At 39.4% G+C, this 72,089-nt stretch overlaps 4 protein-coding genes across 9 annotated transcripts; 3 read left to right on the forward strand and 1 right to left on the reverse strand.

Moving 5' to 3' along the window:
• The first annotated feature begins 13,390 nt into the window (after positions 1-13,390).
• Positions 13,391-15,904, forward strand: LOC122021509 (protein NRT1/ PTR FAMILY 7.3-like). Of its 2 annotated transcripts, XM_042579633.1 has the most exons (5): positions 13,392-13,728; positions 13,861-13,987; positions 14,076-14,293; positions 14,376-15,395; positions 15,483-15,903. In XM_042579633.1, exons 1-5 carry the CDS (start codon positions 13,690-13,692, stop codon positions 15,849-15,851), a joined length of 1,773 nt encoding a protein of 590 aa, XP_042435567.1. In that variant the 5' UTR covers positions 13,392-13,689; the 3' UTR covers positions 15,852-15,903. The 2 variants fall into 2 exon arrangements, with proteins under 2 accessions (XP_042435566.1, XP_042435567.1); XM_042579632.1 differs by having other exon boundaries at positions 13,391-13,987; positions 15,483-15,904.
• LOC122021511 (two-component response regulator-like APRR2) lies at positions 15,712-19,295 on the reverse strand. Of its 5 annotated transcripts, none has more exons than XR_006122559.1 (11): positions 18,911-19,283; positions 18,726-18,805; positions 18,582-18,648; positions 18,381-18,427; positions 18,234-18,311; positions 17,598-18,140; positions 17,144-17,533; positions 17,002-17,070; positions 16,843-16,920; positions 16,527-16,771; positions 15,712-15,847 (listed from the first exon to the last, which is right to left on the reverse strand). XR_006122559.1 is itself a non-coding variant. In XM_042579635.1 (11 exons), exons 2-11 carry the CDS (start codon positions 19,038-19,040, stop codon positions 16,613-16,615), a joined length of 1,641 nt encoding a protein of 546 aa, XP_042435569.1. In that variant the 5' UTR covers positions 19,041-19,131; positions 19,213-19,295; the 3' UTR covers positions 16,430-16,612. The 5 variants fall into 5 exon arrangements, 4 of the variants coding, with proteins under 4 accessions (XP_042435569.1, XP_042435568.1, XP_042435570.1 ...); XM_042579635.1 differs by lacking the exon at positions 15,712-15,847 and having other exon boundaries at positions 16,430-16,771; positions 18,911-19,131; positions 19,213-19,295; XM_042579634.1 differs by lacking the exon at positions 15,712-15,847 and having other exon boundaries at positions 16,430-16,771; positions 18,911-19,282.
• A 715-nt stretch (positions 19,296-20,010) lies between these two features.
• LOC122021512 (serine/threonine-protein kinase SAPK10-like) lies at positions 20,011-24,678 on the forward strand. The gene is made up of 9 exons (XM_042579639.1): positions 20,011-20,834; positions 22,810-22,884; positions 22,971-23,072; positions 23,157-23,210; positions 23,286-23,378; positions 23,447-23,539; positions 23,684-23,788; positions 23,855-23,953; positions 24,131-24,678. Exons 1-9 carry the CDS (start codon positions 20,658-20,660, stop codon positions 24,422-24,424), a joined length of 1,092 nt encoding a protein of 363 aa, XP_042435573.1. The 5' UTR covers positions 20,011-20,657; the 3' UTR covers positions 24,425-24,678.
• Positions 24,679-70,021: 45,343 nt separating this feature from the next.
• Positions 70,022-71,715, forward strand: LOC122021862 (allene oxide synthase 1, chloroplastic-like). The gene has a single exon (XM_042580036.1). The coding sequence runs from the start codon at positions 70,041-70,043 to the stop codon at positions 71,586-71,588; it is 1,548 nt and encodes a 515-aa protein (XP_042435970.1). The 5' UTR covers positions 70,022-70,040; the 3' UTR covers positions 71,589-71,715.
• Positions 71,716-72,089: the final 374 nt, after the last annotated feature.

Genomic DNA, 72,089 nt, shown 5'->3' on the forward strand with positions numbered 1-72,089 from the left:
ATAGTGATCCATTTCGTGAGCCTCTGTGCTCACAGAATTGCACTATAATCGATTGCCATAATCGATTAAGATGGGTAATCGACTAACCTAGTCAATTACTATTTCTAATTTCTAAAATCAATTTCAGCCGAATCTCAAAAATTCTTTAAAATTTCAAAATTCATGAAAATTATTGTGGATATTATTTAAGGAATATACTATCATGAAAAAAATAGTTTTTAAGAAAATACATCTTATTTTCAAAGTCTGACACAAAATTGGAAACTCTTAAAAACTTCAATGTTTCTTCCAAGTTTATGTTTAACTTTCCAATAGTGATTACTATCAACAAATAGTCTTTACCAAGGTTTTCCAAAAGCATTTTGAAATTATTTTTAAAATTAATTTCCAACCGTGTTCCTTGGGATAAGTGTACATGACTTGTATATTAACTTTTCCAATGATTGAATAACACATAACTATGTGTTTTGATGAAGCTAAAACTCAAATAGATAAACTAAATCAACATCTTGAGTCTTGTTCATCATCCTAACATCTCACTTGTATCTAATATGTACTAAAATATATACAAGTCACCTTATGTATATTTTATTTTTGTCCTAATATAAAGGATCATGTATATCTATCTAGTCATTGTTAAATTGATCATCCAACTAGGATGTCACTTATTGATAAATGTCATTATCCTTAATTATAAAGAATTTAAAATAATGCATAATGATTTATGGCATACATCAAAATAGATATTTTTCAAAAGAAAAATTCTTTTAGCTACATGATGTATGTACGACATGACATAATATTTTTATATTTTATATTTTATTTTTTATAATAAATATGTATGCAAAATATGACGTTATGACATGTGATTGGCAAGTAATTATGACAATTTAGCATAAATAAATATACCTACATTATCTATCTAAGTATCTCTAAAAATTTGCTGACTTAAGATTAATCCTAGATTACCACCTTTTCTTTCTAAGAAAATACCAAAACCCAACTCATCATTTCTTTTACCTTTTTCTTATTTGTGGCAATTTAAATTAAGTCCAATTTTTCTTTTTTTTTTTTTTTTTTACATTTTACTCTTCCAAAGAGTAAACACTTAAACTTTCTCATTTTCAAGGAATACAACTACCTTGAAAATGTTTTCCAAGTGTTAACTTCATCAATGTTGGATTAACTACCCTTTTAACTAGAGTTGACACTTTCTAAACTCATATAGGGTGTAGAGAATATACTCCTAGCAAACCAAAATCGATTGGTGCTCCTTGGATGTTCTAGGTATTTGCTAGGGATAACTTCCCTCGTTACCTTTCTAATGACCTTCCTAGGCTTCCTAGAAGCCTTGGTCATGCTCGACTCCTCTAGGTCAATTCTAAGGATAACCTCCCTTGTGACATTCTTAGTGACTTTCTTAGGCTTCTTTGAAGCGTCAGTCACATTAGTCTTTTCAAAGATATACTTCTAGGGATAACTCCCTTGTATGTTTGGCTTAAACGAATCAGTAATACTGTGTAGAACATAATTAAGTAGTTCAATAAAAGGACAAATATAAAGGTGATCGGCCTTATAGGCCAGTCGAGATACACACAACATAATACATAACCGAGCAGACTATACAGAACATAACCGAGCACAGCTTAATAGAAACGGTTGGCCTTATGAGTCAACCGAGATATGCTCGGCTGACAACATGAGCATAAAATTCTAACAACTTGTTAGAATAACAGCCACATGTTCGAGAATATTCTTCTGGAACTTTTTTCAATGATTATTATGTTTCTTATCAGCAGACCATTTGTAATCGCGTATTCCTTCAACAACCTCGATAATGATATAAATTATAAATAACAAAAGAGGTATACATATAGTAAATGAAAGATTCTTTAGATAATTATTGCACATTGCTTATCTCTCCATCACCCCAACAAACTTTGATATCATTAGTCATCTCATGATTATGAAAATTATGAAAAATAATATATAAAGAGATCCTCTCTGTTGGAAAATATACATTCTCTAAATATCTATACTTATTCTCATGCGTATTGCTCTTTATTCATCCATTCAAGAGATACTGATTTAGTATCAGAGAATTTTTATTGACTCATCTTCATATGAGCAGGATCGAAAAAAAATTTCTCTGAGGAATAAAATTTTTTTTCTCAGTCAACCATTAATCCACCACTCAGCGCGTCATCTCTATGAAATCACTAATGATGGCGTATTAGCTCGGCGTCTAAAGAATAGGGAGCGATAATGCCAATATTGAGCAAGCTTCTTGATCTGTTTTTCCATGAACATGTCCAACTTTGCAAAATGACGTATCTTTAATGCATCCAATTTTTTTCCCATTTGTATTTTGGCAACTTGCATGATTTTTTTAATTATTTATATTACAAGAGAGTATAAAATATTAAAAGCTCAAATAACATATGATATTAATTTAAAGTAAAATATGTGTAGCTAAAAAAGTAAAATTTATTTTTTATGCATAAAACTTTTGATAAAGATGAATTATTTTTTACCCCAAACAAATTTACAAAATCTCTCATTAGTTACTTGTAATTTTGTATCCTTTTGAATCTAGTAGAAAATATGTAACTAAGGGGCGGTGTTACCGACGTGCTCCCTCTGACAATTGGATCAATTACGAGTTGAGATAGAGGAAATTCATGTGTACGGAAGAGAGTGCTCTGAGAGAGAAGCAATGACGGAGCCATATTCAAGTCTACCGAAGGGTAGCTCGGGAGCTCAAGGGAGTTTAGAAAAGGATAAGATCAAATTTACCATGTAAAAAGAGAGAAAACAAATGGGAGTGCGACCCGAGGGTGACAGCATCGACGTCGATGCTGATAGTCCACAGCGAGGGATTAGTCTGGATAGATCATCCAAACTACCTCCGTCATGTTGGAAAAAAAAAATTATTGAAAAAGAAATAAAAGATTATAGAAGAAAAAAATATGAAAAAGATGAAGAATCTCTAAATGGAGAGGAGGAGAATAAAATAAAATACACAACTTACTTCATTCATTGAAAAGATGTACATATTTATAGGCTTATTGGATAAGCACTAATAATCAAGATTTTTTTTTTTAAATTCTATCTCTACGAAACTCTTATCCTATCTTGACAATTCAATAATCCTATCACAAAGTTTGGTCAAACTTGCCACCTCATCCTTCTATCTTCACAAATTTTATCAACATTAAAATAAAATTTAATTAATCTCCAACACCCCCTCTTAAACTTTATTTTGTGACTCCAAGTAGATTCCGCATCTTGATGAAATCTTCAAATTTGAGTGACTTTGTAAAGATGTCAGCAACTTGATCTTTGGTCTTCACATAGACTAGCTCAACATCTTTGTTTTTCACATGTTCCCGAATAGAATGAAAGCGTATATTAATATGTTTACTTCTTTGATGATATACTGGATTCTTCCCCAATGCAATTGTCGATTTGTTGTCAATGCAAATTTGAGTTGCTTCACTTTGTTCAAATTTTATCTCCTTTAGCAAGCTTCTTAGCCATATAGCATGACTAACACATGAGGATGCAGCAATGTACTCTGCTTCACAAGTGGAAAGAGTAACAATAGGTTGTTTCTTTGACATCCAAGAAAATGTCGTATCTCCAACGAAAAATGTAAAGCCGGAAGTGCTTCAATTCTCTGGTCATCACAGTCTCCACCCCAATCAATATCTGAATATCCAACAAGCTGAGAATTATTAGAGTGAGAATAAAATAGTCCATGATTCATAGTACCTCGGACATAACGAAGGATTCGCTTGGCTGCCTTCCAATGAGTCTCTTTAGGCTCTTCCATGAACCTACTCACAAGACCGACTTCATATAATATATCCGGTCGAGTGCAAGTTAGGTACCGTAAGCTTCCCACTAAACTTTTGAAACGTATGGGATCAATCGTCTTTCCTTCGTCATTCTTGGATAGCTTTGTTCCGCAATCCACCGGTGTGTTAACTGGATTGCAATCATCCATTCTAAATCTCTTGAGGACCTCATTTGCATATTGTTCTTGAGACATAAATATGCCATCAACTCCTTGTTTCACCTCCAAGCCGAGAAAGTAGGACATAAGCCTCATATCGATCATATCGAATGCTTTTGCCATAGCTTCCTTAAAAGATTTTATCATTTGAGGCAAACTTCCTATCACGATTAGATCATCTACATATAATGATACCAATAAGATGTTATCATTGTCTGCTCTTACATAAAGAGCATGCTCATATGGGCATTGCATAAAGCCATTTTCTTTGAAGTATGCATCAATTCTTGAATTTCATGCTCTCGGTGCTTGCTTCAAGCCATAGAGAGCTTTCTTCAATTTCAACACCTTTCTTTCTTGCCCCCTCTTGATGTAGCCAGCTGGTTGTTCAATATAGACTTCTTCTTCTAAGTAGCCATTAAGAAATACCGATTTAACATCAAGCTGAAATATTTGCCATTTTAGTTGAGCGACTAAAGAGATTATCAACCTTATAGTCTCAATTCGGGCAACGAGAGCAAACACTTCTTCGTAGTCAATGTCGGCCTTTTGTTTGTAACCTTTTGCCACAAGTCGCGCTTTGTACTTTTCTATTTCTTCTTGAGCATTTTTCTTCACTTTATAAACCCACTTCACACCAATGGGTTTATGGCCATCGGGCAAAGTAGTAAGATGTCAAGTTTCATTCTTCTCAATTGCTTTCATCTCTTCATCCATGGCTTTCTTCCATTTACTATCTTTAATAGCTTCTTCAAAAGATACAATTTCTTCATTAGCATAAAGACAAATGAGTTTAAGTGGAATTGTCACCTCATATATTTCTTGAAGACTTCTTGTCTTTTGTGGTGGAGGATCTTCTTCATCCAAGGGTGATGAAGAAGTAGGCGATAGTGGTGGAGTTGGTTCTTTCTCCTTCACTTGTTCTTCTTTTTGAATCATCACCATATTAGTGTTCCAATTCCAAGCACCATCTTCTTGAAATTCAACATCTGTACTTATGATAATCATTTTGTTCACTGGATTATAGAGTCTGTAAGCCTTCGATCTTGCATCGTAGCCAATGAAAATGCAAGGTAAGCTTTTGTCATCAAGCTTCGTTCTTCTTTGATCTGGAATGTGTGCATAGGCAATACACCCGAAAATCTTCAAATGAGATACAGATGGCTTGTATCCGGTCCATGCTTCTTGAGGTGTAATTCCTTCTAAATTTCTTGTAGGAGATCTATTTAGCAAATACACCGCACAGTTTACAGCTTCAGCCCAAAATTCTTTGGGTACTTCTTTCGTTTTGAGCATACTTCGAACCATGTCGAGAATAGTTCGGCTCTTCCTTTCAGCAACTCCATTTTGTTGAGGGGAGTAAGGTGCTGTCAAAGGTCTCCAGATGCCATGATTTTTGTAGAATTTTTCAAATTCTTTTGAAGTGAATTCACCACCACGATCTGACCGCATTGCCTTGATAGTATAGCCAGATTGATTTTCTACCAATCCTTTGAATTCCCTGAACTTTTCAAAAGCATCGTCTTTATTCATCAAAAGATAGACCCAAGTTTTCCTGCTAAAATCATCAATAAAGGTTAGAAAATATCGACGACCTCCAAAGGAGGTTGGAGTGATTGGCCCACATATATCCGTATGAATGAGTTCAAGAGGATTCTTAGCTCGATTGTGTGATTCATTCGGAAAACTTGCTCTAGGATGTTTGCCAAGAATACACCCTTCACAGATATCATCTTGAGCATTAATATGAGGAAGACCATTCACCATTCCTTTGCTTGAGAGAAGCTTTAGAGCTCTGAAGTTTACATGCCCGTACCTCATATGCATAGCCATGTAATATCCTTTATGCATGCACTTAAGCATTTTGCAGTAACATGCTTAATATCAAGAGAAAACATCCTATTTTTAGACATAGGAATATGAGCAATAAGTTTGCTTTGCTTTCTCAGACAAAGACTACCATCTTTTAGTTGCATATTAAAACCTTTCTCAAGCAATTGTCCAAGACTAATAATATTTGTTTTCATGTCGGGCACATAATAAACATCAGTGATGTATGTGTGAGATCCATCTTTAAGTTTGATAAGAATCTTACCAACGCCTCTTACTTGGATTTTGGACGCGTCTCCAAATGAAACTTGTCCATTCACTATTTCATCCAACTCGACAAACATATCTTTACGCCCGCACATATGATTGCTTGCCCCGGAGTCTAAATACCACAAATTCATGTTTGTGGAATCTCCATCCTTTCTCGCTAGCAAAACTACATCATTACCATTGTCTTCTTTTGACGCGTAATTAGCATTCCCTTGCACATTGTTAGAGCGGCATTCCGTTGCATAATGACCAAATTTGTTGCAAGTATAACATCCTACGTTTCTTTTGTCATACCTTTGGTCTTTACCTTGATTGTTGTCCTTACTTCTTCCTCGGCCTCGAGCAAAGCCCCTGCCACGGCCTCTACCTCGGCTACGTCCACGGAAGTTACCACGACCACCGCCATTTTCTTGCGAACCTTCGGTATTTGACTCTTCTTTCTGGTCAATAATGGTGAGCTTGGTTTGTAGAGCCTGCTCCATAGGCTCTCTCCTTCTTCTTTGCATTCTTGCTTCATGAGCTTGTAGAGAGCTTAATAATTCTTGCACCTTCATTTTTTTCACATCTTTTGATTCTTCTATAGCCGCAACTACATAGTCGTACCTTGGTTCCAACAAGCGTAGAATTTTTTCTACGACGCGACTATCTTCAATGTTATCGTCATTTCTTCTCAATTGGTTGACAATAACCAATACCCTTGTAAAATAGTCTGATACATTTTCGGACTCTTTCATCTCCAACGATTCAAATTCCCTTCTCAGGATTTGAAGACGAATACTTTTTGCTCTTTCATCACCTTTGTATGCTACTTGTAGGATCTCCCATGCCTTTTTGGAAGTTGTAGCTTCGGCTACTTTCTCAAAAGTAGCTTCATCAAGAGCTTTATAAATAAAGAAAAGAGCTTTTTTATCTTTTTTCTTTTGTTCCGCCATTGCCGTCTTTTCTGTCTCCGTTTGGTCGACTCCTTCTTGAGGCGCTTTATAGCCTCTTTCAACAATATCCCACAAGTCTTCGCTCTCCAGTAAGGCACTCATTTGGATACTCCAATTGCCATACTTCAAATCAACAAGACGAGGGATAGGAAGCATCGACATGACTCTGATACCACTTTGTTGGAAAAAAGGAATTATTGGAGAAGAAATAAAAGATTATAGAAGGAAAAAATGTGGAAGAGGTGAAGAATCTCTACGTGGAGAGGAGGAGAATAAAACAAAACACACAACTTACTTCATTCATTGAAAATAGGTACATATTTATAGGCTTATTGGATAAGCACTAATAATCAAGATTTTTTTTTTTTAAATTCTATCTTTACGAAACTCTTATCCTATCTTGACAACTCAACAATCCTATCATAAAGTTTGGTCAAACTTGCCACCTCATTTTTCTATCTTCATAAATTTTATTAACATTAAAATAAAATTTAATTAATCTCCAACATTGGAGAGAAAAATATATCTGTTTAAAAGAAATCTTATCTTAACCAATGAGAGGGATAAGCAACCGCATGAGTGAAACACCACTCATAGACCGGCCGCATGTAGGAAGATCACAGTTGTTGGGCCGTACCTCTGACCCTATCACGCCGTTAATCGGGTGTCATCATTAGCTTAGGCTCTCGCTAGGATCGGTACCACGTCAAAGAATGTCGGAGGTTGAGCCAAAGAGAGTCTGCTTGGGAGTGTATCATTATCGTTCAGTGATCATTGTAGCCAAGCAGGTGGCAAATTAAGGACCAGGACCATTTGAGACCCTTATAGATTGCTTGGGGAGGGAAAAGAGGGCAACGGCCCAAACAGTTTACTTGGGCTCGGCCTACATCACATTTAATGAATACAAGTATATATACAGAATTATACCCAAAAAAAAGAGTATCGAATATAAATATAACCTATATTAATTTCATATGTATACCCTTCGATTAAACATTTAAATAGATTGAAACTTGGAATAAATAAATAAAAAAAGTAGCCTTTGACCTACAAAGACAAGGCATCTGGTAGCAACACTAGGCAATGGAATTGGATCCAAGTCACAGTTGCATGGCCACAATAAGGTCGCCCTCCTATGATAACAACGCCGTTCCCTTCATGTCACTTAACTGGACATCAATTCATATTCGCCTCAAGTTTATGGCAGTGTCAGTGTCGGAGAGTCACTATGCAGGCTTCAACGCAGCAGGAAAGGCAACAAAGGACGACGAAGAGAAGAGGGAGCAGATCGGCTGGATCATGTTTTTTTTTTACAGTTCATAAGATTCTTTTTACATGTATTGGTATTGGTATTGATATTGGTAGTATGAATGATCCCTATTTATAAAATAGATAGGAATTATTTATCTCTATCAATAGATGTAAAGGGATAAAAAATAGTCCAGAGGATCCGACCCTGATGAGAGAGAAAAGATCCTCTAAATTATTTTTTATGGTCTAGAGGATAGTCTCTTTATATACATTGGTAGGATGGATGACCTCCACTTATAAAATAGGTGGGGGTCATTCATCCCCACCAATATATGTAAAGGGATCATCCCTTGTACCATAAAACACAGTCCAGAAGATCCGGTCCCGAAGATAGAGCAAATCCTCTGGACCGCTTTTTGCGGTCCAGGGGATAGTCTCTTTACATGCATTGGCAGGATGGATAACCCTCACTTATAAAATAGGTGGGGATCATTTATCCTCATCAATGCATGTAAAGGGATCATCCCCTGTATCGTAAAAAACGATCCAGAGGATCCGGCCTCGAAGAGAGAGCAGATCCTCTTGATCGTTTGTTACGGTTAAGAGGATGATCCTTTTATATGCATTGGTGGGATGGATGACACCCACTTATAAAATAGGTGGGGGTCATTCATCCCCATCAATGCATGCAAAGGGATCATCCCCTTGGATCGTAAAAAATGGTTCAGAGGATTCGGCTCCGAAGAGAGAGCAGATCCTCTGGATCGCTTTTTGCAGTCCAGAGGATGGTCCCTTTGCATGCATTAGTGGGATGAATGACCCTCACTTATAAAATAGGTGGGGATCATTCATCCCCACCAATGCATGCAAAGAGACAATCCCCTAGATCGCAAAAAACGATCTAGAGGATCCGGCCCCGAAGACAGAGCAAATCCTCTGGACCGCTTTTTGCGGTCCAAAGGATGATCCCTTTACATGCATTGGTGGGATGGATGCCCCCCACTTATAAAATAGGCGGGGACCATTTCATCCCTACCAATGCATACAAAGGAACCATCCCCTAGATCGCAAAAAATGATCCAAAGGATCTGGCCCCGAAGAGAGAGCAGATCTTCTGGATCGCTTTTTGTAGTCCAAAAGATGATCCCTTTACATACATTGGTGGGACGGATCCGACCCCGAAGAGAAGACACGATTAAGCGTTTCCATAATGCTATAATCTATTATCATATTCATCAACTTAGACAAAAATTAAATTATATGATCCATCATATATTTATTAAAATAACATATCCTTTTTATATATATTCCTTTTAATATTAATGAATGAATTTCACGATTGACTCAATTATTTTAAAATTAATACATATTAAATAAATATAATTTAAATATATTTTTAAATATTTAAATTATTATTATTACTTTTAATAATAATCTTATTTTTTTAAAAAAATAATCTTGCTGTTTTAAAAAAATAATATTAAAAATTTTAATATATTTTTTATCATTTAAAAAAGGGAAAAATAAGGGAGAGTGCATTCATGATCCGTTTTAACACTCCTCTTTCTTTTTTTTTAAATAAATATTATAATATTCACTCATGATAAAAAAAGAGGTATTAAATATGTATTATAATATTCATTTAACACTCCATTAGAATATCCTAAGTAATGTGTGAATGATGCATATCCCCTTCTATCTCTAGCCTTCATTCGTTGTGTAAAGGTCTAAAGGATATATATAAACATGCGATATAAGTACCATTAATATGTTAATTAATTAATTAATCCTAAGAAAACCCGAGGTTGGTGGATAGATCACTAGCTACCGTAGAAAGTGGACCACAGACCATGTGATATTGTAAATGAGTGGTGCATGCAACTGGGAAGGATGAAGAAGAAGGGGATTGATAAGCTGCATGCTTCAGTGAAGAAAATGGGTGATATTGTCCTCCACTCACAGTTCATCAACATTTCTTCCTTTTTTTTCTCAGATATATATATATATATTAGAATTACCTAGCTCTATCATGTTTCACTACTTAATTACATATGCATGTGTCATGCAAAAGACTCAAATGCTGCTTGCGTTGGCAGCAGGTGTTGGGATCTTATATATGCAGATTCTCTTATGATTTCAAGAAAATTTGTGGATCATTTTAACGTGCTGCGTGCTTGGTAAAACAGAAAAGTTTAAAGTTAATGAAGTGAAATGTTGTTAATTGTCGCAGCTAATGAAGAAACATCGTGTTCCAAAGATATATAGCTAGGATTTTCTGAATATGTTCTTCACTTTTTATGGATGTTTACCTGTCAGCCTGGACCGCACTTGTGTCGATCGGTTAGTGCAAAATTCTCAAAGAAAACTTTACAGGAAAAATAAAATAAAAAATGATTGTTTTCTCTTGTTCTTGCCCGGCCGTTTGTGGAGGAAAATGTTCAATATCTCTTGTTCTTTTCTTTTTCAATAAAATATCCTTTAATTAATTGGATTAATTAGTAACATTTTTCACATCTGCTAATTAACACTTTTTCCCCCAAAGCTCTCCGATGCAAAAAAAAATGTTTCCCAACTATATATAATTAGAAAATAAAATTATATATATACATATATATATATATATATATAGCTCCTATCCAAAAATAGAGAAGATGACGAGCTAGGGATGTGACCGTTAGGTTGACGAAGAGAAGACTCCACGTAGTCTTGTAATACAAATGCGTCAGTGTCAGGCCGAGAAGGGACTCTTGGTGTTGGTCCTCCGACGCTCAAATTATTTTCCAACGATATATAAAATAACATAAAACTGTAGCAAAAGTGTGTAGAATAATAAAGTTGCACATATTTTCGTTGGTAGATGGGAACTCCTTTTATAATATCATTGTAGTGTTTGTGCACGCATCTCAAATTGTATACACTTTTTTCCAAGCGTTCTATAAAAAGACAAGTTAGAAAGTGTCCCTAACACATTTTTTTTTAAAGTGAGCACGCATATCTCTAATGCGACAGACTTAAAGCTTCTAAAATACGATTTGCCAACGGAACATGCCTTGTTATCAATGGCACAAACCTTCAAAAGAGTACGAGGAGATATGCGGGTGGATTCCGTTATAAGTCGACCAGTGTATGCTCGACTAGGACGCTTCCGCTTGGTCGTGCTGAACGGTACCATCGTCCTTCACTAAACTTTTCAATAGTTGGAAGGCTGCCTCTCTCCCGAATAGACAAGCCGGCCGCTCAGACGATATAGTGGTCGGGATCTCAACTTTCCATTTGTCTCTCTTAGATCTATGTTGTTCGCTCGGCCTCGCTTTGTCGATCGGACATGAGGTGTCCGCTTTGCCATAATCAACCCATTCGACCATAAGTGGCCCATTCGACCTCGCTGTTAGCCGATCTTCCTTACTTTAACTCATCTTTAGTGGGCCCCTTCTTCATTACCATATCATATACACACACACTTAGATGCCTTTTGATACGACGATAAAGGTGGACCTCAAGAACGGGTCAAAATAGAGAAGATCGGCTGAGGTGACAGTCAAAGTCAAGAAGAAGCCAAAGATATTAACAATATTAGGGGTGAGTCCAAGCTTACCATATGGCCAGTCTGACGTGAGTGCCTGCCCAGGCCTATTGCTCGGACAAACCTCCTATCTTGACTCAAGTATCAAGTAACACGATCGACTATCTCAGTCGAGCAAGGAGGATGGTCGATCATTCGTTCTTGGCAACTTGCACACAAGATCTGAAGCTAAGTATTATCCGGCTCGCCACCCTATCTGATCGGACATAAGTGCCGATCCGACCTATTATTTCTGCTCAATAAAATATAGGGCCGAGTGAATGCCGAGTCATTAAAGGTGGGCTTGAGGCCAAATGGGCGGTCATCCCCCAAGCAACGCCCAACCGACCTAACATAAGCCCCACATGCTTATCATGTTGTACTCTTTTGAAAATTTATGTTACAAATGACAGAGAATATACCACAGGTAAATTACAATTTAAAAGTTTCTAACCTATCACATCACATAGATTTATGCACTCATTTAAAGAAATGTGTTAGAGAGCCTGTCCTTTCTTAGGAATACTTTAGAATGCGTGCATATGCTTAAGAAAGCGTGTATATGCCTTAAGATGTGTGCATAAGTACAACAGTGATATTATTAATGAGAATCTTCATCTACAGATGGAGGTATGCGATGTTCCATATTTCGATACGCTCATTGCTGCATTGTTCTACTACTCTTTTCTCCTCCAAACTCGTGTACTAACTTGAGCGTTGGAGGATTAACGTCAAAAACCTTTTCCCTAATCCGGCACTAATGCTCCTTGTATTACAAGACCACTAGAAGTCTTCCTCTCGTTAACAACAAACCTTGATTTCCAGCTCACCGTGTTGATCGCTTTCATGGATGATCACCTTTTTTGTTTAACATGCAAAAAAGAAAAAAAAAAATTCCAAACACCTAACATGAAACAAAGTTGCAAATCTTTCTCCAATGTAAACATTATTCCTGTCTGATTTCTTTCAGACTTGTGATACATCGAGATCATTCTACGTTCCTGGAAACGACCAAAATGATTCTTCGGATTGTTCTCAAATCCACAGATAAAAAAATAAGGTTCCTCCATTAATGACAACAAGAGCAAGTTAGCATCAGGTTCCTGATTAATTCATCTACTCCAAAGGATATATACAATGGACTCAAAAATTATTGCCGCAGGGATAAGAAAAGTGTTTGTATTATAGAGTCAGGAATTTCGAATTGGCTTCTCTTAAATCCACTGGACTCCGTCTCGTACCTCGAATTAACTCGCTGATGAATAAACAATAAAACGTGCAAAGTGTGGCTCAAAGGGATACGAATCAAATATTGTTTTCAGACTTTCAGCAATTTAATTTCAAGCTCTTGAACAATTAATGAACCAGTTTAATTAATTGCATCGTTAGTGCAACTTTTGACATCAGCTTCATTCATGGAATGGAAAACAACTAGCTAGCTGAGGCGATAAGAATTAATTCTAGCTATGAAAATAATGCTTTGGGTATAAAGGATCATAATCTGCATCCGATGCTAAGTACTCTAGGAATATATAATTAATACAATGCACTGTTTCCTGAAGAATATCTCTAGCTCACTGCTCATGTACTCATTACAAAAAACCATCTCCAGCCAACTAGTTCTCAATTACCTATTTCTTCTCCCACATATCTGTCCTTTTGATCATCCATTTGGCATATCAGATGGCATCTTATCTGCGATTCTTGTCTCTGGTATCATGACCATCCATTGACCTCTCCTCGCTTGTATAAATTCGCAAGCATTTGCCTCCTACATACACACCCACCATCACCTCCTGCCTCCCATATTTCCAAGATCAGTACAGATGGTGCATGTCAAGTCCAATTCAAGAGTAGCTGAAATGGTCAGTATCATATACATATCTTCACCTTCACCTTCACCTTCACCTTCACCTTCTTAATTAATTATAATGAAGGCCTATGGTCATATCAAGAAATTAAAAGAAAGAAATACTTTGGAATTTGTGCAACTACAGAGCAAGGCAGAGCAACACTCCAAAGAAGTGGGAGTTGATATGAAATTAGGAGTCGTTGCGAGTGACAAACCACCAGCAGCAGCAGGAAGAAGGGCAGGTGGCTGGCTGGCTGGCAATCTTCTGCTTGGTAATTAATTCTTTTGATATCTGTACGTATTTGTACATAACTAATGCGCCTGTATATATATACGTATCCTGATGGGAATTGCGTGCAGTGAATCAAGGGCTGGCCACATTAGCATTCTTTGGGGTGAACGTCAACCTGGTGCTGTTTCTGACGCGAGTGCTGCAACAGAGCAATGCGGATGCCGCCAACAACGTCAGCAAATGGACGGGATCTGTCTACATCTTCTCCCTCATCGGTGCATTCCTCAGTGATTCCTACTGGGGCAGATACAAGACCTGTGTCGTCTTCCAACTAGTCTTCCTATTGGTCAGCGCACCGATCGAAACTTAATCACACAGCAATTTATTCAAAAGCTAGCACACTGAAACTTGATCGTGGTAATTGTCAGGGGCTGGCTTTGCTATCCTTGTTCTCCAATCTGTTCCTGATCAGACCCACAGGCTGTGGCGATCAGCAGACCCCCTGTGGAGCACACACCGGCTTTGAGGTGAAGCTGTTCTACTTGGCCATCTACATGGTGGCCTTGGGCAATGGCGGCTACCAGCCAAATATTGCTTCCTTTGGGGCGGACCAGTTCGACGAGGAAGACCCTGTGGAAGCCCACTCCAAGATCTCCTTCTTCGGATACTTCTACCTCGCACTCAACTTGGGATCTCTCTTTTCCAACACCTGCTTGAGCTACGTGGAGGACCATGGCATGTGGGCCCTCGGGTTTTGGGCCTCCAGCGTGTCGGCCTTCGTCGCGTTGGCCGTCTTCGTCTCCGGGACGCGTAACTACCGGCACCGGCCTCCGGTTGGGAATCCGATCTCTAGATTCTGCCAGGTGGTGGTGGCGGCGGCGAGGAAATGGAGGGTTAGGATGCTGCCTCGTGGAGAGAATCTGTACGAGGGGAAGGAGCTTGTGGAAGTGGAAGTCAAAGGGTGGAGAAGAAGGATCCTCCACACCGAGGGATTCAGGTTTTTGGACCGAGCCGCGTTCATCGACGAATATTCGGGCGAGTTATCCTCCGGCAATCCGTGGCGGCTGTGCACCGTGACGCAAGTGGAGGAGGTCAAGTGCATCCTCCGCCTCCTCCCCATCTGGCTCTGCACCATCCCCTACTCCGTCGTGTTCACCCAGATGGCGTCGCTGTTCGTCGTCCAGGGCGCGGCAATGCGCCGCACCGTCGGCGGATTCGCCATCCCGCCCTCCACCATGTCCGCCGTGGACATCCTCAGCGTCGTCGCCTTCATCTTCCTCTACAAGCGCGTCCTTCGCCGCTTCGCCGCCCTCACGGAGCTCCGGCGGATGGGCATCGGCCTTGTCGTCGGGGCGGCCGCCATGATCGCCGCCGGCCTAGTCGAGCGCTTCCGCTTGAGGAACGCCTCCGACAACGGGAACGCCAGTTCTCTGCACATCGCGTGGCAGGTACAGAGTCGATCAATCAATGAATTCGACGTCTGAAAATTTGTAAAAAAAAAAAATCAATCTTTTCTGGTTTTGGCATCCACGCAGATGCCGCAGTATGCGTTGATCGGTGCGTCGGAGGTGTTCATGTACGTCGGCCAACTCGAGTTCTTCAATGGGCAGGCGCCCGACGGGCTGAAGAGCTTCGGAAGCGCCCTCTGCATGACCTCCATGGCCTTCGGTAACTTCGTCAGCGACCTGATCGTGACCGCGGTCGTAGGAGTAACGTCGAGTGGCGGCCGCCGGTCTGGGTGGATTCCGGCGAACCTGAACGAGGGGCACTTGGACCGCTTCTTCTTCTTGTTGGCGGTTCTGAGCGGCATCGATCTGGTGATCTACGTGGCTTGCGCAAATTGGTACAAGGGAATCGAGGTGGAAGGGAAGTGTGGCAAAGGCAGTGGAAATCTCCATGTCTGAGTTGTATTATTATATAAAGCGTTAGCATATTACAGAGTAGACGATGACGAAAGAAGAAAACGCGCAGATGATCAAATTTATGCAGTATCCAATAAAAAGTAGGATTTCTGGAACAATTTCATCTCGATTTTACTTCAGTTAAATAGTCGACTTGATAAGCATCAGGAGACAAATAAGTACTCGTAATTACCGTTTAAAATTGTTTTCTGGAAAATTTCAAATCACAACTATTGAGAAGGTATTTTAACCATTTTAAAACTCTTAAAGATATTTTTACAAGGTAAATACATTTCGAGAACAGTTAAATAATATTCCACACTGTTTAACAATATGCGACGGGCTTTGCCATGGTATCTAAAGACGGGAAAGCTAGATACTTGGCAATCTGATTCCAAATCTTGTTAGGATTCAGCTATCTGTCTGTCATATTTGGCAATCCCATTACTAATCGGTTTAGGAATCATATATACATACTAAAGATAGAATCTAATGAAAAGATATATATATATATATATATATATATATATATATATATATATATATATATATATAATTTCCACCCAAGGAGGACAAAAAAGTAAACAAAAAGACAGCTCCACCACTAATCTCATCAAAATCAAACGTAACGATGGCCCAGCAACCACTGCAGCCTTTCATTTACAACCACAACCGCACCTGCTCATGTGAGACGTTAAATCCGGCCACGTAGATTGTGCCACAGCCACAGCCACTCTCCCACTCTGTTCGTCCCTGAGGTACCCTCACCGTCGGCAGTCAGCCGACGGCGTTCCGGTGATCTCCTTAGAGTGGAGCTCCGCCAGCACGGCTTCTGTGGATGGCGGCTTGAGACCCAGAGGGAGGGGCAGCCACGGCTTGCAGATTGCCTCTTTCACGGCACGGTCGATCACCTCCTCCATCTGCTATATGATATACCGTTCATAACCTTTGATGCATGATCGAACTGAGGAATCATTCAGTGTCATTGTTATACCTGATCGAGGTCACAAGCATCTCCAAGCATCTCGTTCCTCCCTCCGCCCACTTGGAAATCACTACCCATCACGGACCTCTGCAGTTCAGTTTCAGTACTACTTGAGAATAATCCGAGGATTGTTCTTGTTAGATTAAAGAGAGGTCGATGGGAGCTCACTGGTGAAGCAACGGGATACTGCTCGTACTGTGTTACATTAACAGGACAACCCCATGCGTCAGCGTGAACCTAAAACACATTTGATTATAAAGATTGTACCATTTCTGTAGTTTTAGTTATGAGATGATGGTATATACAATACCAGAGGATATGATTTCCAGGGCCAAGTTTGAGTAGGTGGCTGCCACGTTGTGTAGCCTCTTGGATGAGTGCCCCAAACTTGATATCCATGGTAGCTTGGATGACCCCAAACGGCCGGATACATCTGAGTTGAGTGTGGATGCAATGTAGGGTAGGCCATGATCGGCCTCGGCACGGAACCCTTTTGATCGTGATTATGATTCCGGTCTTCATCTTTCGGCAATATGTGTCTTTTTTGCATTCGATACTTCTGCAAGTGACTTGCTACATTGTGCCTCGTTAAGCCGTCCACCTTCATTAGCTGTAAAATCTTTGAAGGAATAGCCTGCTCTACTCCCAGCTGTTCTACTGCCTTCACAAATCTTCTGTGTAGTTCTGGAGTCCAATCGACCTGCAAAACGGGGAAATTTAACATTACCAGTTCTATTCTAGTCACTCTATGAATCGGTCAGTACCTTTGTTTTCTTTCTGTTATTTCTGCCACCATTTAAGGATGAAGAATTAAGAAGCAATTGTTTCTTCACTTGCCCATCCGCATTTGACTCCCCCTTATCTAAGCAATGTAAACGGGAAGAATTACAAGGTACAGAGCCTTCTTTGACGCCGCTCCACTCGTCCGTTTTCGATCCATCCGCAGAGTTGACATCTTCTTCAGCAGCAACGTCAATGTCTTCAGCTTTAGAAGGCAAGGCAGCAGCGACACAAATGGAATTATCGCATGTATTGTCGACGGACTTTGAGACTGAATTACTGCACTTCCTACGGCTTAGCAATTCATTAGCACTCGAGCAGTTTGTTGTTTCCTGTAATTCTGCGTAAGGCTGAAACCTTCCTGCTTGTTCCAGCTGGGGAGTTGTAGGTCCTGATAACCTGCCGCTTGTACTTGCCCCTTCCTGCTCATCTTTTTCTTCAGATTTCTCTGTTTGAAGCATCAAAGCCACGGTATCTTTGATGGGCTTCAAGGATTTGGAAAGCATGCTGCTCCCTGCATTGAAGGCCTGTTGTTCAAGACTAATCAACTTAGAAACTATTGTTCTTCTCCAACAGTCGAATTAATGCTGTGCTAATAGAAAGTTCAACACGAAATGCACCTTGTGTACTACGTGTTGCCATATGTTCCTGAGCTTCTCTTCAGAGATTGGTTTCTGAAGAAACTCTGTCGCACCAAGCTGCAGAATTGAAGAAGATGAAATCACATCAAATTTTCACATGCCAAGAATTTTGATGGACTCACTCACCGCTATGCATTTCATCATGGTGCTGAGGCAGTGAACATTAGAAATAACTGCAATACAAAAAAGGTCTTTTAAAAATTAAATGCTCTGTAGACCCTCAACTTAAGAAATAATGGAAAGAAAATAATGAAATAATTTCATGCCTGAGAAATTATCAAATGGAATCTTAGGCAAAGAAATTAAAATTATTGTAACTGTACTAACCAATGATGGGAAGGTCTTTAACCATCTCAAGGAACTTAAAATTCCTACAATGATCACCATCTGTCACCTGCAAAAGTTCGATTTCATGAACACAAATTAGCTTCGCCTGAAAAATTATGTAGAAAGATGGGCCCTCATCCCTACTTCCACAATGGCAACGTGGAAACTCTCGACTCGCTTTGAAGCTGCTTCCGTCGCATCCTCCTCGTTATGAAACAGTGAAACTAATTCACACAAATAAAATTTCTTCAGAGTAATTCACCAATCCAACTAGCAGACACTTTAAAATCACACCTGAATAGCTAGATTATAGAACAAGAAGATAGTACCTTCGTAATCCATCGCCTCGAGCTTGGATTTGGTTTCTAAAGCAGAGGATTCATCTTTCTCCAAGAGCATGACCTTGAGTCCCTTGGGAAAATCCTTCCAGGCCAAAAAATCTTCAGCCGAGCGAACCATTTCTAATCACTCAACATTCCTCAACCCTCTCTCGAGTTTCTCCAGGATACTGCTACTTCCATCGAAGCACCAGCAAAAGCAGTGTCCGCATCTGCCAAATGAACAAACAATACCAAGGATTGACTTTCCTTCTCTCTCACTTCAGACAGAGGGAGAGAGAGAGAGTGTTTACGTGGACGAACAGTGGTTTACGACCGGACCAGCTGCTGTCTGATGTTTTGAGCCACATCTTTTCTTCCTCTGCATTATAAAGGCTGGACTAGCATTATTTATCCAAATTTTCAAGAAATAAACTTGTTCACATGGATGGATTGTTGTTAGAAGAATCGATCATAGGTTCAACCGTCGGTATACATCGGCGACATAAAGCTAGACATTATTGAGCACTTGTAAACTGATAATGCACAGGACCACTATTCCTCTCTGCCGTCAAATACTCCAAATTTCCTCCGAAACCGAGGGCTAAATTTTGCTGTATTAATAAATTTTTTGATGGCTTTTAAATGGTACGAGACTTTTGATGAAGAGAAGTATTCGCTCGATCTGTCAGCAGACGGAGATAATGCGGGGCGTAGAGTGTGCCACGTAGCGAAGAGAAGTTGGTGGGTCCCGGTCCGACGTGTTCAATTGTGACCTCTTATTATTGACTTATCCCATTTGTATACCATTTACTTTATTTTTTTACATTAAAAAAATACAAAGTAAGTTGATCTATAAGGAAAATAGGAATCGGATGAGGCACACCACCAACATTTTGAGGTGGTGACGATGACCCACAGCTATTACGCATCCTGCCTGCCCTCCAAGTCATTCTGCGTGCTTTAATTAATTAAGTCTATCTACACCCACCCTCATCAGTAATTATGATAAACACATGAAGCTGCAACGCATGCCTCCCTTTTGTCCAGAGCCACGAGATGTTTGCTGCTCATCCTTTTCAATTCGGTGGCCCATCCACCAATACTGTGTTTTCAGTCTAGAGATCGAGGGACAGACTCTCCTCTGTTTTGAAAGTGAAGTAGTCTTGGTTGCTATGCTTTCTTTCGGAGAGAAGAGGACGACTAGTGGCAGCAGCAGAGAACGGGCGTGAAGGATTGATTTCACTAGATATTCATATTTGTGGCCATTCATCTTTACGTCAAACTGAAGAAGACAGAGCATCTCCCGTTCTCGTCGACTGTAACCGCTCACTTTATCAGAATTAATGTAACATGCAATTAGTACGGCCCATTAGTTGCCTATAATGACGGCCCATTAAATGCCAGTACCAGTTTTACCAGCGATCGCATGCAGTTGCAGTGGACAAGGGAAGAAAAAAAAACAGAAGAAGAAGAGGGCACGAGGCAGCTATCGCCGCCGCTCGAACCGTCCCCCTCGATCCCGAGATCCTCGCGATAGTAGAGAGAGTGATCCGAAAGGCGATCGGTTGCTGACTCCACGGACTTTCCCGGTCACGGGGGAGACCGCGCTCTTCTGTCTCGTTAGCTGTCCTTTTCCGGCCACTCGAAAGGTCCTCGTCTCGCCACGATCGGAGGGGGTATCTGTCCCTGGAAGCGTTGGAGGAGGAGTATTTGATCGGTCGAACGGGGGAGAAGGTGGATGTGAGCGCACTGCGCCATGGATCGGGTGGCGATGACGGTCGGTCCGGCCATGGATCTTCCGATAGTGCACGATAGCGACAGGTACGAGCTGGTGAAGGACATCGGATCGGGAAACTTTGGGATTGCCAAACTGATGAGGGATAAGCAGACCAAAGAGCTCGTCGCCGTCAAGTACATCGAGAGGGGAGAGAAAGTACGTTGCTCGCCTGATTTCTAGGGTCCGTTTATCTTGTCGTGACTCATCGTATCTATTTTTATTCGATTCGTTGACTGCAGCGAATTGGGTCTCCATGTGCGTAAAGAGTCATCCCTTTTGTTCAAAAGTCTAATTTTAGCCATGAATGTTGTTGGTTTCTCGTCTTCGGTGTTCAATGAACCTAGTGATTTTTTGGATTCCACTTCAATGGTCATTCAGATGTCCTCAATGTTTGCCTCCTTTTGCATCAATAAATGGCGGTTGCTTAATTTTAACGCTAAGGTTGTATTTGGTAGAATATAGCTAGTAAGTTTTCCTTGTGTCTAAAAGAGCGCATCCCTTTTGGTTAAAATTATGCTTTTGGCCATTAAATGTTGCTGATTTCTGGTCTTTGGTGTTCAATGAAGCTACTGAGTGTTTAGATTCTGCTTATATATTTGTTCTGTTCTTATCAATGCTTACCTCCTTCAACTCCAAAAAATTGAGGTTTATTAAGTTTAATGCAAAGGTTGTCTTTGGTAGAATCTAACTAGTACTGATGCTACTTGTTTTATCCATGAATCTTTCTGATTCTTGACAAAGTGTATAAATGGTGTCTTTATTTAGAAAGAATTATGCAGTAGTATACTCAAGGTGACTGTTCTCTTTTGTCATGTGATCAGGTTACTTCTTTGTTTCTGTTTTTTGAGTATAGTTTGGTTCCTAAACAAAGCTTAAATGGGGATTCTTCTATAACTTTGGAATACCCAGGTTCTGCTTTGAGTTTCTTCTAATCTCTTATATTTTGAATCATGCATGTTGGTGTTAGCACCCCCCTTCATCTGTTTTTCTGAAATCATATTAGGTTGCTTCACTCAGATCATCATGGTCAGTTTTACCTCAAAACGTGTCATGGTTCCATTTTTTTAACCACTTTTCATGTGTTATAATTTGTATTTCAGCCATGGTCTTTGATGAGCATTTCATCTTCCAGGTGTTTTTAAGTTGGAAAATACATATATCCTTGGAGATAGTCATTTTTAAAACTTATCGGTTCCTACTTAGTATTCCTTTTTTCAAAGAACCAAATGATACTTTGTTCTTAATGCTTTATGACGTTTGCTTGCAGTAAGAGTGTTTATTGCGCTTTAATATGTATCTCTCTGTCAATGGAGGTATAAGATCCATGTGTCTGTAAATTTGATGACGACGAACTACAGCATGAATAATAATTTCAATGGTTAAATTTTTCATTTTTTTTGCCCCTACGGATGTAGTGCAGTTGGTACTCGTGGCAAACTTATTGGATTAGGCATGGGTCAATTCCTGGGGATTTCATCACCCTGGAGTGTGCCCTCCCACCTAGGATTTACCATCTTGCCGTGGGGCCGGCAATACTGGGCGCATGGGGTAAGCGAAATCACATTTTTATGGATTCAATGATTAGATTAATTGAGACTTGTTGTACTTGTGTTGCCATGCATCTGTATTTTTTGAAATGACCAAGATCTGACAATGGAGGTATAAGATCCATGTATCTCTAGATTTGATGATGATGAACGACAGTGATGATGAATGCTAACCTCTATGGTTAGAATAATTGAGGCTTGATGGCATGGGTCTGCATTTTTTTAAATGGCTAAGCAATCATTGTTGTACCAAACAAGTGTTGTTCCCAAACACCTGGACTAGTTATGAAAATCCATTAAGCTGTAAAATATATTATATACTAAAAAATTATGTTGTTTTACTTGGTGCATTGTATTTAGATATTAAATATAGAATTACTGATTGTGTCACCTCGTTGAATATGTGAGCAAATAAATAATTTGAGTATGATTATTTGTCAAATAACAAAGGATTTGCTTCTTTTTCATATCTTTTTGCTCTCCATCTCATTGGAAAAATATTATGGTATTATTACTCTTATAGTTATCAGGCATATTTATCATGCATATGTAGTATATCTAAATCACCTTCTTGGTTTATGCAGATAGATGAAAATGTAAAAAGAGAGATAATAAACCATAGATCACTAAGGCATCCAAATATTATAAGGTTCAAGGAGGTAAGATTTTAGCCAAATTAATCTTTTACTTGTCAGGAAAGATATGGTTTTACCTTCATCTAATCATGTAGTTGCAAGTCTATTAGGTTATTTTAACTCCAACCCATCTCGCCATTGTGATGGAGTATGCCTCTGGTGGAGAACTTTTTGAACGTATTTGCAATGCTGGACGTTTTAGCGAGGATGAGGTTCTAGTTCACCTCAAATTTGCTTCAAAATCATGACTTATTTAGTTACTAACTGGTCCCAATCTTATGTTATTTTTCCTGAAGGCAAGGTTCTTCTTCCAGCAACTTATATCAGGAGTTAGCTACTGCCACTCGATGGTGTGTTTATATGCTCTATTAGTTTATTTTTCTTTTCTTTAGGCCTATCTTAAGGTGGTTTTCTTTCTTCTCAAGCAAGTATGTCACCGAGATTTGAAGCTGGAGAATACCTTATTAGATGGAAGTACTGCACCTCGTTTGAAGATATGTGATTTTGGGTATTCCAAGGTGGGGCATGGATACCAATTTCAGTTCTCATAAATTTGTAGTACTCGATCGAACTAACATATTTTCAGTCGTCGGTCCTGCATTCACAACCAAAATCAACTGTTGGAACTCCCGCATACATTGCTCCTGAAGTGTTACTCAAGAAGGAATATGATGGCAAGGTGACATTTTTTCTTCAATAGCGGTCCTTTACTGAATTCAAACTTCATATGATATATTTGTATATATCTCATTTTACCATGTTTTGTTCATATATATATACACTTTGATGATTAATATTCTTAATATTTGAATGGCTTGTGTAGATTGCAGATGTGTGGTCTTGTGGTGTTACTTTATATGTGATGTTAGTAGGCGCGTATCCTTTTGAAGATCCTGAAGAGCCTAAGAATTTCCGAAAGACAATACAAGTAAACTTCATTGATATATTATCATTTTCCTTTTACCTCATCTAACCTTTCTAATTTACGTTGCAGCGTATATTGAGCGTGCAATATTCAATTCCAGACTACATTCACATTTCTCCAGACTGTCATCACCTAATCTCAAGGATTTTTGTTGCTAACCCTGCTGCTGTAAGTACCTTGCTAATTACATCTTTTGCACAAAGACAAATTTTTTTTATAGATTGATGGATTAGATCATACACTTCATCTGTCATTTTCAAACAACAGAACACAAAATATTACAAATGGATGAATTTTCCCAATATCAGTTGATCTTTGCTATTTCCTAATTGTTTGATTTCATAGAGGATAACAATTCCTGAAATACGCAACCACAAGTGGTTCCTGAAGAACCTCCCTGCTGATCTGGTGGATGATAACATGACGAGCAACCAATACGAGGAGCCTGACCAACCCATGCAAAGCATTGATGAGATAATGCAAATCTTAGCTGAGGCGACCATCCCTGCGGCCGGCACTCGCAGGCTCAATCAGTACTTGACAGATAGTCTCGATATTGATGATGATGACATGGAAGATTTGGACTCTGATCTCGATCTAGACATTGAAAGTAGCGGGGAGATGGTGTATGCCATATGAGAGCATTTGAATCAACATACTGTGATGAAGCCCATCTTTTGCTCCTTTCGTTTATATTGGTGTCGAATGCTTGTTATGTTGCTCTAATCGTAGGGGTGTGTATTAAAGTATGTCTACTTTATTCGATACAATGTGTGCTTAATGCTTTGCACCTCGTCATGAGCAGTAAAACAAGGTCACACTTTGTATGTGGATACTATATGCTGTTGAATTATTTTCTACACTAATATTATTATGCTTTATGCTGTTGTGAATTGTTTTCTACACTAATATTTAAGAAAAATCAGCTAAAGTTATTCTTCTATCCGCATTTCTGCAACCTCTCAACTTTCAATAATTCTTTCCTTTCTAATTTTTTACTCTCTTCATTAAACTTTCATCGTGCTGATCGTGTACAGGTTCTCAATGCATTGGAGAAGAACATGGATGGTGAAAGAACTCCAGTCGGAGCGGCGATGGGGGACGAGAATGGATCGCCATCAAACTTTTACAAACTCCGGTTGCACCGCTGATTGGCGATCGTAAAGGGAGTCGCCATCATTCTGTTCCAGCCAATGTTATCATTCTCTACACCAGCCAATATAGTGACCAATGGTATTGTTGATGTTTAAAGTAATTAGATAGTTTATGATATAATGTAGTCAATGAACAAGTTTTATTTGTCCTACATATCAACTTTATGTTTTTTTTTGGTGGTCAACATCCATTATATATCATGAATAAATGGTACAAGTCGTTTGTTTCAGAATGATGCCGTCGGGATAAACCTGTCCCGGATAAAGGTCCAATCCAATAAAGTCCCGGTTGTTCTGGGCTAAACGGCCACGTCATAGTTGAGCAAGCTATTATGAGAGTCCAAATCTCACCCTCTCTACGCAGAGTCAATATCAGTCAGTGATCTTCTAAGAAAATGACACGAGACTGATAACCAGGCAAGACCGCCAGTACAGAGCAACGACTGTCACCACATATGAGAAGATTCGCTCTTGTGATCGAATCAATGGGCAGCGCCTCAAGCGTGTGGTCGTCCCTGCAGCCCCGCCCAAATTGGTATGGCAGCCTACATAACTCTTCTTTAGCTAAGGCTAGTATGCCTTAGATAAGTAAAGATACGATTTTCTTCAGGCTCTCCTTTTGTCCCTTTACTTAGTTGATCAAGGGTAACATTGATCCTCGACTGGCGTTCTTTGATCTCTAGATCTCATCTCTTGGAGGATACTTTGCGGCCACTAGCTAAAGAAGAGGAAAGAAAGAAAATACCCAAGCGGATATATATACTTGTTTCCCTGTGGAACAGGTGGTGTGGTCCGCCCTCGTGGCAGGGTTCGTATCATATATATATATTTTTTTTTTTTTTTTTTTTTTGTTTTTGCTAAACTCAAAATCTTTCGTCACGTTAAACGCCCGAGTCCTTGCTAGCCCTAAGCCCTAACTCTTGATTGTCTCTCGCCAAGGCTAGTGATTCTCCTTGCCAAAGCTGCCCTCGCTCGCGATTCTCCTCGCTCTGCCCTCCATCGCTACGACAAGCTCTCACAGGTTGTGTCCCTCAACGAGGCATAGCTAGGGTTCCACCCTCTCGCAAAATCTTCATCCCTCTCTTGTCGCTAGGGCTGTAAATGAACCAAGCGTTCGTGAACAAGTTTAGTATTCGGCTTGGTAAGAGTTTGTTTATGTTCATTCAATAAATATAAGATTAATTAAACAAACAAACTTGAACAACTTATTAAGCTAAACAAATAAGTTTGAACACATATGTGTTCAGCTCGTTAACGTTTGTGAATAATATTCGTGAACAACGTTCATGAACAATGTTCACGAACCATATTCATTAATAAAACTCTTTTCAATATGCTAAATAAACAATAAAATAAAATAAATAAATTTAAATTATCAAGCTCAATAACCAATCAAACAATTAAAAGTTTCAAATAATCAAACAAGCTTGAATTGAAAGTTTGATAATATCTAAATGAACCAAGCTCAAGCCAAGCTTGAACCAAGCTCAAGCCAAGCTTGAACCAAGCTCAAGCCAAGCTTGAACCAAACTCAAGCCAAACTTCAACTAAGCTCAAGCCAAGCTTGAATTGAGAGCTTGATAGCATCTAAATGAACTAAGCTCAAGCCAAGCTTGAATTGAGAGCTTGATAGCATCTAAATGAACTAAGCTCAAGCCAAGCTTCAAACAAGCTCAAGCTCATAAAAAAAATAAATCAAGCCAAGCTTGAACACTCATTTCAAAAGTTTGGTTCATTTTAAGCTCGGCTCGGCTCAACTTGGTTACCTTATCAAACAAGCTTGAACACCCCAAAGCTTGGCTCGGCTCGGCTCAGCTTGTTTACAGATTTACTTGCCGTAGAATCTTGCAGCCATCCTCGTGGCAAGCCCTCCCTTGTCATGCTTCTCTCGTCGCACCTGAAGCTACCTTCAACGAAGCTCCCCGCGTATCATAGGTCCTCCCCGCAACCTCCTTTCAGCCTGTAACGACCCGCCTTCTAACTACTAGGCTGTAAGGCGAATCGCTAAAGTTGTACTGTACTGACTGTGCGGAAAACTGATCTAATTTAAACTTTTCTACTAATTGATAACTGTTCTTGGTTCTACATGTGCTAAAGGATGTAATCTGAGGAACACAAGCGTATCCTACATCCCCCATGGACTAGAAGTTGATCTACTGAGTTTCTTGGTCGAAACTGAGCTTCCCAATCGATCCAAACTGAACTGGATCGATTGCTCTCCGTTGGATCGATCCACGGATCGATCCAGGCTGCTAGTGGCACGGATGAACACCCTGGATCGGTCTCCCGACCGATCCAGGAGTACACTGATCAGTCTGTAGACCGATCCAGTGGCTCACTGATCGGTCGGCAGACCGATCCAGTGGCTCCCTGATCGGTCGGCAGACCGATCAGTGAGTTTCTGAACCCACTGTTCGCCGCTGCATCGGTCGGCCGACCGATCCATAAACGACGCCAACTTTCTGTTCGCGCCTGGATCGGTCAGCTGACCGATCAGTGACACGAACCAGCTCTGATCGGTCTGCGGACCGATCAGGAGTTTCTGATTTCGAATCAGAAACTCTGATTTCAGCACTGCTTCGTGCCAAAACCTCATACAACAACTACCTAATGCATAACAAACTATTCTAATAACATGTAGTAACAATTCTAAACTGGTTCATGGCATTTTACTCACTAAAACACATTTTAACAACTTAAAGTGCATGAAAGTATAAATTTCTAAAAGTTCTAATTGTTTAAACTTGCTAAGGTTCAAGAGTGCATAAAACATGAAAACTAGAACTAATAAATTGTAAAGTGCTAAAGTAAATGCTAGATCCCCAGAGGGTCTTTTATTCCAGTTCCTGCCACTCACACCATCTTTGCATTGCCCTCCAACTTCCTCTGCTAGTCCATTTTCCTTTTACCTGTATCTGCAGTATAAGGAAAATAGTATCTATAAGCTAAAAAGCTTAGTAAGAAACCATCTACCTCACTAAATCATGCACACGATGCAAATATGCTTTTAAATCATGCTGTTTGAAAAACATACTGAATATGCAAGCATGGCATGACATGGTATCATACAAAGCATGGCATAACATAAGCTGAACATAAAATAAAACTAATCATGACATGTCTAGAACTGTATATGAAGCTATCATATTTAACAACTGAAATAAGCTGAGCTGATACAAAAGTGAGCTAAGCTGAAGCTGAGCTAATACTGAATTCCATTATGTTTTAAAACTGATTTGAAAAAAAAAACTATTATATTTAATAGATAAAAATACTAAACATGCTGCTGTAGGGTCCTGACAACTGTACTTGCTGTGCGCGCATCCCTAACTAAACCCGGGGTTGCAAGTCCCGAATTTAGTAGAGCTACTAGGTTATCTAAACCTAGAGACCGACTATGGGAGCCCAGCCCAATGGATATCTAATCCAGGACAGTGCCAACTGAAAAGTAAAATACTGAGTATAGCTAAACTGTTCTAAATTGCTCTTTCTAGGTTATCTGAACATAGAGCTAGGTTGTCTGAACCTAGAGGCGACTGTGGGAGCCCACCCATTGGACCGTAGTCCTACATAAGTCGAAATAAATCTAATTTGCTGTTTTAAATGCTTCTAGTGCATTTAATAAGTTAATTTAAACTGTCTATTACTGAGTTAGACCTTTAATCGAGCACCTAGGATGCTCTAACTCTTTTCCCTATTAGGGAGACCACCCCTAGGCACCCGACAACGTCTAACCTTCTATCTGAAGAGGGAAAACGTGCCTGGCCCTTCTAGAGGTGCTCAACTAAATCCCTAATCTGCGAAGAGAGTTAAATACACCCTAGATATTGATAAAAATCTGCATATATCCTAACTAAGCATAAAAACTCAAACGGAAGCTATTATACTGCAGGTGAGGGGTTTCTTACCTCCTATTCGTAATTTCTTACGATTCTATTCGCTAGAACTCCGGTGGAGATGATCTTCTCGACGATCCGCTCACGTCTTCGCATTCCTCTCGCGGGGAAGAACCTTTTTCGTGTTGGAGTCGTCGCCGGAAGATGTTCCCTTGAGCCTTGGCTTGGTGCACCGAGAGAAGGAGGAGGAAGAGGTGTGGTCGGCGGAACTAGGTTGGGGAGGAGGAAAGGTCACGGTGAAACCAAAAATAAACCAAAACCTACTTATGTTTTTAATTTATATTAAGTGGTAACTAGGCCCAACTCAAATATAAATATAAATGTTCTCCTTCTCTTTCAGCACGGCCCTGCTGGGTTCAACCGGTTACTAACATTATCCCTAAACCATAGGTCTCGGGTTCGATTCCCGCCTAAGCTATTTTGCGGTTCTATTTATTTTTGCTGCTTTCGCTACTCGGAAAATTCCGGAAAAATATCTAAAAATTCCAGAAAAATCGTAGGATATTTATAATGCAGTTTCGAGAATTTTTGGGCGTTACAATCCCCCATACCTTATAAAAAGTTTGTTCTCGAACTTAGAACAATTCTGGGTACTTCTGTCTCATGCTGACTTTTGTCTACCAAGTTGCCTCTTCTGCTGTGTGACTGTGCCAAATAACTTTGACTAATGGTACTTCCTTGTTCCGCAATTTCTTAACTGCTCGGTCTATTATCTGAATAGGCCGACTATCATAGCTGAGGTCTTCGCGGATCTGTACCGACTGGGGCTCAATCACCTGGGTGGCATCTGGGGTATGCTTCTTCAGCATAGAGACATGAAATACATTGTGGACAGCTGACATTTCCTGGGGTAGCTCTAGCTCATATGCTACCTTGCCCACTCTTCTGCTGATAAGGTATAATCCCACATATCGGGGACTTAGCTTGCTCTTCTTCCCAAAACGCATTACTCCCTTCATGGGAGCTACTCTGAAGAACACTGAATCCCCAACTGAAAACTCTAAGGGTCTGCGCCGTGTATCAGCATAGCTTTTCTGGCGGCTCTGAGCTGTCTCTATCCTCTGGCGGATCTGCTGTGGTATCTGCTACTAGATCTGTCTGAAGCTCTAGTTCCTTCTGTTCACCACTCTCATACCAACAGATTGGAGATCTACACCTCCGCCCATAGAGAGTCTCGTAAGGTGCCATGTCGATAGTGGCCTGATAGCTATTGTTGTATGCAAATTCTGCTAAGCTCAGATATTTGCACCAACTTCCCTTGAAATCTAGGGCACACCCTCGGAGCATATCTTCGAGTACCTGATTTACTCGCTCTGTCTGACCATCTGTCTGTGGATGGAATGCTGTGCTGAACTTTAACTTCGTGCCCAATGCTGACTGTACACTCTCCCAGAAGTGTGATGTAAATCTGCTGTCTCTGTCTGAAATAATGGTACGTGGGACTCCATGAAGTCTGACGATCTCCTGGAGATACAACTGAGCTAGCTTCTCCATAGAGTAGGATATCTTGATAGCTAAAAAGTGGGCTGATTTAGTCAACCTGTCGACTATTACCCAGATGGCGTCAAAACCATTCGTGGTTCTGGGAAGTCCCACTATGAAATCTATAGAGATATCCTCCCACTTCCATTCTGGAATTTGTATAGGCTGCAGAACTCCTCCTGGTCACTGATGTTCTGCCTTGACCCTCTGACAGGTGAGGCAGATGCTAACATATCTGGCGATATCTCGCTTCATCCCGGGCCACCAAAAATGTTTCTTCAGGTCTTGATACATTTTGGTGGAACCTGGATGCATCGCATAAGGAGTCCTGTGAGCCTCATCTAAAATCTGTCTCCGTAGCTCCTCCTGATCTGGAACACAGAGTCTGTCACCAAAATACAACACCCCTCTATCAGACACTATGAATTCTCTACTTTCTGTCTCTGCTAACCCTTGCTTGATTTTCTGAATTTCAGGGTCCTGCTCCTGCGCTGACTGAATATCACCAAGCAAGGTAGACTCTAAGGTCATAATAGAGAGCTGTCCAACGATGAGTTCAAGACCGAAATCTACGATCTCCTTCTGTAGGGTTGGTGACATGGCTGCTAGAGATAATAAGGCAGCACTGGATTTTCTGCTAAGTGCATCTGCTACCTTATTTGCTTTCCCTGGATGGTAGAGGATGTCTATATCGTAGTCTTTGACCAGCTCTAACCATCTGCGCTGTCGCATATTCAGATCCTTCTGAGTGAAGAAGTACTTCAGACTCTGATGATCTGTATACACTCTGCACTGAGCTCCATATAAGTAATGTCTCCAAATTTTGAGGGCGAACACTACTGCTGCAAGCTCAAGGTCATGAGTAGGATAATTCTTCTCATAATCCTTGAGTTGTCTGGAGGCATAGGCGATCACCTTGCCGTTTTGCATCAGCACTGCTCCTAGTCCCAACTTAGAGGCATCACTATAGATGTCAAAGCTGCTGGTGTTGTCTGGTAGAGCCAAAATGGGAGCACTGGTCAATCTCCTTTTTAGCTCGCTGAAGCTGTTCTCACAGTCCTCTGTCCACTGAAATTTCCTATTCTTTCTGGTAAGAGCTGTCAGTGGGGAGGCTATCCTGGAGAAGTCCTCTACAAACTTTCTGTAATATCCTGCTAATCCCAGAAAGCTCCTGATTTCGCTGGCGTTCTTAGGTCTCTTCCAGTTACTTACTGCTTCTATCTTGCTGGGATCTACCATAATACCATCCTTTGAGATGATGTGACCCAGGAAGGACACCTGATCTAACCAAAATTCACATTTCGTGAACTTGGCGTATAGCTGGTTCTGCTGAAGGGTCTGCAATACTAGTTTCAGGTGCTCTGAATGTTCTTCCTGAGTTCCTGAATAGATAAGAATGTCATCGATAAACACAATAACAAACTTATCTAAATACTCCCTGAATACTCTGTTCATGAGATCCATGAATGTAGCTGGAGCATTGGTCACGCCAAAGGGCATGACTACGAACTCGTAGTGTCCGTATCTGGTTTTGAAGGCTGTCTTCGGTATGTCCCCTTCTTTGACCTTCACCTGATGATAACCTGATTTGAGATCTATCTTAGAGAACACTGCTGCTCCCTTCAGCTGGTCGAACAGATCATCGATTCTGGGAAGGGGATACCTGTTCTTGATCGTGACTTGGTTCAGTGATCTGTAGTCTATACACAGTCACATGCTTCCATCCTTCTTCTTCACGAACAATACAGGCGCTCCCCATGGCGAGTGACTCGGGCGTATGAAACCCTTGTCGAGCAGCTCCTGCAGTTGCTCCTGAAGTTCCTTCAGTTCTGCTGGAGCCATGCGATAAGGCACTTTGGAGATAGGATTTGTACCGAGAATGAGCTCTATCTCAAAGTCAATCTCCTTGTCTGGTGCTAAGCCTGGTAACTCTTCAGGGAAGACTGCTGGGTAGTCACATATGACTCGAACCTCTGCTAGCTGTTGGTTCTTGTCCTGGCTGACGTTGACTACATGTGCTAGGAATCCTGTACATCCTGAATCCAGTAGCATCTGTGCTTTCATAGCTGAGAGAAACCTCTTGGCCTTTCTCTTTGGTTCCCCGCTGTATTCGAATTGCACTGCCGCTTCAGGTTGGAAGATGACTTTCTGTTTACGGCACTCTATGGTAGCACCGTATCTGATCAGAAAGTTCATTCCAAAGATAACGTCATAGTCGGTCATTTCTAGCACTATCAGATCACAAAAGAGCTCTCTGTCTGCTATAATGACTGGCACTGCTCTGAGCCAGTGCGTGGATGCCATGATCTCTCCTGAAGGTAGTGTCGTCAAAAATTGACCACTGAGTGCTTCTGAGGGTATTTCTAACTTTTCGGAGAACACCCTGGCTATATATGAATGGGTTGCCCCAGTATCAAATAGAACAGTAGCACTATACTGAAAAATGCTAATCTGACCTGTGACAACTGTCGAGGCATTGGCTACGTCCTCTCTGGTGAGTGAGTAGATCCTCGCATTCGCCATAGCTGGAGGGGCTTCTAATCTGCCCTGGCTGATAAGTGGACCTTCTAGAGCGGCCTGCATCTGATATAACTGAGCTGGCTGGCCTGCATACTGAATCTGCTGTGGCTGAGGAAGACCGGTCTTGTTCGGGCACTGCTTGGCCATGTGCCCTTCTTGTCCACATTCAAAGCATCCTCGTGTGCCCTTGCGACAAACCCCGGGGTGGAATTTCCCACAATTAGCACACTTTGGATAACTGGGTCGCTTGCTAGATGGTCCTCCTTTTGAGTCACTCCCTGATTTGCGCTTGCTGTTGGAGTTCCCTTTCCAGTTAAAGCTGTGGCCTTCTTGCTTTTGAGTGTGAGAGTTTCCTTGGCCTTTGGACTCGAGGAGACTTGTTTCTGCTGCTTTATAATGCTCTGTGGTCAAGGCACCGCTCACTAACTCCTCGTGGTTTGTGGCCTATGCGCCACCGCCACGCTCATCGCTATCTCCGACCTCAAGATCTTGAGCATCAACCGGATTCGCTCCTTCTCCGAGCCGACTAACTCGGCATAGACGAGCCAACTGTTGAATTTCTTCACGGCTTCCTCAACCGAAAGGTTGCCACGAAACTCCGTGAACTCGTCGTAGTGGCGGTTTGTAACCAGATGTGAAAGAATTCTCAAGAATTCCTTCTCAAGTCACCCATAACATCCGGTTCATCGGGCGCTTCGATTCTTTCCCACCACATGCGTGCGTCGTAAGGAGGCACACTTCACCTTCTCGTGTTCGGGCCAAGCTCCATCGTGCTCTCCGGTGTTTTGAACCAGGCTTGTGCATCCCATGGTTCACTAGTGCTCGAGAAGTTCTCTGGCTTGACCACCGCCACTGGATCGATAGGCTTCTTTCTTTGCCTCTGCTGCTGGGGCTGGTGGAACCTCTAAGACTACCGGAGTCGTCAAATTCGGTTCCGGGGTGACTGTGGGGGTACTCTGCTGATTAGCCTTTAAGGTGGCTATTTCCTGTTGCTGTTCAGCTAGCTGCTGCTGTAACTGAGCCACTAATGCTGTAAGGTCTGGGGGAGGCACTGAACTGCCTGCCTCTTGCTGGGGCTCAGTAGCTAGTGCCCTTCTAGCTGGGCGTCCTCGTGCCATCTCTAACGACATAGAGAACATAACATAACTAATGTAATCACAGTTATATGACTACTAATGTCATGTTTAAAAACTATCACATCCTAACAAGCAGTAGGCATATAAAAATGAACTGTAACTAGAAAGCAAGAACAATAAAGAGAGTAGAGGTATTCTTACTTGGAAGCTGCAGGTTCAATGCTGATGTGTGTGTAGGAAGTATGGAACACTGCTCTGATACCACTCTGTAACGACCCGCCTTCTAACTACTAGGCTGTAAGGCGAATCGCTACAGTTGTACTGTACTGACTGTGCGGAAAACTGATCTAATTTAAACTTTTCTACTAATTGATGACTGTTCTTGGTTCTACATGTGCTAAAGGATGTAATCTGAGGAACACAAGCGTATCCTACATCCCCCATGGACTAGAAGTTGATCTACTGAGTTTCTTGGTCGAAACTGAGCTTCCCAATCGATCCAAACTGAACTGGATCGATTGCTCTCCGTTGGATCGATCCACGGATCGATCCAGGCTGCTACTGGCACGGATGAACACCCTGGATCGGTCAGCTGACCGATCCAGAAGCTGCATCGCTTCTGTATGCTGCTGGATCGGTCTACCGACCGATCCAGGAGTACACTGATCGGTCTGTAGACCGATCCAGTGGCTCACTGATCGGTCGGCAGACCGATCAGTGAGTTTCTGAACCCACTGTTCGCCGCTGGATCGGTCGGCCGACCGATCCATAAACGACGCCAACTTTCTGTTCGCACCTGGATCGGTCAGCTGACCGATCAGTGACACGAACCAGCTCTGATCGGTCTGCGGACCGATCAGGAGTTTCTGATTTCGAATCAGAAACTCTGATTTCAGCACTGCTTCGTGCCAAAACCTCATACAACAACTACCTAATGCATAATAAACTATTCTAATAACATGTAGTAACAATTCTAAACTGGTTCATGGCATTTTACTCACTAAAACACATTTTAACAACTTAAAGTGCATGGAAGTATAAATTTCTAAAAGTTCTAATTGTTTAAACTTGCTAAGGTTCAAGAGTGCATAAAACATGAAAACTAGAACTAATAAATTGTAAAGTGCTAAAGTAAATGCTAGATCCCCAGAGGGTCTTTTATTCCAGTTCCTGCCACACACACCATCTTTGCATTGCCCTCCAGCTTCCTCTGCTAGTCCATTTTCCTTTTACCTGTATCTGCAGTATAAGGAAAATAGTATCTATAAGCTAAAAAGCTTAGTAAGAAACCATCTACCTCACTAAATCATGCACACGATGCAAATATGCTTTTAAATCATGCTGTTTGAAAAACATACTGAATATGCAAGCATGGCATGGCATGGTATCATACAAAGCATGGCATAACATAAGCTGAACATAAAATAAAACTAATCATGACATGTCTAGAACTGTATATGAAGCTATCATATTTAACAACTGAAATAAGCTGAGCTGATACAAAAGTGAGCTAAGCTGAAGCTGAGCTAATACTGAATTCCATTATGTTTTAAAACTGATTTGAAAAAAAAACTATTATATTTAATAGATAAAAATACTAAACATGCTGCTGTAGGGCCCTGGCAACTGTACTTGCTGTGCGCGCATCCCTAACTAAACCCGGGGTTGCAAGTCCCGAATTTAGTAGAGCTACTAGGTTATCTAAACCTAGGGACGGACTATGGGAGCCCAGCCCAATGGATATCTAATCCAGGACAGTGCCAACTGAAAAGTAAAATACTGAGTATAGCTAAACTGTTCTAAATTGCTCTTTCTAGGTTATCTGAACCTAGAGCTAGGTTGTCTGAACCTAGAGGCGACTGTGGGAGCCCACCCATTGGACCGTAGTCCTACATAAGTCGAAATAAATCTAATTTGCTGTTTTAAATGCTTCTAGTGCATTTAATAAGTTAATTTAAACTGTCTATTACTGAGTTAGACCTTTAATCGAGCACCTAGGATGCTCTAACTCTTTTCCCTATTAGGGAGACCACCCCTAGGCACCCGACAACGTCTAACCTTCTATCTGAAGAGGGAAAACGTGCCTGGCCCTTCTAGAGGTGCTCAACTAAATCCCTAATCTGCGAAGAGAGTTAAATACACCCTAGATATCGATAAAAATCTGCATACATCCTAACTAAGCATAAAAACTCAAACGGAAGCTATTATACTGCAGGTGAGGGGTTTCTTACCTCCTATTCGTAATTTCTTACGATTCTATTCGCTAGAACTCCGGTGGAGATGATCTTCTCGACGATCCGCTCACGTCTTCGCGTTCCTCTCGCAGGGAAGAACCTTTTTCGTGTTGGAGTCGTCGCCGGAAGATGTTCCCTTGAGCCTTGGCTTGGTGCGCCGAGAGAAGGAGGAGGAAGAGGTGTGGTCGGCGGAACTAGGTTGGGGAGGAGGAAAGGTCACGGTGAAACAAAAAATAAACCAAAACCTACTTATGTTTTTAATTTATATTAAGTGGGTAACTAGGCCCAACTCAAATATAAATATAAATGTTCTCCTTCTCTTTCAGCACGGCCCTGCTGGGTTCAACCGGTTACTAACATTATCCCTAAACCATAGGTCTCGGGTTCGATTTCCGCCTAAGCTATTTTGCGGTTCTATTTATTTTTGCTGCTTCCGCTACTCGAAAAATTCCGGAAAAATATCTAAAAATTCCAGAAAAATCGTAGGATATTTATAATGCAGTTTCGAGAATTTTTGGGCGTTACACAGCCTCCCTCACTTGCCACGACGAAGCTAGCTTGACCCTCGCGACGTCAAAGCTAGGGTTTTTCTTGACGCGATGAACTTTATTATAGGTAAAAGCTCTTTTTTAGAAATTATATTGTTTCGGTTACTTTTTCTATTGTTATATGAAACTGTTGCTTTTTCTATTGTTATTTAAAACTATTGTTTTGCTTCTGTGTAATACCGACAGTTATTTTGTTTCTGTATAATATTGACATATTTCATCATATTGTTTATAATGAGATTGTATTGTTTCTGTTGCAAATTTTCAAAACATGATTGCGAATGTTGTTTTGCTTCTGTGTTATACCGTTAGCTATGATGTTCTATTGCAATATGAATGGATCTCAGTTTTTGGAACACGTGCAGTATGATTTGAGCATTATTTTGTATCAATAAAGTTACTTGCAGTTTTGGGTTTATAAGAAATAAGTTGTAGTTTTTATTTATTTATCTAATTATCTACTATCAATTATAATGTGAGGGCGCCTAGAAATGGAAGAAAATAGGTTGATGATCAGAAATACATTCCCCGATTTGTAGATGATTGAATGTCAAAATTAGAATGGATTTCTCATCACTAGAAGATGCATATTCATTATATAACTAATATACATGAGAAGCCGGATTTAGTTTAAGGATGCACACGAGCAAGAAAATTAAAATGACAAATGAAGTAACGTGGAAACAAAGTATATGCTTTAAAGAAGGGCATACAGATCTAATGCGGTGGAATAAACATGCAGAAGCTGATTAACTGATAAGGGTAAGAGCACGTCGCGTAGTTAGAACGAGTTGCAAGTCAAATATTACATTTGTCAAGAAATAAACTGGATATAATTAGGTTGCCAGTAACCTTATAGAAACTCATAATCATCCACTCTCGACTCAATCAAAGATGCATTTATGCTCGCATTGTAATGTTCCAACAACAAAGAAAACATTGACAAAATAATTTTCAAAGGCCAATGTACCAACTTGTCAACAAATGTGATTATTGGAGAAAGAGTATGGAGGGATTGAGGGGGTATGTTGCACAGAAAGATATATTAGAAACTTTGAGAGAAATTTAAGGGATGAACGAAAGGATATTGATGATGAAACACTGATCGAGTTATTTACATATGAGCAAGAGAAGAATTCAAGTTTTTTTTCTTTGATTATGAGACTGATTCAAATAACAGATTTAGTAGGTATTTTTGGGCTAATCATGTATTTAGGAGGGTATACAGTGTATTTGGTGATGTAGTTGTATTTGATACGACATATAACACCAATAAATAAGGCTTGATTTCGGCACCTTTTGTAAGAGTCAATCATCATCATCAGATAATTATTTTTGGTCGTGGATTTCTAAGTAATAAGAAAACTGAGTTTTTTGTTTGGTTGTTTAAGAAATTCATAGAAGTTATGCTTAAAGGTCTACCAAACATTATCATCATTGATCAGGATTCTACTATAACAAAAGTCATTGCACAAGTTTTTCCTCAAATAATACATCAATATTATTTATGGCACATATTGAATAAATTTTCAGAAAAATTAAACCATTTGACTTTTTGAAACCACTATCAAAACATAAAGAATGTCATTGCAAATCCTACAATACCTGATAATTTTGAAAAGTCATGGAAAGCGGCTATCAAGTGTACTAGCTTAGAGAATAATGATTGGTTGTCTTTGATGTATGAATTACGACACAAATGGGTGCTAGTATATTTTAGCCATGTATTTTGTGCTGGAATGTCAAGTAGTCAAAGATCTGAAGGCTCACATATATTTTTCAAGAGATATGTCTCAAATAATAACTTCTTGATGAATTTTATCACCTGTTTTAATAGAGCACTGAGACACCAAAGAAACAATGAGTTAGTCACGTACTATATTGATATGAATGAGCATCCCAAGCTTAATACAAACTGACTAATGGAAATTCAAATGGTCAAGATGCACACTGTTGGTTGCTACTCGGAATATCGTACTGGTTCCATTGAACAAAAATTTTGTACAAGTGCTGAACCTTTCCTAACAACCTATTGTGTTCTTTAGAAATTAAACTTGGAACCGCAAACAGAACTTAACATTATTGATTCCAAGTTCAACTTATCTGTTCTTAGAGGTTTAGACTTGGATCGCAAATGATGCTTAACATTATTAATCCAAATCCACCCATGTTACAAAGTTGATTAAATATTTATTTCAAATATCGGCTTCCAGGTTAAACATGATGAGACACTAGGCCTTCTTGGGTATGGGATCATCCACCACTTCCTAGACAAAGTCTTTCAACGAAATTCAATATTTAATCTCCTTATAGTAACCCTAGGTTTAACCACTAAGAACAATCGAATCACAAGATTGAAAAACAAAAGAAACACAAAATCGAAACATAAATTCGATTTCCTAAAACCGATAGCCTCTTGTGTTTGGTATTTCAAGATCCATACAAAGAAAACTAGTATAATGCGGAATAAGACAACTAGTTATACCTTTCTTTGTAGCTAAAGACCTCTTGATCTTCTGTTGTATTCCTCACCTCCTCTTGGACGTCGTGTGGGCGATGATCTACCAAGATGAATTCCACCGAGACCACTTCTTCTTCTCCAAGACTCTTGAGCCATCAAGGGATGCCAAAATAGGAAATTTCCTTCTTCTTCTTTTCCTTTAAGCAACCGGCCACCAAGTGCTTCTCCTCTTCTTCTTCTTCCTCTCCAAGCAACCGGCCACAAGGATATAGCAACCCTTGATGTCGCCGGTCCTAAGGAAGCAAAAGAGGTGACAAGATGAAGGTGGTGCCGCCGGCCACAAGAAAGAAGAAAGGAGCATGGACGACCACCAAGGAAATAGAGAGGGAATAAGAATAGGTTGTCAATCCATGAGGCACTCTCTCCCCTTCTTTTATAATCATTGGTCTTAGTAAAAAAAGAAAGTTTAATTAAAACTTCCTTTTAATCTTCTTATGGCTGGCCACATCATGGTATACTAAAAAGGAAAAATTTTTACAACAAAAATTAAAGCTTCTTTTAAACCATGATGTTTACAAAAGGGAAAGTTTTAAACATAATTAAAACTTCCTTATTTGTTGCCTCCCTCTCAAAGAGGAAATTTTAACAACAATTAAAATCTCTCTTTTTAAATTTCTTATTGTACATGACAATAAAGGAAAGTTTTAAAAATTAATCTCTCTCTTTTAAAACATGTAGACAACTACAAAAAAGGAAAGATTAATTAAAACTTCTCTTTTTAAATCATGGTTACATAAAAGGAAAGTTTTATCAAAAATTAAAATATTTATTTTAAACATTATAGACAACTACAAATAAGGAAAGATTTTAATAAAATTAAAATCTCTCTTTAATCTTTTGTAGATAGCTATAAAAGGAAAGATTTTAAAATCTAAAACTCTCTTTTTAAAACCATGAGGATGACTATAAAAGGAAATTTTAAAAATAAAATTTCTTTTTTAAATCCCTTTCATGAATGGCTATAAAAGGAAAAATTTTAACAAAAATTAAAATCTCCTTTAATCCTATGTGGTCGGCCCCATGCTTGGACACCAAGCATGATTTGGCCAGCCACTACTTGGGCTCCAAGCCTATACTTGGTCGACCCTCTTGCTCCAAGCAAGGTTGTGTCCGGTCCATTACTTGGATAAGAAGTGGACTTAGTAGATACAAGATTTATAGAGGCTACAACAGGGACCGAGAGGAGAAATTGATTTTGGTCTCCCGATGAGCTTGAGCTTCCTGTGTTCGCCCCGAACACCCAACTCAAGTTTATCAATAATAACTCATACCACTAAAGAGTTATTATTGAACTACCGCACCAATCCCAAATTACATTATGAGCTCCTTCTTATTATGAGTGCATTAATTTCCCTGTGTTTAAGATATTGAATGCCCACTAATTAAATGAGTTACTGACAACTCACTTAATTAATATCTAGCTCCAAGAGTAGTACCACTCAACTTCATTGTCATGCCGGACTAGATCCACCTGCAGGGTTTACATGACAATCCTTATAAGCTCCTCAAGGGGACATCATCAACCTAGATTACTAGGATATAATTTCATTTTATAATCAACAACACACCGTATAAATAATATAATTTCCCAACTTATCGGATCTATTGATTTAACGAGCTAAATCACACCCTTTGATAAATTAAAGAAATAAATATTAAATATACGTGCTTGTTATTATATCATGATTAAGAGTACGTACTTCCATAATAACAGATGTTTTGTTATCTTATATAGTCAGTATAAAAAGAAACTACCTCAAATGATTCTGCTTAATACACACATAGTGTACTAGTGTAATTTTATAGTCTAGATAAACTAATACCAAATTACACTACAACCACTCCAATGGTTTGTCCATTCCATCTTGGTTGTAAACTACTATTTATAATTTATAAGGATCTGATAACATGATCTTCTATGTGTCTCCTCACACCATATTGTCTACAATATAAATTAAATGGACAACTACACTTAGCATAAATGTAGACATTTGACCACTGTGATTCTTATTTTTAAATAAATGTTTATACAAAAAGTTAGACTTTTAGTATACATTACAACACACACAAAAAATGGTTGGAGTTTTAAAGTGAAATGAGCAAGAGTTATGGTTATTACGTGCAACATGTATTTACAAAAGTTGACTCAGTGGTTTACCATGTGATGAAATTTCAAAGTTCTTCTTCCTCCAAACCAAGGGTGTGATATCGCCATGAAACGATATCAAAAGAATTTTAAGTTCTGAACCCCCTCTAACTACACTAATACAGTATAGAAATGACTCAGGTCGTCTCCCAACGAAATCAACGATAGGATGGTAATCTAGGATTGTATGCTATTCCTATTTTTGGGCTTTTTAATATGCAAATAAGGGTTTTGGATTTTAATTCTAAAGCTAACAAATGAAAAGTGAAGCAAGTAGGAAACTAATCTAATGCTGGAATAAAATCTAACTAAGTGTCAACAATTAATCCACAACGCATTGTCACTCTACGTTATGGTTTAACCATCAACACAATTAAACTAAGGAAGGAAATAACATTAAATGAAACTGAATCTAATAAATGAAAGATAATGCAAGTAACAAAGCTAAACCTAACTTAACTACAATTGTAGAAAATAAAAGACAACATGAAGTAAAGCATAAAACAAAACATAAAACATGAAATGAAACCTAAGCTAATCTATCCTAATTGCATTCAAATGAAGAACTAGAACTTAAAGAAATTGGAAGAACAAGACAAGCAAGAATTAAATAAAATAGAACGCATCAAATTGAACCTAACTATTTAAAGAGACATTTAACCGAACACCTACTATGCATGAAACAAATTAAGCAAAATTAGTGCAATTCAAACATGGAATTAAAATCAATACAAGCATTCAATCTAAATTAACAAGCACAAATGAACAGAATTAAACTAAGTGTTGCAACCACAATTCACCCTCAACTTCTAATTACCAAGGACTACCCTTCGCCGTTACACGAAAGACCCGACTCCGGAACCCCCAAAGCCGGTGGACAGTAGCTCACTGTCGGACTTGCTGCACTCTTCGACAACGATGAGGATGATACAAATCTTCCACCGAAGAACCCCCTCGGATGAAAGTTGACCAAAAATACAGATGGAACCACCGCCGCTCACCTCCTTGCTCTGCTGCCTGAATCCCAGGTAGTGAAGCTGCCAGAAAGAAGCCGGAAGGTGGAGGATCTCATCGGAGAACCCCTCCGGTGAGGTGAAGATGGTCGGAGTCTGATGTCGAAGCTTGCCGCCTGCCGAGTGTGCTTCTGCCGTCGCCGCTGGAATCAAGAAGATAAGGTGGAAAGGGTTGGTCGGCCGACGACAAGGGAAGAGAAGAGTGGTCGATGGCCAATGGTGAGGAAGAAGAGAAGAAGAAGAAGCGTTGTGTGGGAGGAGTCCCGAGCCCTAGCCCGCGAGGAAGAAAACGTGAACAAAGAGGATTGGCCTGGGCACTGTGTCGTCCGCATGAAATGAGAGGAGGTTAGTTTTCTTAGTGGATCGGGTTGTGGAGTTGAGGTTTTGGGTTAAGGGAAAAGATCCGGATCCAATTAGAGAAGTGGCTTCTTTCATGGGTTGGGCTTTTAGATAAGTGGATTATTGTAATTGGATTGGACTCTTATTGCTTGATCCAAATTGGAGTGAAATGAATCAAGCTCTTCAAATTAGCTCATGCTCAACTTAGCATGGGGTCCAATTAATTTGACTCAACTCATATCTATGGCTCCTCTTTAATTCCCTACAAAAATTATGAAATAATAGCAAAATTAGGGAAAGAGTATAAAAAGCTCACAAATATACCCTAACTCATGAATTATAATATTAAGCAAGATTTAAGTGAATAAGAGGATAAAAATGCTAAGTATGAGAGCTAAAATATTACATAAAAATGCTAGTTATCAGAGTGCTCATGCATGACAAACAAAGAGAGTACATATCGTGTAGTTGCATGAAATTTGAGTTTGAGGGCATTCCATGCAGGCATATGTTAGTTTTTTTTCATATAAACCAAGTGTTTCAACCTAATACATATATACTCAAATGATGGACAAGAGATGCAAAAGTTAGAGCAATATATGGTTTGGGAGAGTAAAATTTCATTGATGATCTAGAAATGTTTTTGATGTTGAGACACTCAAGGTTATCCTATAAAGTTTCAGTATTAATTGACGATGTATCTTTGACTAATGAGGGGACAACCTTCTTGGATGAACAATTCGATTGTATCTACAATAAAATTCAAGAGATGAACTTTAGTAGAACATGCAGTGGTAGAAGTCAAAGGAAGAAATCCATGGATCAGGGCTTTGGTATTATTGATCCTTCTTTAGTAAGAACAAAAGGATGTGGGAAGAGATTAAAATCATTAAAGGATAAATCAACCTCAAATTTCAGGCTATGCCATGGATGCGGACATCGAGGAGTGTCACATGAGAAGCGTAATTGTCCAAATTTGTGATAAGAGTATGTGTCAATTAATTCTATATTTTTATTATAATTTTACTTGCAAACATAATTTTTTTTAATACATTTTGTAAATATGACAATGTGTCAATTATTAGATCAATTGAAGATAATAATTATAATAATGTTGATGATACATATGAACAAGAGTTTACATCTATAGTTGGTACTATCAAAGTTTTAATATATTAAATTATAGTGGTTAGTTGAGAAAGTGAAGTTAATAATTATCTTTATTGTTACATATTCTAACAACATACGCTAGGATGCTTATAATTATATATGGTTGGTATTCATCAATTTCCTTTGTTTGAATGTTTGATTGGTTTAGTGCATTTATTGTATTGAGGTGGTTGTATACGGCATGCTTCTTGTTATTTGGGGAAAATTTTGATTTCATGTGGTAGTCATGTTTAAGTTTAATATTGCTTTAACTCATAAGGCATGCCTTTTGATTTGTTCGAAAAATTAGGGCTAGTAACTTTGAGTCGGATGTGGTGCTCCTTGATACAAATTTGATTTAGTGAACAGTTCTTAATCTACATGTGATTTAGTGTCACTAGAAATCTAGGTTTGAGTCTTTATGTGATTGTAGATTGACTTTTTAGTGTGAGTTTGAAATTTTGAGAAAGAATAAGTCTGATTTTGTAGTATTAAATTTATGGAAGTGTAAGGTGGTGTTGATTGATTCAAATTTGATTTAGTTAACAATGTTTAATCCACCTCATCTAATTTATTGCCACATGAGACAGTACTTTCTTAATCAATTATGAGAATAATCAAATAATCTTGAAATCATTGTCGATTGCCATTGCTTCTCTACTTTTTAGTGTAAACTTCAAAAAAATCTGAGTATATATTTTTTATATCATAAGTATCATCGTCAACTGCAACTCAATCTCAGCACCTTGTTTTAGATTTTCATCGTGTGGAAATCTTTTTTGTGGAAATCACAGAGGACTTCAATACTATTGGGGCCTCCGAGTTCACGGTCAACACACAAAAACTACTGTATTAAAGAAATGATTCTAATTGATTGACGAAATCAATTTAATTAAATATGGTTTCCTAAATATATTCTATGTAATTAATTCATATTAAATATGTCTTAGTTTCCTTATTTTATGTATTAAGAAGTTGTATATATTCTTGTAATTGACTAGTGTTTTAGATATACAGAATTAATATAACTTTCCTCCCTACATGCTTTCATATTTTTCATAGTATCATAGCAAAGTTTTTGAAAACAATACACTTCTACTACAGTAATGGGAGAAAGCTTGAAGGAGAAGGGAGCCAACCAATCGGATCCTCTCTCTTTGCATCATTCCGACCACCCCAATCTAATTTTCATCCCCAAATCACTCGAAGGAAATAATTATGGGCAATGGAGTCGCACGATGCGCATTGCCTTAAGTGCAAAGAACAAAATTGGTTTCATCAATGAGACAATCAAGAGGCCGAAGAAAATCATGATACATTTCAAACATGGGAGCGTTGTAATCACATGGTACTTTCATGGATTCTTAACTCTGTTGATTCTAACATTGCAAGTAGTATTATCTATACAGAATTTGCAACTGATGTATGGAATGATTTACAAGATAGATTCTCGCAAGGGAACGACACTCGAATTTTTGAAATTCGTCAAGAAATTGCGGAACTTCGACAAGGACACCAATTTATATCAATCTACTATACCAAGATGAAAGCACTTTGGGATGAACTATCTTCATATCACGACCCAATCACTTGCACTTGTGGTGGTCACAAGGGCTTCGCTGAAAGAGAAGAAAAAGAACGAGTCATGCAATTCCTTATGGGTTTGAATGATTCTTTTTCCATTATTCGAGGATCCATACTTTGAATGAATCCTCTTCTCGACACCCAGAAGGTCCATGCACTTATTTTACAACATGAGAGACAAAGTGACTGTTAGGATCGACGTACTCGGCTAGAGAGGGGGGGTGTGAATAGCCGCCCCAAATCGTTCGTTTCTTTCTACAAATCAAGGTTAGCGCAGCGGAAATAAACAATAGAAATGACAACGGAGAATAGCAAACCTCAAACTCGTCGATGTAACGAGGTTCGGAGATGAAACTCCTACTCCTCGGCGTGTCCGTAAGGTGGACGAAGCCTATCAATCCGTCAGTGGATGAGTCCCCGGAAAACCGGCTAATAAGAACACTCCTTCTGGGTGGAGAAACCTCGCCACAGAAACTTCTTGCAACAACAAGAAAGGTGTACAAAAATACAGCACAAAACAGAAGACAATATGAATGTACAAAACAAAGCTTGCCTACTGTTCTTGTCGACTGGAACCCGAAGCAGCAACTTCAGGAAACTCACAGCAGCAGCTAATCAGTCGAGGAAAGCTCACCCGAAGCTTCAAGAAGGAGCTCACACGAAGCTCAGTAAGCTAAGAGCTCAGCAAAGCTCGATCACAGTCAAGAGTAGAAAGAAGAAGAGCCGCACTGTAGAAGCCCTTGAACTCCTTTTATAACCTGCACTCAACCTGCACTGCACCTGCGAAGAACAGAAGACAGAAGACTAGCCGTTGTGAGCCAACGACTAGTTCTGGACCGATCAAGCTTCAGCCTGATCGGTCCAGGGAACCTCTGATCGGTCCTGGGGACCGATCCCACCTCTCTGTAAGAGAGGTGGCTGCGTCTCTGATCGATCGTGGAGACCGATCAGACTCCCTGCTGATCGGTCTCCAGACTGATCAGATGACTTACAGAACCCTTCTGTTTGTTATCTGATCGGTCACCAGACCGATCAGATACTCAGGCGTATCGCTGGATCGGTCACCAGACCGATCCAGGTTTAGAGCTCCAGCCCTAAACCCTAAATGGTCCTGAGAACGAGCTACTGAGCCCTCTCTTGACCTAGTCCGGAGAACGAGCTACCGAGCCCTCTCCGACTTCGTCCGGTCCAGAGAACGAGCTACCGAGCCCTCTCCGACTTTCCGTGCCAAGTCTCCAACTTGGTCTTCTCCGTGCCAAGTCTCCATACTTGGACTTTTCCCGTGCCAAGCTCCCTGCTTGGACTTTTCACCAGATGTCTGGTCAACCTTGACCCATCTGGATTTCCCTTGTCTGGCTTCACTCACCAGGACTTCCAAACTACCTGGCTTCACTCACCAGGACTTTCTCTTGCCTGGCTTCACTCACCAGGTCTTCCCAACTGCCTAGCTTCACTCATCAGGACTTTCTCCAACTGCCTGGCTTCACTCACCAGGACTTTCACTTTCACCTAGCTTCACTCACTAGGATTTTCACCTGGCTTCACTTACCAGGATTTCCCGACTGCCTAGCTTCACTCACCAGGACTTTCCGAACTGCCTGGCTTCACTCACCAGGACTTCCAAACTACCTGGCTTCACTCACCAGGACTTTCCGAACTGCCTGACTTCACTCACAGGACTTTCCGAACTGCCTAACATCCCAGTTAGGACTTCCCAGTCAAGTATCCGGTCAACCTTGACCTACTTGAGTCTTCTTCATCCAACCTGATCAGTATCTCTCCGCATGGACAACTGCACCTGCATTGTCTATGTCCACATGTCTTTCTGTATTGTCAAACATCGAAACCATGACCAAGGTTCACGCTTGGTCAACTAGGTTAACCTTGACCTACTGGAAATTGCACCAACAGTGACGTGGCGTCCAATAGAAATAATTCTAGACATGTTGTGAATTTTTCACAACCCAAGACACAAAATCGGATTAGTTCTCAAGGGGTCACCGAGGCAGAATCTCACCGCTCGACGGGCAGCAAAAGGCTCTACTGTACCAACTGTGAAATGGATGGGCATACCATCGATCGTTACTTCTATATTCATGATTTTCCTCCGGGCACAGATATCATGGCAAAGACATTAAACCGAAAGGCAAAAAATCTATAAATTCCTATGTTCTTCCCAATATGGAGAGGAGTGAAACCAAGAAGTTGACGACAAAAGAATATGATCGGATTATGGCCCTCCTTCGAAAAGACATCGGTAACACTGAACCTCTTATCAATACCTCAAGTATTGATTCTATTTATGTAAATAGTACATGGATTTTGGACAGTGGTGCTACTGATCACGTATGTAATACTCCACCTACTACAATTAAATTTTTCTCTAAATATGTTGTTGTGCAACTACCAAACGAAGGACATGTAGAGATAAAATCCATCGAGTCCAAGAAATTAAGCAACAATATGACTGTTGAGAATGTACTCTATGTTCCAAAATTTAAGTTAAACTTGCTTTCGATTAGCAAACTTACATAGGCTATAGGTTGCAAAGTGACATTTTACCCTGATTCTTGTGTAATGCAGAATTTAACTACAAAGAAGACGATTGGGTTGGGCAAATAGAGTAATGGCTTGTATTACCTTACAGTGAAGTCGATCCCTTTGCAAAGCCATCAACCATACATCCAACCTCTGGCATAAACATCTTGGGCATCCCTCCGTTCATCCACTCTGGTCATTATCTAAAACTATTCCAGATATTTCTTTAGAATCAAGTAATGTTTGTGATATTTGTCATTTAGCAAAACAATTTCGTTTACCTTTTTCCATTAGTAATATTTCCAGTCATGAACATTTTGATCTAATATATTGTGATATTTGGGGACCCCATAGAATCCACTCCTATTATGGAGCAAAATATTTTTTGACAATTGTTGATGATTATTCTCGTTATACCTGAGTTCATCTCATGCGTCAAAAGTCTAAAGTTCAATCAATCATCAAGAATTTTTTTCTCTTGGGTCAAAACACAACATAATCGTCAAGTCAAAACATTAAGATCTGGTAATGGGCTAGAATTTCTTTCTTTGAAAACCTTCTTTGATGGCAATGACACCAATTTGCATCGATCCTGTACCTGCACACCCCAACAAAATGGGGTAGTTGAACGTAAACATCGTCATCTCTTAAATGTAGCTCGTGCCATTCGCTTTCAAGCCAATCTTCCTTTGAAATTTTGGGGGGAACACATTAAAGCAGCATGTTATCTTGTTAATCATTTACCCACACCACTTTTATCAAATAAAACACCATATGAAAAATTGCATAATAAAATATCCTCTTATTCCCACTTACGAATCTATGGTTGTCTTTTGTTTTTCCACAAATCTACAACTCACTCATAAATGCGATGCTCGTGCACGACGTTGTATTTTTCTTGGGTATCCACCAGGGCAAAAAGGATATCTTCTCTATGATTTGTTTGACAGAAAAATAATTACTTCTCGAGATGCCATATTTTATGAAAAGATTTTTCCATACTCAACCACGTCATATAATGACTAAGATGATATGCCAGTTATGCCAAAGCCTATCGATAACGACATAGAGATACCTTTAATCACTCAACCTATACAAGATGTTAATAATCCTACTTATAGCCACATTGACCTCCAACCCAATATCATGCCTACACATAACCCGAACACACAAGAACAACCACATCAACCAAATGAAATTTTTCTACAACCAGAATCACTACTCCGAAGATCTACTAGACCTAGTCGCACACCATCCCACCTTCGAGATTATCAAGTCAACCATACTCTGTCAGCCACTACCTTGTCTCTTCTGGTTAAATCCAGCACTCAACACCCATTATCAAGGTGTGTGTCATATTGTAATCTTTCTCCTTCACACCGTACTTTCATCTATAATGTTTCTCACTTGGTCAAGCCAGAAACATATGAGCAGGCATGTAAAGACCAAAAATGGATTGAAGCGATGAATGCTAAAATTTCTGCACTGGAAGCAAATAAGACTTGGTCCCTTGTTCTTCTTCCCACAGGATATCACCCTATTGGATGCAAATGGGTATACAAGATCAAGCACAACTCTAATAGTACTATTGAAAGATATAAAGTCCGTCTAGTTGTCAAAGGATACACCCAATGAGAAGGTATTGATTACAATGAAACATTTGCCTCAGTTGCAAAACTCACCACTCTTCGATGCATACTAGGTATTGCATCTGTTCGTGGTTGGGCCCTTCACCAAATGGATGTTCAAAATGTATTTTTACATGGCGACCTTGCAGAAGAAGTCTATATGCAACCACCCCCTGGTTTTCGTCGACAGGGGAGATCACTTGTATGTCGACTTCATAAATCCCTTTACGGATTAAAACATGCTTCAAGATTATGGTTTCAAAAGTTTCTTTTTGCCATTACCAAGTTTGGTTTCCATCAATCACAGGATGATTACTCACTCTTCACACAGGTGTATGGAAATTCCTTTACAATCATCTTACTGTATGTTGATGATATGATTATAGAAGGGAATGATCAAAAGGCCATCAACAATGTGAAGGCTTTTCTTGCAACTTGCTTTAAATTAAAGGACCTTGGAATGTTAAAATATTTCCTTGGAATTGAAGTAGCTCGTTCTAAAATGGGCATTTCCATCAACCAATGCAAATACACGCTCGATCTTCTTCAAGAAGCAAGATTGCTTGGTGCAAAACATGCTAAGTTTCCCATGAAACAATCCTTGAAGCTCACCTCAAATAATGACAATTTACTCAAAGATCCGATGCATTATCAACGATTGATAGGAAAGTTGATCTACTTAACCATCACAAGACCAGAAATTTCATTTCTAGTCAATACTCTTAGTCAATTTATGCAAGAACCTAGACAATCTCACCTTGATGCAGTTCATCGATTGCTTCGATATTTAAAAGGTACACCAGGACAAGGATTATTTTTTTCTTTTAAAGGTGATTTAAGTTTGGTCGGGTTCTGTGATGCAGACTAGGGTAGAGACATTTCTATATGGCGATCAATCACTGGTTATTGTGTTTTTTTGGAAAAGCTCTTATCTCATGGAAAAGTAAGAAACAAACCACTGTGTCTAAGTCTTCAGCTAAGGCAGAATATCGATCCATGTCTTCCACTACTTGTGAAGTAACTTGGCTAAGGTACTTATTACGAGATTTGGGCATTAATCATCAACAACCAGTACTTTTATATTGTGAAAATCATGCAGCTATGTACATCACTGCCAATCCAGTTTTTCATGAAAGAACAAAACACATTGAGATAGACTGTCACATTGTCCGCAAGCGGATCGAATAAAGAGAAATTAAGACTGCTTATGTGCCAAGTGAAAACCAGATCACTGACATATTCACTAAGGCATTGGGTGAATCTCCATTTCACACACTTGTTCACAAGCTGGGCATTCTTGACATCCACGCTCCAACTTGAGGGGGAGTATTAAAGAAATGATTCTAATTAATTGACGAAATTAATTTAATTAAATGTGGTTTCCTAAATATATTCTATATAATTAATTCATATTAAATTAGGTCTTAGTTTCCTTATTTTATGTATTAAGAAGTTGTATATATTCTTATAATTGACTATTGTTTTAGATATACAGAATTAATATAACTTTCCTCCCTACATACTTTCATATTTTTCATATTGGAAGGAGGGAAAAACTGTTGGTGTCTCTAAGAAGCGATGAGTTTGATCTTATTTTAGTTTCCATTGGATCTTTACTTTGATGTCATGTTTGTGTGGAGCTCGTAGCTTCATGCTGATGACTTCATGGCGTATTTGTTTCTCTTGATTAAGATTTTGAACTCTATAACAAGTATACTAATTTGATGTGTTGGTAGTGTTCCTTTTAATGAAGTTCGCTGCTGTTTATTTCCATCGTGCTGCATAATCTATTTTAGAATAGAGATAACGATGGCTTGTTTCTTGATTATCATTGGTAGAACTGATGAATGATTATTGAATTTTTCATTAATTTTTTATATTTCAACGACACTGAATGAAGCACAAGTTGAGGTTAAGAGAGTGAACAGTAAAAGAAATAAAATATGGGTAGGTTATCCTCCCATTTGGCCAATCTAAACTCAAATGATCCAGCTTGAATCTAACTACGATATATAAGCTAATGATAAACAAATGAGATATCCTTCAGTAAGTTAAAGGACAAAATTCCTGTTAAGATCACCTTTAGTCGTAGCTCTCCCAGATCTCTAGTGTATAACCTCATGAACAATGCCATTAGGTTATCCCAATTGATTGCACATCTATAGCTCCCTCGACGGGCTATCAGATACATGCCTCACTCTCCGCCCCATTAGTCATAAACTCACATCTTCCCCTCTTAGAAAAGAAAAAAATATGAAAATGTACCCCCACAAAATTTTGTGGATACCTGTCAAGATCGCTTAAGGCTCATCAAGGAAGAGCAATCAAGGTCTCATGAGTATCTCAAGAGCAATGCTGACTCTTCTCAGGAGTATCTCGAGGTAGCATTGGTACTATCTACCAGTGCCTGCTTCTCTCGCCGTGGCAAATTATTCGGCAGCGGGAGGCAAATAGAGTAGCATTTCTCATATTTGTCCACAAATTTAGATAGAAATGCCTTATGTGCAGTCGCTAAAGCAGGGAAAACACGCGGTGGAAATTAAAAGATATCAGAAACACCACATTAACAAGACAATCCAATTGCAAACATAACAAAAACATATTAAGATAACATATATTTCAAATTCGATACACCATTTGCAACGCTATTGTTTCAACTTAAACTCACATAACATTTGTGTTCGAATTTCAACTCAAACAACAACTTGAAACAACATAACATACCTAATCACTATCACTAATTTCTAAAGAATCAAAAAGCTGCTCTATCTTTTTCAATGTATCCTTTAACTTAGTTTTTTTTTCAGACTTTGAAAGTTCTCTGTTTAAATTTCAATTTGATCTCAAAGTTGAAGTTGCATAGGATGAAATGGAAGTTGGTGCAAATTTTATATCTAAGTGTGCTTGAAAAGCATTTTGTGCCTCCTCTCTACTTTTGAATGATTGATTTATGACACCCTTAAGGCCAATAACTTGTCTTGATGCTTCTATTCACGTTTCATAAATACCTAGATTATGTCTAACAAACACAACATATGTGTTGGAGCAATTTAGATACCCTAGGTTTTGATGTTTGGCAAAGGTTTAAGTTAGGTTTATTATTGTATTTGATATGCATTGTGAATGTGCAGGATACAGGTACAACAAGGAAAGTCCAAGGGTGATATTAGCAAAGGAAGTAAGTCCAAGCATGTAGTCTTGGAAACGTAAGTCCAAGTGTGACTTGACAATGGATGAAGTCTCAGAGGCACGACCTCTTGGTAAAGGAAAACCCGACAATAATGATAAAACCGATGGAAGCTCCAGAAGGCAAGACGTGAAGGATGAAGAGACATCCGAGGGACGCAAGGCTGATGGAGGAGGATAGAAGGCTAGGTCTAGGTTGGTCGGGCGAGGACAAGTGCTGAGTGAATGTACTCGAGGGTTAAATCCTAGGATTAGGATTTACTGTAGCAGTACTGTAGCAGCCGACTGGTATTTTCATCAGTCGACTAGTGTTTTCATCTGTCGACTGATGCGGTCGACCGGACAGTCGACTGAGAGTGAATAGAATGCTTCTGTTCGTTCAGTTAGTATGGAGCAGTCGACTGATGAAAGTATCAGTCGATTGGTATCGAGCCGTTGAGTTGTAACGGTCGAATCTCCATAGAGGGCAGTCGACTGATGATTTTGGCAGTCGACTGGCAGGCGGAGTTTTCCAACTCGTGGCTTATATAGCCAAGCATTGGAAGCTTGGTTAAGCTTGACGAAAATAGAGATGGTTAACCCCTATTAGAGTCTCCAAGGTCTTCTTGAGTGATCAAGAGCTTGTACGAGTTTGTGACGAGGTTTCTCCACCCACAAGGAGCTACTCGAGCTAACCAGAGGTTTTCCGGGGAGTCATCCATCGACGGATCGGGATCGTCTACCTTACAAACAGTCGTGGAGTAGGAGTAAGTGATCTTCGAACCACGTTACATAAATGTGTTAGAGGTTTGATTGTCTTGGTTATTGCCTCTAGGTTTAGCTTTCTATTTGTTAGATTTGTTTTGTATGTTCGCTGTGCACTAACAAGCGTAGGAAGCGATAATTTAGGTAAGACACTATTCACCCCCTCTAGCGGATATCAAGGTCCCAACAATATATTTTTCCTTATATTAAAACAACATTCAAATTTTTATATAAATAAAATATTAGAACTTAAAATGAAATAATTTATCATTCTTTGATAAAATGAAACGCTTTTTTGAAATTTCCTGCAAAAGAAAATGATTGAAGAAATAAATGATATTAGGAATCTAACACTATTAATTACTTTTATAGTAATCACTAATAAAATTACCTAATTTTTAATATACATAATTACCACACTAACACCAATAATTAAAAATAGTATCATTGAAGTAGCATTGAACAAAATAGTATCATTTCATTTTCTACCTATAAAAGAAATTATTACAACTTCAATTTTGATTCATCTATATATTGTATAATGTCCAAATCAAATTCCAAAACCCTACTACTGCACATGTTCAGAAAATTGAGATACATTCATATTGCAATAGAACATCGTATCTAACGGTATTACATAGAAGCAAAACAACTGTTTGTATTGCACAAAAGGAAAACAACAATTTCAAATAACAACAAAAAAAGCAATAGTTTCAAATAACAACAGAAAAAGCAACATAAACAATACAATTTCTAAAAAAGAGCTTTTACCTACAATGAAGTTCGTTGCGTCGAGGAAAACCCTAGCTTCAGCACGGCGAGGGTCAAGCTAGCTTTGTCGCGACAAGTGAGGGAGGCGTTGGAAACCCTAGATTCGTTTGGGGGGGGGGGGGGGGGGGGAGCTTCGAGCGTGATGAGGGAGGCTCAACAAGGGAGGGCCTGCCATGAGGTTGGCTGTGAGATTTTGTGACAAGAGAGGGACAAAGATTCTGCGGGCGGGTGGAACTCTAGCTTTGTCTCACCGAGGGATACAACCCATGAGAGCTTATTGCAGTGAGGGAGGGTGCAACGAGGAGAATCATGAGCGAGGACAGCTGCAGCGAGGAGAATCACGAGCCTCGAAAAGAGAGAATCAAGAGTTAGGGCTTCGGGCTAGCAGGGACTCGAGCGTTTAACATGGTGAAAGATTTTGTGTTTAGCAAAAAAAATGATGCGGACCCTACCACGAGGGCAGTAGGATCCACAACACTTGTTTTGCAGCAGAACAAGATATGTTGCTCGACTCTCGTGCGCGACTGAATATGTGAGGCGCACGAAAGTGATCTAGATGTGTTTGTGTGTGTGTATATATATATATATATATATATATATATATATATATATATATATATATATATATATATATATATATATATATCACTTTCGTGCACCTCACATATTCAGTCGCGCACGAGAGTCGAGCAACATATCAAAATCGTGTTTGTGTATACACACACACACACACGAAGGCCCCTGAGGCAATGATGTCGTGATCAGACCCTCCAACAATAGAACAAACATTTGAAGTTTGAAATTCAGCTGCAACGTATTGTGAAGAATTTTTTTCTCTAATGGATAGCAAATCCGAGAATGTTAGTTTTTAGGATGAACCTCCATGAACACTTCCTGATTTATCTTAATGACTAGTAGAAAACTACGTGGGACCTAGCTTCGACGCATTGTGGGAGATTTTTCTCCCCAATTGGTCGTGAATCCGAGAACATTGACTATTAGGATGGACTTCCACAAATGCCCTAATTTACTCCCGTGTCTAATAGAAAACTTATATGAGATTGAATCGGTTATCCAAATTAATAGAAAGTTTGGATAAGTGATGCTAACCACCACCGCCACCGCTAATAATAATAATAATAATAATAAAAAATAAATAAATACGGACACTTATGATTTATAGGTAGAGTGAGGAGTCATACTGAGGCATTGCCTTGCAACTGTTTCACTGACCGCAAAAGAAAGACTAGAGCCTCATTCTTGTGTTCAATGACAGATGACCAAAAACAATAGTGCAATGGACACCTCAGTTTTCCGTCCTCTACAACTAGCTACTACCTATTTCGACAATTTACCAAAAGGCGTACGTTGTATATTGTATTTATCAAAAGGCGTAGGGTACTTTTGTTTATACCAAATGGCACAGATAAAAAAATTCATTTCCCAGATTGCCCCTCTGGCAACTTGCCAACCTCCTCTTTTCAATCACCATTTTCCAAGCATCCAAGCCACAAATTGAATTGAAAATTATTTTGTGGTTCGGATACACGTCCTCTCACCGTCTCTCTCCCTCCATCCCTCTAGCCTAGTTTTATAAACACGAAAGAAATATGAACCCCCTTCACTTGCCATTCCTTCTCGTGCTGGTTGGCGGGATTGCAAAAGACCAATTAGGGTTTAGGGATATTGGTATAAGAGTTTCAGGAGGAGTTCAAAGGACAACATCAGTTAAAAACATCAACGTTCAAGGACAAACTTCTAGCAAGAGTGAAATTAGTAGAAGAATATAGTTAAAGATTTAGCGATGTATGTATAGATTTATTATTATAAATAGGGTAGTGATGTAAAAAAAAATTACAATTTGGTTATAAAGGATGATGAAAAAAATCATGTTTATGGATTCATTGGATGTGTGGGAAATAAATATTCAACAACACATGTAATATGATGTAATCCAATATTTAATCGATTTGCAAGGTACTCCAGTATGATGCTAGATTTCAGTTAAACCTTGCTCATGCATGTTAGGTTAATATGGTGTTATCAGGACGTTGGGCCTGATATGCGATCATATCAGGCCCACTTTCTGCCTTGATCAAAAGTTTTGTTTGATACCATATCTACCTTCTCTCCTCGCTTAACCCTTCATAGTGATTAGCAGTTTGCATAAATCTAATTACCCTTGCTCCATCAATGTGTGTTGACCAAAAGCCACTTATGGACCTAAACTTGTTTGATTACACCCATTTAATGTATTGTTAGTTTCTGTGGTTGTAAAGAGTTAAATTGTACTAACCATTTTTTATTTAGGTCTCTCATTATCTCAATGGTGGTCCAAGTTTACAAGAATTTTTTGCTTCAATACGGGCGTGATATTGGATGATATCAAGCTCATGTTGGGCTTGATATTGGATGATATCAAGCTCACGCTGGGCCTGATATGGGATGATATCAGGCCCGGCTTTGGCCTAATATGTGATTATGTCAGGTCTAACATGGTCTTTTGTTAAAACTTTGCTTTTACATCATATAGATTTTTTCCTCGCTAAACCCTTCCTAGCGGTTGGAAATATACAAAATTACAAAACCCCTAGGCCCATATCAATCGGATTATGTCACAACCACTGATAAATTATGAAAATCTAATATGTACATCATATACTTGGTCTTTGATAAATCTGTATGTACAACAACACTTGATTATGTAGTTGCAAATTTACTAAATTAGTTTGTAATTTATTTATCAGGGACGATCATATAACTGAATAAATTCTCTCTGAGATATGGAATACGCTTGATATAAATTATAGCATTGGACATTGAGCTAATGTAGGAGAATTAGCCAGAAGAAATATTCCATCGTCTTCGGAGTATAGTGGTGTGCCTAACACGAATCGAAATACAAGCAGTAATTTCACATTTGATCTAAATGAAGAAGCAATTATTGAAGAAGATGAGGTTCTGAATCCTTGTACAACACTTGATGATTACTTTGAGCCTACTTGGAGTGATGAGCAAGGGTATTATACCCAAATTGGAGAGGAATTACAATGTAATACAAATGTACAAGAATTCTTAGCTGATGATATACAGATTGAACAATATAAAATTTCTCCATAACAGTACAGCGACTTAGATGAGGAGTTCCCAATAGCTGATGATCCATATATTCTAAATTTTCGATTGCTCCAAAAGGCCAATTGAAGAGGCAACAGATGAGCATGAATTTTGTGTTGGACAGATTTTTCCGTCTCGACAAGAGTTCAAGAATGCACTTGTGAAATATGCCATGGTTAAACATATGAGATATAACCCAGTTGACACTTGGAAAAATAAAGTAAAAGTCATCTGCTTCAATCAACCATGTACATGGAAAGTAGTTGGCCGAGGGGATGTAGAGTTCATTGTTACAAAATATATAAAGGAACATCAATGTGGCACCATTAGGGAAAATTCTGATCATCAAGCATGCTCGTCCTCCTTTGTAGCGTCTTTTGTTGAAGAGCAATTTCTTGCTAATGAACAGTACAAGCCAAGTATGATTATATCATATATAAAAGCTAGGTTTGGAGTGACCATATCATACAGAAAAGCATACATAGCTCGAGAGAAAACGATGAAGAAAGTCGTTGGAGATTATGACCAAGCATATAGAGATCTTGCACTATATCTGCATGAGTTAAGAGTCAGGGATCCTAAAACCTATGTGGCACTACACAGGAATGGGGATAATCAGTTCCAACGCTATTTTTGGAGTTTTGGAGCTTGTAGAAGAGTATTCAGGTCTTATCTACGTAAATTGATTAGAATTGATGTCACACATCTAAGAGGGAAATATTAGGGTGTGTTGTTGATGGCTACAACAATTGATGCTAATGACAATGTCCTCCCAGTAGCCTTTGGAATCGCTGAAGTTGAATGTGGGTCTGCATGGGAGTGATTTTTAGATCATACGAAGAGATTCTTTGCTGTTGATGCAGAGTCAATGAGCATAGTATCAAATAGACATCGCGGCATTATATCAGCAGTTAGGAAAGTCTACCCTACCGCCCATCATGCTTTCTGTTACCACCACATGTCTTGCAATATGGTAATATATACTGGCAGTAGGTCAGGTTTAGGCTTGTTTTGGGCAGCAGCTCGAGCAAACACAACACTCCAATATGATCTCATAATGCAGTCCATGCTTGAAAAACATTCAGATGCTCATAAGTGGCTTCAGAACATTGACCCTAAAAGATAGGCTAATTCACACTTTAGTGGCAGAATGCACACAATGCTAACCACCAATTGTGTAGAGAGTTTAAATGGTTTGTTCAAGGAGACACGTGAACTTCCCATAAACAGGTTAATTGATAATACCAGAAGAAAGGTAGCTCAATGGTTCTATAATAGTAGGGAGGATGTCTCGAAATGGTATGTTGCTTTGACAACTCATGCTACCAAAGAAATGGATTCAAGGAGGGAGAAAGCTAGATGATATAAAGTCCACCCCTACTCTCAATTTGAAATGGAGTAGAGACATGGGGTGCTTCATTCATTGTTAATTTGGAGAGAAAATATTGTAACTACGGGGAGTTTCAAATTTCAGGATTGCCTTGCTCACATGCAATTGTCGTCATCATTCACCGGAACATGGATACACTCCCATATTGTGAGCATTATTTTCATTCACAGAATTGGAATGCAACATACATGGATCATATTTACCCCTATCGAAGCAAGGAATTTTGGCCTAGGGGAGTAAACAACATTATAGTTCTATGTCCCTGTAGCCTTGTGCAGCCGGGTAGGCGAAAGAAGGCACGGATCGAGTCGAAACATAACGGGAAGGTAAAAATCAAATGCAGCTGATGTAAACAACTGGGCCATAATTGAAGGACCTGTAGAATGCCACCAGGCCCTGGGTCTTGACTTACTTGTAAATTGGAGGAGTTGATCCATATATTTTGTATGCAGTACATCCATAGAATTGTAAGAAAAATAGTTGTGCAAAGTGATGTTACTGTTATATCTTTGATTGTAGTATATATTTTATAATATAGTGTTATCTATGGTATGAGAAGTGTAAACCATCCCAGCAAGGCAGAACTAATACTTCACACCATATATCCATTTTGTAAAATAAAAACGCGCTAGCAGTTGTGAATACTCAGGAAAAAATAGGTTTAGTCCATCTCTGCATTTCAATTTAACAGATAGGGGTTGTTAATTTCAAAGTCATGTCAATCTATTTTAAACTATAAATAAGTTAAAACTTAGACAAAATAATTGTTGGGATGCTTGAAAAAAAAATTGGGCACTGGTTGTCGTTCATTGAAAAAAAAAATAGGTGCGCTATTCTTGCTTAGTTATACACCCTATATAAGAAGTTCTTGCTCCGTGCCATTTGGCATGGTACAGTGCACCTATTTTTTCAATGAACGACAATTGGTGTCCAATTTTATTTTTCAAGCATCACAACAATCATTTTTTCTACGTTTCAACTCATTTATAGTTTAAAACAATCAATTTGTCTAAATTTTAACATCAACCCCACGTTGGGCCTGATATGGTATCATATCAGGCCCACGTTGGGCTTGATATTGTATCATATTATGCCCAATATGAGGTTAAATTTTTTTCCCAAAACGTGCCGCCACTCCTAGAGAGCTGTACAATAGTAATGGATAGCACCGTTGGAGTCCTTGCAATACCAGAATCTAACCAGACTTGAAATGGGTTAAAACAGAGGTGTCTAGGTCCATCAGTGGATTTTGACCAAAATCCACTGATGGCTCTACGCTACTTGGATTTACTTGAAATCACGTTCCCTATGAAGAGTTGAGAGGGCAGATGGTATATATGGTGTTAAACTTTAGTTATACACCCTGGATAAGAAGTTCTTGCTCCGTGTCATTTGGCACGGAACAGTGCACCTATTTTTTTTCAATGAACAGCAACCGAGAGAGGAGAAGCTTTAATATTAGTTTAAATATATATATATATATATATATATATATATGAATATTCATATTTTATCTGAATTTTTTCTAGTTATTCAAGAATGCAATTTTTTTAGCCCATAATATATATATATATATATATATATATATATATATATATATATATATATATATATATATATATATATATATATATATATATATATATATATATATATATATATATATATATATATATATATATATATATATATATATATATATATATATATATATATATTCATATTTTATCTAAATTTTTTCTAGTTATTCAAAAATGTAATTTTTTTAGCCCATAGTGTATCGATTTATTTTAGTCTATATAATCCTCAGTTTTTAAGCGTATTATTTTTTCTTCAAATTTTCGTTCAATAGGAAGGTTTGCAAGGGGAGGAGCTAAGGATTTTAGTGAACACCTTTTAAGTTAGGAGAACCAAGAACCACCTTTTTATTTTTAAGTCAATTATTAGGTAGAGTTTAAATCTATGTTACACTATTATTAGCTATATTTCACTCCTAATGATATAGAATTAAATCCCATGGTAGCACATTTTTAGTTTAATAGAAGGAAGATATTGTATCAATTTTTTTGAAACCTATCAGCCCTACGTTGAGCCTGATATGGTATCATATCAGGCCCACGTTGGGTCTGATATTGTACCATATCAGACCCAATATGAGGTTGAATTTTTTTTTTCAAAACATGCTGCCACACATAGAGAGCTGTACAACAATAATGGATAGCACCGTTGGAATCCTTGCAATAACAGAATCTAACTAGACTTAAAATGGGTCCAATCAAAGGTGTCTAGGTCCATCAGTAGGTTTTGACCAAAACCCACTGTTGACCCTACGCTACTTGGATTTACTTGAAATCATGTTCCCTATAAAGGTTTGAGAGGGGAGATGGTATATATGGTGTCAAATCTTAGTTATACACCCTGGATAAGAAGTTCTTGCTCTGTGTCATTTGGCACAGAATAGTGTACCTATTTTTTCAATGAACGACAACCGGTGTCCAAATTTAATTTTCAAGCATCACAACAATCATTTTGTCTACGTTTCAACTTATTTATAGTTTAAAACAATCAATTTGTCTAAGTTTTAATATCAGGCCCACATTGGGCCTGATATGGTATCATATCAGGCCCACGTTAGGCCTGATATTGTACCATATCAGGCCCGATATGCGGCTGAATTTTTTCCCAAAATGTGCTGCCACCCCTAGAGAGCTGTATAATAGTAATGGATAGCACCATTGGAGTCCTTGCAATACCAAAATCTAACCAGACTTGAAATGGGTCCAAACAGAGGTGTCTAGGTCCATCAGTGGGTTTTGACCAAAACCCACTGATGACCCTATGCTACTTGTATTTATTTGAAATCAAGTTCCCTATGAAGATTTGAGAGGGGAGATGGTATATATGGTGTCAAACCTTAGTTATACACCCTGGATAAGAAGTTCTTGCTTCGTGTCATTTGTCACGGAATAGTGCACCTATTTTTTTCCAATGAACAACAACCGGTATCCAATTTTATTTTTCAAACATTACAACAATCATGTTGTCTACGTTTCAACTCATTTATAGTTTAAAACAATCAATTTGTCTAAGTTTTAACATCAGGCCAACGTTGGGCCTGATATGGTATCATATCAGGGCCACGTTGGGCCTGATATTGTACCATATCAGACCCAGTATGAGGTTGATTTTTTTTTTTCAAAGTGTGCTGCCACCCCTAGAGAGCTATACAATAGTAATGGATAGCATCGTTGGAGTCCTTGCAATACCAGAATCTAACCAGACTTGAAATGGGTCAAATCAGAGGTGTCTAGGTCCATCAGTGAGTTTTGACCAAAATCCACTGATGGCCCTATGCTACTTGTATTTATTTGAAATTACGTTCTCTATGAAGGTTTGAGAGGGGAGATGATATATATCATGTCAAACCTTAGTTATACACCTTGGATAAGAAGTTCTTGCTCTGTGCCATTTGACACGGAATAGTGCATCTATTTTTTTTTCAATGAATGACAATTGATGTCCAATTTTATTTTTCAAGCATCATTTATCAACATTTCAACTTATTTATAGTTTAAAACAATCATTTTGTCTAAGTTTTAATATCAGACCCATGTTAGGCCTGATATGGTACCATATCATTCCCATGTTGGGCCTGATATGGTACCATATCAGGCCCAATATGAGGCTGTTTTTTTTTAAAGTGTGCTACCACCCCTAGAGAGCTGTACAACAGTAATGGATAGCATCGTTGGAGTCCTTGCAATACCAGAATCTAACCAGACTTAAAATTGGTCCAATAAGAGATGTCTAGGATCATCAGTGGGTTTTGACCAAAACCCACTGATGGCGCTGCACTACTTGGATTTACTTGAAATCACGTTCCCTATAAAGGTTTGAGATGGGAGATGGTATATATATTGTCAAACCTTAGTTATACACCCTGGTTAAGAAGTTCTTGCTCTGTGTCATTTGGCATAGAACGTGTGAAACTTGGAGTTACTGGGCTAACACACAATATTTTTGTTTACTCATAACTTGTTGAGACCGAAAATATAGCTAGAGGGAGGGGGGGTGAATAGCTCGGCGCGTTCCTCGTGTGCTTCGTTGTTGTTTCATCAAAGATGTGCAGCGGAAATACGAAGAAACAAATGCATACAACGCTAACAAATGGATTTTACTTGGTATCCACCTCACAAGAGGTGACTAATCCAAGGATCCACGCACACACACACCCTCCACTATGAATAACACTCCTTTATGATAACTACCAAAGGCGGAAAAGCCCTACAACACTCTCAATACAAGAAGAAGAAAAGGGAAACAAAATACAAGCAAAAGCTTACAAGTTATGCAGTGAAAACCCTAACCCTAACTTCTTGTTGTAGCCCGCCTCTTGATCTTGGATCACTAGCAAACCTTGCTCCAATAACCCTTCAAGAACTGGCGGTAGAGTGGAGAAGACGTGTGGAGAGCTGCTGTGCTCGATGGAGAGGATCGGAGATGAACAGTGCGAGTTCTACCGAAGAAGACGCACGCCAACGGCCTTTATCTGCGCCAACGGACGGATCCCGATCGATTGGATTGCTCCCAATCGATCGGGGAGGCTTTGGATCGATCCACTGATCAATCCAGAGCGCCTCTGTGCTCTCAGGAAATGTCTGGATTGATCAACGGATTGATCCAAGGCTTATCGCGATAAATCGCAGCGTCCCGATCGATCCACTGATCGATTAGGGCCTCTGGATCGATCGGCTGATCGATCCAGCAGGCTTCTGTGCGCTCACGACTGCCTCCCAATCGATCCACTGATCGATTGGGACGAAGGCTTCTCGCGGGGACTCCCCAATTGATCGGTCGATCGATTGGGCTCCAGCCAATCGATTAGCTGATCGATCCAGCTGCTGGTTTTTGCCCAAAACCAAGTCCCAAGTCTCTCAAACCAATATTCGGTCAACCTTGACCTGTTGGTACATCATGCCTAGCATCTGGTCACCCTTGACCTGCTAGGACTACCTCACCAAGTGTCTGGTCAATCCCTTTGACCCACTTGGACTTTTCTCCTCATGCCAAGTATCCGGCCAATCCCTTGGCCTACTTGGGCTTTCACCAGATGTCTGGTCAATCTTGACCCATCTAGATTTTCCCCGTGCCTGACTTCACTCACCAGGACTTCTCATCTGCCTGGCTTCACTCACCAGGACTTCCAACTGCCTAGCTTCACTCACTAGGACTTTTACCTGGCTTCACTCACCAGGATTTTCTCACTGCCTAGCTTCACTCACCAAGACTTTCCATCTGTCTGGCTTCACTCACGAGAGTTTTCCATCTGCCTGGCTTCACTCACCAGGACTTCCTTCTGCCTAGCTTCACTCACTAAGAATTTCACCTTGCTTCACTCACCAGGATTTTCTCACTGCCTAACATCCCAGTTAGGACTTCCTAGTCAAGTATCTGGTCAACCTTGACCTACTTGACTCTTCTTCAACCAACTTGATCAGACCCTGATCAGAGGGGAATTACACCAAACAATCTCCCCAAATGAACAACTGCACCTGCACTTGTCCATATCATCGAAGTCTTGTATTGTCAAACATCGAAACTCAAACCAAGACTCAATCTTGGTCAACCAGGTCAACCTTGACCTGTGGGATATTGCACCAACATAACTTAGTTACTTTGGAGTTCCATAATTACATGCCTAATTCAAATTTCAATGTAAACATTGTGTTGGATCGTGTAATTCAATAGAGGGGGGGGGGGAGGGTGAATATCGATTTAAAGATATCGTAAGTACGCAGCAGAAAAAGTAAAATTAAAGCAACGCTAACACAAGTTATTTTTTATTTGGTTCGGAGCCTTGGTCGACTCCTACTCCAAGGTCCACACTCGTCGAGTGCTTTCGTTGGATAATCCACTAGCAATTCAAAATTTTACAAATGAAAGTACAATTGCTAAAAAAAATACCGACAACAATAAGGGATGAAAAAGAGGCACGTTGTCAGAGGAGCTTCGCAGCGTCGCAGGAGCGTAGCACGACAGAACAATCGTTGGAAGATCTTGTTGTTCGTTGTTTTGTGCTCAAGGCCTCACCCTCCTTATATAGGAGGCTCAAGGCGCCCAGATTCCTTCCGAGCACCTAGAGTGTGACATAGCCTAGCCAACCATGAAGCTCCATGTGTCGACGTGTGTTGGAGGATAAAACTTACCTCCTGGCGCCCGGATTCTTGTTTTCCAGCAATCTCCTTCCTGCAAGAAAATGTTAGTCCAGAGGCAAATGTAAATTATATATCCTGCAAAACAGAGTGTTAGCACAGTTAAGTTATAAGAATAATTAGATTCTGTCTCCTCGAGACCGGAATCTAGTCACGATCTCAACTTAGATTTCCGAAATTGATCTAAGTTGGATCGACGCCTAATGTTCCTTTCCCGAGAACGCGTCCTCACAATCACTCCCCTCTAGTGACTTACCTCCACTTACCTGCCAAACGTCCGGTCAGCCCTTCGACTCGTCTGGACTTCGTGCCAGACGTTCAGTCAGCCCTTCGACCCGTCTTGACTTCGTGCCAAACGTCCCTTCAGCCCTTCGATCCGTCTGGACTTTGTGCCAAACGTCAGGTCAACCCATCGACTCGTCTGGGCTTCGTGCCAACTATCAGGTCAGCCCATCGACCTAGCTGGACTTCGTGTCAGACGTCAGGTCAGCCCGTCGACCTGTCTGGGCTTCTCCTGCACACTTCGTAGAAGTGTTAAATCAATATGAAACTAACTTAACCTAATTTGTCATTCATCAAAACCTGAGTTAGATCGTTAGTGCTAACCGCACCAACACCTTGTACACTTGAAACTGAGTGTTGGACCTATCCTATTTGGATTTCTGAAAAATCCCAACTGTTACAAAGTTTTTAATTTTCAAAAGATAGCTATGGTGTGCAATATAATTTATATAAATTATGTCTCTTTTCACTGATAAGCACCAGCATGACAATTATATATTGTGATTTTTAATTCACTGATCACTATACAATAGTATTATTATTCCGGTGATAGTTTAGTATACTCTTATCATATCATACATACCAGTGTTTTAAACAACATAGACTACATAAAAGATATAAAACTACAAACACTACGTAATTGTACCTTTACATTCCCTACCAACTTTCTGTCGTACAACACTATAGATATTTAATCCAATGTTTTACAGAACTTATCCCTCAAAATTGATACAATTACATCAATTCTATTTTTTTTCATGTCTCCTTGTTTGAAGTCCATCTTCATATCGTATAGAAGACATCGAATGTATTGGATCACAAAAAAGTTACAGTCAAGGTTGTAAATAACATCACCAATTTAATATTCAATATTTTATATCAATACTTTCTATTGACACTATTTACTCGACTTACCTGGCTTCTTGTTGTGGGCATTCTATTGTGCGAGACATCCATTGATCGAAAGGGTGATGCCTTTCAAATTTTGGATCAATAGCAGCAAGGTGCTTACGACTATAGAGTTTTAAATCTGATGCCTGTAAGATTGAAGAGCAAATTTAAATTTTACATCAACTAGCATTTATACAACAATACAAACATATACATGAATATTGGATGCTCACCGCTGCACCAAATTCATATTTGTATTTTCTTCCACTTGCTAGAGATTGTAATGATTGAACGTCATTGATTTGGTGTCCACCATCAACAAGTGGAAGTATGCATTATCACTGCACAAAGGTATAAAAATATACCTAACCTCTCCATCTTCTGTATCTGTCTTTATCAGTTGTTGGAAGACAACCTTGCTTGAGAATTTTATTAATGACTACAAATATGCAAAGTCATATATACTTAACCAAATAATAAAATGTATTCAAATTTTTACTATTCTCAAATTGATTCCTTACTGTGAAGAAGGTTGAACAATAAATAGACTTGTTGTATGTCCTACCAGACGAAGATGCCCTCCTAGATAGAATTTTACAATATGTGTTAATCACCTCCCCATTTGTCATCATCTCTCCATTTACACCGGATAAGAGGGAATACACATTTAAAGCAAAGGGTGGTTCCTCCTAAACTAAATCATTTGTAAACCTACAAAGTAAATCAATGATTATAAGTCATAAAAGTTAATTAGAGAATCGTATAATTATCTAAATTAAAAAACATATAATTGTCTTGACTTATAAATTAATTAAATCACCTATGTAACTCACATACTTTAGTTTCTCCAACACTTTTAACAAGTACGCCACATCTTCATCTTATTTTTTTTTCTTCAAAGTCTTAAATTGCTTCTTCACAAACTATGTCCATCAACATAAAAGGAATTTAAATAATGAATTCAATCAAACATATTACTATAAAATTTGCAAATATCTACTCACATTAATGGCTTGTTTCCTCATTTTGTTATGTTTGGCAATCCTATCTGCATCCTTCTCTGCCTCTTCTTCATATTTGTCTTCCTTCAATTATATAATGTCTGTTTCTTTTTTCATATCATCCACATTAATTTTTTCCTTTCTCCTTCTCCAGAACATCAATTTCTTTTAAACATTTTTTCCCCTCTTCTTGTCTTGAAATGTTCTCCGCAGACTCACATATTTGTATATTTCTCTGCTGCCTCTTAGGTAAAATTTAGAGTCATAATGGACTATCAATTGGAGTATCCCTGTAATCATAGCGACTTCTATCACGTCCTCTCCGCCTTCTTGTTGCAAAAGTTACTGGTTCACATTGAAACAGACTCGCTATATTGAGATTGCATGCCTTTATTTTCTAATATTTAAAGTAATTCTTTTACCCTATCATTCAAATGCATGTTCTTCATTGTTAGCTCCTTAATTCTGTTTGCTTGAATAATGCAATTACAACATTCCTTATTACTTTGGCTTCCTTCTTCATTTACTTCAAATTGTGATGTCTCCATTGCACATGGAATGTCATCAACGTCAACAAGGTTCTCAACCAATGATTTCTCATATTAGGTAGGGAATAGGTCAATCATAACTTGTCAAATTATTATAACACATGTTAAAAAAGGATTTTTTAACCTAACTAAAGTCATAGTAATGAAAATTTACCTCTTCATATGAGACTCGATCGAACAAATCTCTCACCTTATTAATATGTGAAGGAATATTCCTCCACTTATTTATTCTTGCTCCTTCTATTTTGTATGATTTTTGGATTGGAACATGCTCCAAAAATCATGCCTGATTCACCATCACAAGTGTTAACTATCCATACATGTCTGTAAATTATTGTTAAATTTAACATCATTTATAAACTTACTGCCAAAAGACCAGCAAAACCCTTTAGGTAAGAGTGGTTGGTGTTAGAATATAATGTCCGATTTGATGAAAATGTCTCCAATCTTAGGTAATTGTGGAGTCATAAATTCATGGATAGCTTCAACTCAATTAAATCTAGCAAGATTCTCAAAATCATCTACTATATCTATAAGACATCATGGGACCTTATATGTACCAGAAGAAAATAAGACACAAACAAATATATACAAAATATAGAATTTGTAAAATAATAAAACATCATCTTCTCCTTCAACGCGATTGACATAAAATTTAAGCAACTCCTCAATTCTTGATCTAATAGCTTCTTTTTTGTTTGAGAAGTATGTTAGAAAGAGTTCACCGAATGCTTTATTTGAATTGATCAAAATCGAAGCTCCTCGGTTTGCAATACCAAGCAACAATAAAACGTCTCTTCTTGTGAAGGCAACCGGAACACCTAACCAAATTAAATGATTAGTTGACATCTACAAACATATACATAAGTATTGGGCACACCATGGGCCTGATATGATATCGTATCAGACCCATGTTAGACCTGATATGATATCGTATCAGGTCTACCCTACTATCAGTGTCATTAGCTGACTAAATTATTCATCTTTGTAAAATATCTTATTTTATTATACAACTACTTCGTGATTAAATTACAAAATTATAAATTGTACCGAATCTAAAAGTTTGAGTACTTGAATCCCAATTTTGAAATATATTGACCAATAGACTATGGATATGTTGCATATCTTGTATGTCCAAAAATATACTAAAGGGTGACTGTTTGATCAATGCTATGTGTCGGTTATATAAAATAACAGATCCATGATGTCTTCTTTTCTTTGTGGATGCTTGAAAAAAAACTTTTAAAGTGACCTAAAATATTGTTCCGATGCAATTTCTGTCCAACATCAATTGAACCATGCAATTTAGAAAATTTAAAATTTTTTATTCATACTCGTTGACCTTTTCAAAATCACAGAATTTTAAAATCAAAGAGTTTCTAAGGTGATACATTTACAGATAATTGAAATGGAGAGGATGATACACCCGATCCACTACTTTGTGCCATTATGAAAGGAGATTATTGACAAAAACCCTAAAATCTTTCACCGGAGCCTCACGAACACTGTGAAATTTTAGGTCTATATGCTTGATGCCGCTTGAGAGAGACACGAAGACAATACGTAGGGTTTCACTACTGAGACGATTTCACCATAAAATTGGAACTACAATCGAAGAATTACGAACAACACCCAAGCATGCACGAGTTGATAGAGGGAAAGAGAAAAATGATCGTATATTTATTTTTAAATCAAATTACTTCAAAATATTATTCGGATGCCTAGGAAATCATGTATGAAGAGGGGATATTGACGGAAGAATTAAAATGAGAATTACATATCACTTAATTATACCCTTTGATATATATAATTACAATATATCTTTAGATAATTTTTTTATTTGCATACGTCTTTTCATAAATTGCCGCTTATATTTTGCTTAAGAAGCTTACACGATACGTGTCTGCATCGCTTAAGGGAATGTGGTTCACGTGAATCAATTAATAATTGACTTGTGTCTTACCGCCCTCCTCAACTTCCAGAACATATATTTTTGGATTTAATTGAAATTATTAGAATGTGAACTTCAAAACCCAAATTATTTATTCCTTTAGGAAAAAAAAATAATATTTAGCCTAGAAATCTAATCGCCGTCGCCGACCAATTTTCCATTTTTGCCATATTTGCGAATTCGTAGTCAGAACTACAGAAAGCATTTGGGCGCCGACCATGTTCCGGTCAAGTCTCCTGTTACCGTCTCCAACTCTCTCTCTCTCTCTCTCTCTCTATAAGTACACTATGCATCTCTCTTCCAGCTCCCGCAGCCACCGCCAAACTCCGGCGACATGGCCACTGCATTCCTAGCCTTCTACCCTGCCTCACCGGCTTTTCTCTGCTCGATGGGCCGTCGTCTGGCGTCCACGATCAAAGCGACCTCGATATACTCGGAGAAATCGGCAACTTCCTTTTCTTCGCCGGATTCGGAGCTGCCGCTGCGTAAGATCCCCGGCGACTACGGCCTCCCCTTCATTGGCCCTATCTCCGACCGCCTCGCCTACTTCTACCACCAGGGTTGCGAGGAATTTTTCAAATCCCGCATGCGGTTCCACAACTCGACCGTCTACCGCGTCAACATGCCCCCCGGCCCGTTCCTCGCCGCAGACCCCCGCGTCATCGTCCTCCTCGATGCTGCCAGCTTCCCGGTCCTCTTCGACACGTCCCGCATCGAGAAGCGCGACCTCTTCACTGGCACCTTCATGCCCTCCACTGAACTCACCGGAGGCTTCCGCGTCCTCTCCTATCTCGACCCCTCGGAGCCAAACCATGCTCCCCTCAAGCGCTTGCTCTTCTTCCTCCTCTCCCGTCGCCGCCACGCCGTGATCCCCGAGTTCCGCCGCACCTATGGCACCCTCTTCGAAGCCATGGAGGCCGAGATCGCTGACGGCGGCCGGGCCGACTTCGGCGCTGCGAATGACCGGGCGGCCTTCGACTTCCTCGCGCGGGCTTTCTTCGACCGAGATCCGGAGGCCTCTGAGATGGGCCTAGATGGGCCGGGCTTGATCACTAAATGGGTTCTCTTTCAGCTAGGGCCGCTCCTAACCCTGGGCCTCCCAGCCTACCTCGAGGACCTCCTCCTCCACTCCTTCCGCCTCCCGCCGGCCCTAATCCGTGCCGACTACCATCGTCTCGCCGAGTTCTTCCGCGAGTCAGCAGGGCCAGTGGTCGACGAGGCCGAGCGCCTCGGCATCTCGCGAGAGGAAGCCCTCCACAACATCCTCTTCGCTACCTGCTTCAATTCCTTCGGCGGCATGAAGATCCTCTTCCCCAACCTGGTGAAGTTGATCGGCCGCGCTGGGGCGCGGCTCCACGGACGCCTGGCGCAGGAGGTGCGCGACGCGGTGCGCGAGGTCGGTGGTGGGGAGGTGACGATGCGGGCGGTGGAGGCGATGCCACTGACGGCGTCGGCGGTGTACGAGGCTCTCCGGATCGAGCCACCGGTGCCGATGCAATACGGGCGGGCAAAGCGGGACCTAGTGGTGACTAGCCACGACGCCGCGTTCGAGGTGCGCGCGGGGGAGATGCTGTTCGGGTACCAGCCGTTCGCGACACGCGACCCGCGGGTGTTCGATCGGCCCGAGGAGTTCGTGGCGGACAGGTTCTTAGGAGCGGAGGGGGCGGCGCTGCTGCGGCACGTGTTGTGGTCGAATGGGCCGGAGACGGAGGCGCCGACGACGGAGAACAAGCAGTGCGCCGGAAAAGACTTCGCGGTGATGATAGCGCGGCTGTTGCTCATCGAGATTTTCCTGCGCTATGACTCCTTCGAGATTGAGGTTGGGACGTCGACGATCGGTTCCTCCGTCAAGCTAACCTCGCTGAAGAAAGCAACCTTCTGATACGAGGCGAGGAAATAGCAATCGAGATATTTAGCTAATGTCTTTAATTAGTGCGTTTCACGTGAGTAACAGAGTCTGTTATTCAAAAAAAAAAATAATAATCATCCATCAACCATTAATCCCTCAACCGCTAGAGTAAATTATCAACTCGAAGTTGAGCTATTTACCAGACATTTTTTTTTTAAAAAAAATTAACTTATGAAAAATCTAAGAGGACTATATAAGAGTATATTTTAAATATTTGGTGCGCAATAGTAAAAGTTGAACATGATTTTAATCTTTAAAACTATCATATACTTTTTAACCAATGGACTTAGATATATTTATTGGAGCTCAAATAGTGTAACTATATTTATTTATTTTAAATTTAAGATTTCTAAGATCGTCAAAAAATTTTGTTAAAAGGAAAAAAAATGAAAAAAATGAACACATATTCATAAGCAACCATCTAATATGGGGTAGAATGGAGAGTCCATTCCATCTTCTAATAGGAAGTCGTTA

Source organism: Zingiber officinale, chromosome 9A, assembly GCF_018446385.1.
Source record: "Zingiber officinale cultivar Zhangliang chromosome 9A, Zo_v1.1, whole genome shotgun sequence".
Classification (NCBI taxonomy): Eukaryota; Viridiplantae; Streptophyta; class Magnoliopsida; order Zingiberales; family Zingiberaceae; genus Zingiber; species Zingiber officinale.

Excerpts from the sequence above, each read along its gene's own strand:
- LOC122021509 (XM_042579632.1), top strand. The coding sequence starts at position 13,795 with ATGAAGGCCTATGGTCATATCAAGAAATTAAAAGAAAGAAATACTTTG. Across the intron at positions 13,988-14,075 it reads GGCTGGCAATCTTCTGCTTG|TGAATCAAGGGCTGGCCACA; the intron begins GTAATTAATTCT and ends AATTGCGTGCAG. Across the intron at positions 14,294-14,375 it reads TCCAACTAGTCTTCCTATTG|GGGCTGGCTTTGCTATCCTT; the intron begins GTCAGCGCACCG and ends GGTAATTGTCAG.
- LOC122021511 (XM_042579635.1), bottom strand. The coding sequence starts at position 19,040 with ATGGTTCGCTCGGCTGAAGATTTTTTGGCCTGGAAGGATTTTCCCAAG. Across the intron at positions 18,312-18,380 it reads CCATGATGAAATGCATAGCG|CTTGGTGCGACAGAGTTTCT; the intron begins GTGAGTGAGTCC and ends TCAATTCTGCAG. Across the intron at positions 17,071-17,143 it reads CCTGGAAATCATATCCTCTG|GTTCACGCTGACGCATGGGG; the intron begins GTATTGTATATA and ends AATGTGTTTTAG.
- LOC122021512 (XM_042579639.1), top strand. The coding sequence starts at position 20,658 with ATGGATCGGGTGGCGATGACGGTCGGTCCGGCCATGGATCTTCCGATA. Across the intron at positions 20,835-22,809 it reads ACATCGAGAGGGGAGAGAAA|ATAGATGAAAATGTAAAAAG; the intron begins GTACGTTGCTCG and ends TGGTTTATGCAG. Across the intron at positions 23,211-23,285 it reads TTAGCTACTGCCACTCGATG|CAAGTATGTCACCGAGATTT; the intron begins GTGTGTTTATAT and ends TTTCTTCTCAAG.
- LOC122021862 (XM_042580036.1), top strand. The coding sequence starts at position 70,041 with ATGGCCACTGCATTCCTAGCCTTCTACCCTGCCTCACCGGCTTTTCTC.